The following is a 72,089-nucleotide window of genomic DNA, read 5'->3' on the forward strand; positions in this document are numbered from 1 at the left end:
TCACTATTTTGCAGCAGCTCACCATTTGTATTCTCACTATTTACAGCAGCTCACTATTTTCCAGATCATTATTTGGCAGTAGCTCCTAATTTTGCACCAACTCACTATTTATCAGAGTGGGCTAAAGAACGGTGATGGATCAAACCCAGATCTGTTGACTGGGTGTGAGTGTTTGATTGGTTCTGATACTCCGTCCATCACCACCCCCTTTTGTACCGCTTTGTTCACCATAAGTTGGCAGGGTATGCTCAGACGTGAGTCCCTTGCTCACTTTGCCACTGGATTCAAGCAAGCCTGGCTGAAGAAGGCTGAAATGCCAGAAACCGGTCCTAGGAAGCTTGTTTCCGGTCCAGGGAAGGCATGGCTGTTCAGTTCGGGCTGGACTGTTCCCATTCGGCACAGGGTCAGACTGATTTGCATATGGCCATGTCTGAACTGGGGTGGCAGAGTGGGCTAAAGAACGGTGATGGATCAAACCCAGATCTGTTGACTGGGTGTGAGTGTTTGATTGGTTCTGATACTCCGTCCATCACCACCCCCTTTTGTACCGCTTTGTTCACCATAAGTTGGCAGGGTATGCTCAGACGTGAGTCCCTTGCTCACTTTGCCACTGGATTCAAGCAAGCCTGGCTGAAGAAGGCTGAAATGCCCGAAACCGGTCCTAGGAAGCTTGTTTCCGGTCCAGGGAAGGCATGGCTTGGCAGTTCGGGCTGGACTGTTCCCAAGAGGCACAGGGTCAGACTGATTTGCATATGGCCATGTCTGAACTGGGGTGGCAGAGTGGGCTAAAGAACGGTGATGGATCCATTCGAGATCTGTTGACTGGGTGTGAGTGTTTGATTGGTTCTGATACTCCGTCCATCACCACCCCCTTTTGTACCGCTTTGTTCGCCATAAGTTGGCAGGGTATGCTCAGACTTGAGTCCCTTACTCACTTTGCCACTGGATTCAAGCAAGCCTGGCTGAAGAAGGCTGAAATGCCAGAAACCGGTCCTAGGAAGCTTGTTGCCAGTCCAGGGAAGGCATGGCTTGGCAGTTTGGGCTGGACTGTTCCCATGAGGCACAGGGTCAGACTGATTTGCATATGGCCATGTCTGTACTGGGGTGGCAGAGTGTGCTACAGAACGGCGATGGATCTAACCCAGATCTGTTGACTGGGTGTGAGTGTTCGATTGGTTCTGATACTCTGTCCATCACCACCCCCTTTTGTACCGCTTTGTTCTCCATAAGTTGGCAGGGTATGCTCAGACGTGAGTCCCTTGCTCACTTTGCCACTGGATTCAAGCAAGCCTGGCTGAAGAAGGCTGAAATGCCAGAAACCGGTCCTAGGAAGCTTGTTTCCGGTCCAGGGAAGGCATGGCTTGGCAGTTCGGGCTGGACTGTTCCCATGAGGCACAGGGTCAGACTGATTTGCATATGGCCATGTCTGAACTGGGGTGGCAGAGTGGGCTAAAGAACGGTGATGGATCAAACCCAGATCTGTTGACTGGGTGTGAGTTAGGGGTGGGCGGAATTTGCGAAATCCACTTTCGCAAATTATCGCGAAAATGTTAAAAATTATCGCAAACACGCGGAAATATCGCGTAGATGCGGAAGTTTTTTTCCTGCATGTTCGCGAGATTTTCCGCATGGCTGCGGCTCGCCAACTTACCCATGTGCTCGCGGGCGCAGCCATCTTGTTTTCAGTTGTCTCGCGGTGCATGATCGCGAGAAGAAAGACGTGATCGCGCGACGCATGACGTCACTGCGGGCGCGAAGTGTCGCGAGACAGCTCAAATGGCTAAAAACAATACAACATCTCATGGAGAACGCAACCGGATCAAGAAAACTTGTAGGCGAACGCAGGGATTCAGGTAAGGCGATCGCGCGAGAATGTATTATTTTACAGCGCGAGCAAGAACCAACTTATCGCTAACCTGCGGAATGCGGAAATTTTGACATTTTCGCGCTCTCAGCGGTACGCGAAAATGTCAAATTATCGCAATTTCCGCGAGCGGAAAGGAAATTTAGCCCAGGCCTACTCACTATTTGGTGGCAGCTCACTGGCTCACTATTTGGCAAAGGATCACTATTTGGCAGCGGTTCACTATTTGGCAGGAGCTCACTATTTGGCAGCAGCTTACTATTTGGCAACTAATCACTATTTGGCAGCGGCTCACTATTTGGCAGCAGCTCACTATTTGGCAACGGATCCCTATTTGTCAGTGGCTCACTATTTGGCAGTAGCTCACTATTTGGCAGCTCATTATTTGGTGGCAGCAAACTATTTGGCACCTGGCTCACTGTTTGGCAGCAGCTCACTATTTGGCGGCTCATTATTTGGTGGCAACTCACTATTTGGCACCGGATAACTATTTGGCGATGGCTCATTATTTGGTGGATCACTATTTGTTGGCTCACTATTTACAGCGGCTCACTATCTGGCAGCTCACTATTTGGCAGTAGCTGCTTATTTGGCAACAACTCACTATTTGGCAGTGGCTCACTATTTGGCAGTGGCTCACTATTTGGCAGCAGCTCAATATTTGGCAACTGCTCTCTATTTGGGGGCTCATTATTTGGTGGGAGCTCACTATTTGGAACCGGCTCACTATTTGGCAGTCGCTCACAATTTGGTGGTAGCTCACTATTTGGCACCGGATTACCATTTGTTTGGTGGCTCACATTTGGTGGCTTACAATTTGGCAGCTCACTGTTTGGCAGCAGCTCACTATTTGGTAACAACTCACTATTTGGCAGTGGCCCACTATTTGGCAGCGGCTCCCTATTTTGCAGCAGCTGACTATTTGGCGGCAGCTGACTATTTGTACTTAGTTCACTATTTGGCAGTAGCTCACTATTTGGTGGCAGCTCACTGGCTAACTATTTGGCGATAGCTCACTATTTTGCAGCAGCTCACTATTTGTATGCTCACTATTTACAGCAGCTCACTATTTTCCAGATCATTATTTGGCAGTAGCTCCTAATTTGGCACCAACTCACTATTTGGCAGAGTGGGCTAAAGAACGGTGATGGATCAAACCCAGATCTGTTGACTGGGTGTGAGTGTTTGATTGGTTCTGATACTCCGTCCATCACCACCCCCTTTTGTACCGCTGTGTTCGCCATAAGTTGGCAGGGTATGCTCAGACGTGAGTCCCTTGCTCACTTTGCCACTGGATTCAAGCAAGCCTGGCTGAAGAAGGCTGAAATGCCAGCAACCGGTCCTAGGAAGCTTGTTTCCGGTCCAGGGAAGGCATGGCTGTTCAGTTCGGGTTGGACTGTTCCCATGAGGCACAGGGTCAGACTGATTTGCATATGGCGATGTCTGAACTGGCAGAGTGGGCTAAAGAACGGTGATGGATCAAACCCAGATCTGTTGAATGGGTGTGAGTGTTTGATTGGTTCTGATACTCCATCCATCACCACCCCCTTTTGTACCGCTTTGTTCGCCATAAGTTGGCTGGGTATGCTCAGACGTGAGTCCCTTGCTCACTTTGCCACTGGATTCAAGCAAGCCTGGCTGAAGAAGGCTGAAATGCCAGAAACTGGTCCTAGCAAGCTTGTTTCCGGTCCAGGGAAGGCATGGCTTGGCAGTTCGGGCTGGACTGTTCCCATGAGGCACAGGGTCAGACTGATTTGCATATGGCCATGTCTGAACTGGGGTGGCAGAGTGGGCTAAAGAACAGTGATGGATCAAACCCAGATCTGTTGACTGGGTGTGAGTGTTTGATTGGTTCTGATACTCCGTCCATCACCGCCCCCTTTTGTACCGCTTTGTTCGCCATAAGTTGGCAGGGTATGCTCAGACGTGAGTCCCTTGCTCACTTTGCCACTGGATTCAAGCAAGCCTGGCTGAAGAAGGCTGAAATGCCAGAAACCGGTCCTAGGAAGCTTGTTTCCAGTCCAGGGAAGGCATGGCTGTTCAGTTCGGGCTGGACTGTTCCCATGAGGCACAGGGTCAGACTGATTTGCATATGGCCATGTCTGAACTGGGGTGGCAGAGTGGGCTAAAGAACAGTGATGGATCAAACCGAGATCTGTTGACTGGGTGTGAGTGTTTGATTGGTTCTGATACTCCGTCCATCACCGCCCCCTTTTGTACCGCTTTGTTCGCCATAAGTTAGCAGGGTATGCACAGACGTGAGTCCCTTGCTCACTTTGCCACTGGATTCAAGCAAGCCTGGCTGAAGAAGGCTGAATTGCCAGAAACCGGTCCTAGGAAGCTTGTTTCTGGTCCAGGGAAGGCATGGCTTGGGCAGTTCGGGCTGGACTGTTCCCATGAGGCACAGGGTCAGACTGATTTGCATATGGTCATGTCTGAACTGGGGTGGCAGAGTGGGCTAAAGAACGGTGATGGATCAAACCCAGATCTGTTGACTGGGTGTGAGTGTTTGATTGGTTCTGATACTCCTTCCATTACCACCCCCTTTTGTACAGCTATGTTTGCCATAAGTTGGCAGGGTATGCTCAGACGTGAGTCCCTTGCTCACTTTGCCACTGGATTCAAGCAAGCCTGGCTGAAGATGGCTGAAATGCCAAAAATCGGTCCTAGGAAGCTTGTTTCCGGTCCAGGGAAGGCATGGCTTGGCAGTTCGGGCTGGACTGTTCCCATGAGGCACAGGGTCAGACTGATTTGCATATGGCCATGTCTGAACTGGGGTGGCAGAGTGGGCTAAAGAAAGGTGATGGATCAAACCCAGATCTGTTGACTGGGTGTGAGTGTTTGATTGGTTCTGATACTCCGTCCATCACCACCCCTTTTTGTACCGCTTTGTTCGGCATAAGTTGGCATGGTGTGCTCAGACGTGAGTCCCTTGCTCACTTTGCCACTGGATTCAAGCAAGCCTGGCTGAAGAAGGCTGAAATGCCAGAAACCGGTCCTAGGAAGCTTGTTTCCGGTCAAGGAAAGGCAAGGCTTGGCAGTTTGGGCTGGACTGTTCCCATGAGGCACAGGGTCAGACTGATTTGCATATGGCCATGTCTGAACTGGGGTGGCAGAGTGGGCTTAAGAACGGTGATGGATCAAACCCAGATCTGTTGACTGGGTGTGAGTGTTTGATTGGTTCTGAAACCTTGTCCCTCACCACCCCCTTTTGTACCGCTTTGTTCGCCATAAGTTGGCAGGGTATGCTCAGACTTGAGTCCCTTGCTCACTTAGCCACTGAATTCAAGCAAGCCTGGCAGAAGAAGGCTGAAATGCCAGAAACCGGTCCTAGGAAGCTTGTTTCCGGTCCAGGGAAGGCATGGCTTGGCAGTTCGGGCTGGACTGTTCCCATGAGGCACAGGGTCAGAATGATATGAATATGGCCATGTCTGAACTGGGGTGGCAGAGTGGGCTAAAGAACGTTGATGGCTCAAACCCAGATCTGTTGACTGGGTGTGAGTGTTTGATTGGTTCTGATACTCCGTCCATCACCACCCCCTTTTGTACCGCTTTGTTCGCCATAAGTTGGCAGGGTATGCTCAGACGTGAGTCCCTTGCTCACTTTGCCACTGGATTCAAGCAAGCCTGGCTGAAGAAGGCTGAAATGCCAAAAATCAGTCCTAGGAAGCTTGTTTCCGGTCCAGGGAAGGCATGGCTTGGCAGTTCGGGCTGGACTGTTCCCATGAGGTACAGGGTCAGACTGATTTGCATATGGCCATGTCTGAACTGGGTGGCAGAGTGGGCTAAAGAACGGTGATGGATCAAACCCAGATCTGTTGACTGGGTGTGAGTGTTTGATTGGTTCTGATACTCTGTCCATCACCACCCACTTTTGTACCGCTTTGTTCGCCATAAGTTGGCAGGGTATGCTCAGACGTGAGTCCCTTGCTCACTTTGCCACTGGATTCAAGCAAGCCTGGCTGAAGAAGGCTGAAATGCCAGAAACCGGTCCTATGAAGTTTGTTTCCGGTCCAGGGAAGGCATGGCTTGGCAGTTCGGGCTGGACTGTTCCCATGAGGCACAGGGTCAGACTGAATTGCATATGGCCATGACTGAACTGGGGTGGCAGAGTGGGCTAAAGAACGGTGATGGATCAAACCCAGATCTGTTGACTGGGTGTGAGTTAGGGGTGGGCGGAATTTGCGAAATCCACTTTCGCAAATTATCGCGAAAATTTTTAAAATTATCGCAAACACGCGGAAATATCGCGTAGATTCGGAAGTTTTTTTCCCGCATGTTCGTGAGATTTTCTGCATGGCTGCGGCTCGCCAACTTACCCATGTGCTCGCGGGCGCGGCCATCTTGTTTTCAGTTGTCTCGCGGTGCATGATCGCGAGAAGAAAGACGTGATAGCGCGACGCATGACGTCACTGCGGGCGCGAACTGTCGCGAGACAGCTCAAATGGCTAAAAACAATACAACATCTCATGGAGAACGCAACCGGATCAAGAAAACTTGTAGGTGAACGCAGGGATTCAGGTAAGGCGATCGCGCGAGAATGTATTATTTTACAGCGCGAGCAAGAACCAAATTATCGCTAAGCTGCGGAATGCGGAAATTTTGACATTTTCGCGCTCTCCGCGGTACGCGAAAATGTCAAATTATCGCAATTTCCGCGAGCGGAACGGAAATTTAGCCCAGGCCTACTCACTATTTGGTGGCAGCTCACGGGCTCACTATTTGGCCAAGACTCACTATTTGGCAGCGGTTCACTATTTGGCAGGAGCTCACTATTTGGCAGCAGCTCACTATTTGGCAACTGATCACTATTTGGCAGCGGCTCACTATTTGGCAGCAGCTCACTATTTGGCAACGGATCCCTATTTGTCAGTGGCTCACTATTTGGCAGTAGCTCACTATTTGGCAGCTCATTATTTGGTGGCAGCAAACTATTTGGCACCTGGCTCACTGTTTGGCAGCAGCTCACTATTTGGCGGCTCATTATTTGGTGGCAACTCACTATTTGGCACCGGCAAACTATTTGGCGATGGCTCCTTATTTGGTGGATCACTATTTGTTGGCTCACTTTATACAGCGGCTCACTATCTAGCAGCTCACTATTTGGCAGTAGCTGCTTATTTGGCAACAACTCACTATTTGGCAGTGGCTCACTATTTGGCAGTGGCTCACTATTTGGCATCAGCTCAATATTTGGCAACTGCTCACTATTTGGGGGCTCATTATTTGGTGGTAGCTCACTATTTGGCACCGGATTACCATTTGTTTGGTGGCTCACATTTGGTGGCTTACAATTTGGCAGCTCACTGTTTGGCAGCAGCTCACTATTTGGTAACAACTCACTATTTGGCAGTGGCCCACTATTTGGCAGCGGCTCACTATTTTGCAGCAGCTGACTATTTGGCGGCAGCTGACTATTTGTAGTTAGCTCACTATTTGGCCGTAGCTCACTATTTGATGGCAGCTCACTGGCTCACTATTTGGCGATGGCTCACTATTTTGCAGCAGCTCACTATTTGGTGGATCACTATTTGTTGGCTCACTATTTACAGGAGCTCACTATTTTCCAGATCATTATTTGGCAGTAGCTCCTAATTTGGCACCAACTCACTATTTGGCAGAGTGGGCTAAAGAACGGTGATGGATCAAACCCAGATCTGTTGACTGGGTGTGAGTGTTTGATTGGTTCTGATACTCCGTCCATCACATTCACCACCCCCTTTTGTACCGCTTTGTTCGCCATAAGTTGGCAGGGTATGCTCAGACGTGAGTCCCTTGCTCACTTTGCCACTGGATTCAAGCAAGCCTGGCTGAAGAAGGCTGAAATGCCAGCAACAGGTCCTAGGAAGCTTGTTTCCGGTCCAGGGAAGGCATAGCTGTTCAGTTCGGGTTGGACTGTTCCCATGAGGCACAGGGTCAGACTGATTTGCATATGGCGATGTCTGAACTGGCAGAGTGGGCTAAAGAACGGTGATGGATCAAACCCAGATCTGTTGACTGGGTGTGAGTGTTTGATTGGTTCTGATACTCCGTCCATCACCACCCCCTTTTGTACCGCTTTGTTCGCCATAAGTTGGCTGGATATGCTCAGACGTGAGTCCCTTGCTCACTTTGCCACTGGATACAAGCAAGCCTGGCTGAAGAAGGCTGAAATGCCAGAAACCGGTCCTAGGAAGCTTGTTTCCGGTCCAGGGAAGGCATGGCTTGGCAGTTCGGGCTGGACTGTTCCCATGAGGTACAGGGTCAGACTGATTTGCATATGGCCATGTCTGAACTGGGTGGCAGAGTGGGCTAAAGAACGGTGATGGATCAAACCCAGATCTGTTGACTGGGTGTGAGTGTTTGCTTGGTTCTGATACTCTGTCCATCACCACCCCCTTTTGTACCGCTTTGTTCGCCATAAGTTGGCAGGGTATGCTCAGACGTGAGTCCCTTGCTCACTTTGCCACTGGATTCAAGCAAGCCTGGCTGAAGAAGGCTGAAATGCCAGAAACCGGTCCTAGGAAGCTTGTTTCCGGTCCAGGGAAGGCATGGCTTGGCAGTTCGGGCTGGACTGTTCCCATGAGGCACAGGGTCAGACTGATTTGCATATGGCCATGTCTGAACTGGGTGGCAGAGTGGGCTAAAGAACAGTGATGGATCAAACCCAGATCTGTTGACTGGGTGTGAGTGTTTGATTGGTTCTGATACTCTGTCCATCACCACCCCCTTTTGTACCGCTTTGTTCGCCATAAGTTGGCAGGGTATGCTCAGACTAGGGGTGGGCGGAATTTGCGTATTCGCGTTACGCAAATCTCCGCGAAACGGTAAAAAATCTCCGCGAACACGCAGAAATTCCGCAAACACGCGGAATTGCTTGTTCGCGATACTTTTTTCCTGTTCGCGATCGCTGTTTGCGTGCTCGGGGTGAAATATCTCGCGAACACGCATATTGAGAACGCGAACAAGCAAAAAATTTCGCGAAGTCGCGGAACGCAGATTTTTTGGCAATTTCGCGTTCTCCGCGGAACGGGAAAGTACCCAAATTCCGCAAATTCCGCGAACGGAACGGAATTTACAGCCCAGGCCTAGCTCAGACGTGAGTCCCTTGCTCACTTTGCCACTGGATTCAAGCAAGCCTGGCTGAAGAAGGCTGAAATGCCAGAAACCGGTCCTAGGAAGCTTGTTTCCGGTCCAGGGAAGGCATGGCTTGGCAGTTCAGGCTGGACTGTTCCCATGAGGCACAGGGTCAGACTGATTTGCATATGGCCATGTCTGAACTGGGGTGGCAGAGTGGGCTAAAGATCAGTGATGGATCAAACCCAGATCTGTTGACTGGGTGTGAGTGTTTGATTGGTTCTGATACTCCGTCCATCACCGCCCCCTTTTGTACCGCTTTGTTCGGCATAAGTTGGCAGGGTATGCTCAGACGTGAGTCCCTTGCTCACTTTGCCGCTGGATTCAAGCAAGCCTGGCTGAAGAAGGCTGAAATGCCAAAAATCGGTCCTAGGAAGCTTGTTTCCGGTCCAGGGAAGGCATGGCTTGGCAGTTCGGGCTGGACTGTTCCCATGAGGTACAGGGTCAGACTGATTTGCATATGGCCATGTCTGAACTGGGTGGCAGAGAGAGCTAAAGAACGGTGATGGATCAAACCCAGATCTGCTGACTTGGTGTGAGTGTTTGATTGGTTCTGATACTCCGTCCATCACCACCCCCTTTTGTACCGTTTTGTTCGCCATAAGTTGGCAGGGTATGCTCAGACGTGAGTCCCTTGCTCACTTTGCCACTGGATTCAAGCAAGCCTCACTGTAGAAGGCTGAAATGCCAGAAACCGGTCCTAGGAAGCTTGTTTCCGGTCCAGGAAAGGCATGGCTGTTCAGTTCGGGCTGGACTGTTCCCATGAGGCACAGGGTCAGACTGATTTGCATATGGCCATGTCTGAACTGGGGTGGCAGAGTGGGCTAAAGAACAGTGATGGATCAAACCCAGATCTGTTGACTGGGTGTGAGTGTTTGATTGGTTCTGATACTCCGTCCATCACCGCCCCCTTTTGCACCGCTTTGTTCGCCATAAGTTGGCAGGGTATGCTCAGACGTGAGTCCCTTGCTCACTTTGCCACTGGATTCAAGCAAGCCTGGCTGAAGAAGGCTGAAATGCCAGAAACCGGTCCTAGGAAGCTTGTTTCAGGTCCAGGGAAGGCATGGCTTGGCAGTTCGGGCTGGACTGTTCCCATGAGGCACAGGGTCAGACTGATTTGCATACGGCCATGTCTGAACTGGGGTGGCAGAGTGGGCTAAAGAACGGTGATGGATAAAACCCAGATCTGTTGACTGGGTGTGAGTGTTTGATTGGTTCTGATACTCCGTCCATCACAACCCCCTTTTATCCGCTTTGTTCGCCATAAGTTGGCAGGGTATGCTCAGACGTGAGTCCCTTGCTCACTTTGCCACTGGATTCAAGCAAGCCTGGCTGAAGAAGGCTGAAATGCCAGAAACCGGTCCTAGGAAGCTTGTTTCCGGTCCAGGGAAGGCACGGCTTGGCAGTTCGGGCTGGACTGTTCCCATGAGGTACAGGGTCAGACTGATTTGCATATGGCCATGTCTGAACTGGGTGGCAGAGTGGGCTAAAGAACGGTGATGGATCAAACCCAGATCTGTTGACTGGGTGTGAATGTTTGATTGGTTCTGATACTCCGTCCATCACAACCCCCTTTTATCCGCTTTGTTCGCCATAAGTTGGCAGGGTATGCTCAGACGTGAGTCCCTTGCTCACTTTGCCACTGGATTCAAGCAAGCCTGGCTGAAGAAGGCTGAAATGCCAGAAACCGGTCCTAGGAAGCTTGTTTCCGGTCCAGGGAAGGCATGGCTTGGCAGTTCGGGCTGGACTGTTCCCATGAGGCACAGGGTCAGACTGATTTGCATACGGCCATGTCTGAGCTGGGGTGGCAGAGTGGGCTAAAGAACGGTGATGGATCCAACCCAGATCTGTTGACTGGGTGTGAGTGTTTGATTGGTTCTGATACTCCGTCCATCACCACCCCCTTTTGTACCGCTTTGTTCGCCGTAAGTTGGCAGGGTATGCTCAGACGTGAGTCCCTTGCTCACTTTGCCACTGGATTCAAGCAAGCCTGGCTGAAGAAGGCTGAAATGCAAGAAACCGGTCCTAGGAAGCTTGTTTCCGGTCCAGGGAAGGCATGGCTTGGGCAATTCGGGCTGGACTGTTCCCATGAGGCATAGGGTCAGACTGATTTGCATATGGTCATGTCTGAACTGGGGTGGCAGAGTGGGCTAAAGAACGGTGATGGATCAAACCCAGATCTGTTGACTGGGTGTGAGTGTTTGATTGGTTCTGATACTCCTTCCATTACCACCCCCTTTTGTACCACTATGTTCGCCATAAGTTGGCAGGGTATGCTCAGACGTGAGTCCCTTGCTCACTTTGCCACTGGATTCAAGCAAGCCTGGCTGAAGAAGGCTGAAATGCCATAAACCGGTCCTAGGAAGCTTGTTTCCGGTCCAGGGAAGGTATGGCTTGGCAGTTCGGGCTGGACTGTTCCCATAAGGCACAGGGTCAGACTGATTTGCATATGGCCATGTCTGAACTGGGGTGGCAGAGTGGGCTAAAGAAAGGTGATGGATCAAACCCAGATCTGTTGACTGGGTGTGAGTGTTTGATTGGTTCTGATACTCCGTCCATCACCACCCCCTTTTGTACCGCTTTGTTCGCCATAAGTTGGCAGGGTGTGCTCAGACGTGAGTCCCTTGCTCACTTTGCCACTGGATTCAAGCAAGCCTGGCTGAAGAAGGCTGAAATGCCAGAAACCGGTCCTAGGAAGCTTGTTTCCGGTCAAGGAAAGGCAAGGCTTGGCAGTTCGGGCTGGACTGTTCCCATGAGGCACAGGGTCAGACTGATTTGCATATGGCCATGTCTGAACTGGGGTGGCAGAGTGGGCTAAAGAACGGTGATGGATCAAACCCAGATCTGTTGACTGGGTGTGAGTGTTTGATTGGTTCTGAAACCTTGTCCATCACCACCCCCTTTTGTACTGCTTTGTTCGCCATAAGTTGGCAGGGTGTGCTCAGACATGAGTCCCTTGCTCACTTTGCCACTGGATTCAAGTAAGCCAGGCTGAAGAAGGCTGAAATGCCAGAAACCGGTCCTAGGAAGCTTGTTTCCGGTCCAGGGAAGGCATGGCTTGGCAGTTCGGGCTGGACTGTTCCCATGAGGCACAGGGTCAGACTGATTTGCATACGGCCATGTCTGAACTGGGGTGGCAGAGTGGGCTAAAGAACGGTGATGGATCAAACCCAGATCTGTTGACTGGGTGTGAGTGTTTGATTGGTTCTGATACTCCGTCCATCACAACCCCCTTTTGTCCGCTTTGTTCGCCATAAGTTGGCAGGGTATGCTCAGACGTGAGTCCCTTGCTCACTTTGCCACTGGATTCAAGCAAGCCTGGCTGAAGAAGGCTGAAATGCCAGAAACCGGTCCTGGGAAGCTTGTTTCCGGTCCAGGGAAGGCATGGCTGTTCAGTTCGGGCTGGACTGTTCCCATGAGGCACAGGGTCAGACTGATTTGCATATGGCCATGTCTGAACTGGGGTGGCAGAGTGGGCTAAAGAACAGTGATGGATCAAACCCAGATCTGTTGACTGGGTGTGAGTGTTTGATTGGTTCTGATACTCCGTCCATCACCGCCCCCTTTTGTACCTCTTTGTTCGGCATAAGTTGGCAGGGTATGCTCAGACGTGAGTCCCTTGCTCACTTTGCCGCTGGATTCAAGCAAGCCTGGCTGAAGAAGGCTGAAATGCCAAAAATCGGTCCTAGGAAGCTTGTTTCCGGTCCAGGGAAGGCATGGCTTGGCAGTTCGGGCTGGACTGTTCCCATGAGGTACAGGGTCAGACTGATTTGCATATGGCCATGTCTGAACTGGGTGGCAGAGTGGGCTAAAGAACGGTGATGGATCAAACCCAGATCTGTCGACTGGGTGTGAGTGTTTGATTGGTTCTGATACTCCGTCCATCACCACCCCCTTTTGTACCGCTTTGTTCGCCATAAGATGGCAGGGTATGCTCAGACGTGAGTCCCTTGCTCACTTTGCCACTGGATTCAAGCAAGCCTGGCTGAAGAAGGCTGAAATGCCATAAACCGGTCTTAGGAAGCTTGTTTCCGGTCCAGGGAAGGCATGGCTTGACAGTTCGGGCTGGACTGTTCCCATGAGGCACAGGGTCAGACTGATTTGCATATGGCCATGTCTGAACTGGGGTGGCAAAGTAGGCTAAAGAACGATGATGGATCAAACCCAGATCTGTTGACTGGGTGTGAGTGTTTGATTGGTTCTGATACTCCGTCCATCACCACCCCCTTTTGTACCGCTTTGTTCGCCATAAGTTGGCAGGGTATGCTCAGACGTGAGTCCCTTGCTCACTTTGCCACTGGATTCAAGCAAGCCTGGCTGAAGAAGGCTGAAATGCCAGAAACCGGTCCTAGGAAGCTTGCTTCCATCCAGGGAAGGCATGGCTTGGGCAGTTCAGGCTGGACTGTTCCCATGAGGCATAAAGTCAGACTGATTTGCATATGGTCATGTCTGAACTGGGGTGGCAGAGTGGGCTAAAGAACGGTGATGGATCAAACCCAGATCTGTTGACTGGGTGTGAGTGTTTGATTGGTTCTGATACTCCGTCCATCACCACCCCCTTTTGTACCGCTTTGTTCGCCATAAGTTGGCAGGGTATGCTCAGACGTGAGTCCCTTGCTCACTTTGCCACTGGATTCAAGCAAGCCTGGCTGAAGAAGGCTGAAATGCCAGCAACCGGTCCTAGGAAGCTTGTTTCCGGTCCAGGGAAGGCATGGCTGTTCAGTTCGGGTTGGACTGTTCCCATGAGGCACAGGGTCAGACTGATTTGCATATGGCGATGTCTGAACTGGCAGAGTGGGCTAAAGAACGGTGATGGATCAAACCCAGATCTGTTGACTGGGTGTGAGTGTTTGATTGGTTCTGATACTCCGTCCATCACCACCCCCTTTTGTACCGCTTTGTTCGCCATAAGTTGGCTGGATATGCTCAGACGTGAGTCCCTTGCTCACTTTGCCACTGGATTCAAGCAAGCCTGGCTGAAGAAGGCTGAAATGCCAGAAACCGGTCCTAGGAAGCTTGTTTCCGGTCCAGGGAAGGCATGGCTTGGCAGTTCGGGCTGGACTGTTCCCATGAGGTACAGGGTCAGACTGATTTGCATATGGCCATGTCTGAACTGGGTGGCAGAGTGGGCTAAAGAACGGTGATGGATCAAACCCAGATCTGTTGACTGGGTGTGAGTGTTTGATTGGTTCTGATACTCCTTCCATTACCACCCCCTTTTGTACAGCTATGTTTGCCATAAGTTGGCAGGGTATGCTCAGACGTGAGTCCCTTGCTCACTTTGCCACTGGATTCAAGCAAGCCTGGCTGAAGATGGCTGAAATGCCAAAAATCGGTCCTAGGAAGCTTGTTTCCGGTCCAGGGAAGGCATGGCTTGGCAGTTCGGGCTGGACTGTTCCCATGAGGCACAGGGTCAGACTGATTTGCATATGGCCATGTCTGAACTGGGGTGGCAGAGTGGGCTAAAGAAAGGTGATGGATCAAACCCAGATCTGTTGACTGGGTGTGAGTGTTTGATTGGTTCTGATACTCCGTCCATCACCACCCCTTTTTGTACCGCTTTGTTCGGCATAAGTTGGCATGGTGTGCTCAGACGTGAGTCCCTTGCTCACTTTGCCACTGGATTCAAGCAAGCCTGGCTGAAGAAGGCTGAAATGCCAGAAACCGGTCCTAGGAAGCTTGTTTCCGGTCAAGGAAAGGCAAGGCTTGGCAGTTTGGGCTGGACTGTTCCCATGAGGCACAGGGTCAGACTGATTTGCATATGGCCATGTCTGAACTGGGGTGGCAGAGTGGGCTTAAGAACGGTGATGGATCAAACCCAGATCTGTTGACTGGGTGTGAGTGTTTGATTGGTTCTGAAACCTTGTCCCTCACCACCCCCTTTTGTACCGCTTTGTTCGCCATAAGTTGGCAGGGTATGCTCAGACTTGAGTCCCTTGCTCACTTAGCCACTGAATTCAAGCAAGCCTGGCAGAAGAAGGCTGAAATGCCAGAAACCGGTCCTAGGAAGCTTGTTTCCGGTCCAGGGAAGGCATGGCTTGGCAGTTCGGGCTGGACTGTTCCCATGAGGCACAGGGTCAGAATGATATGAATATGGCCATGTCTGAACTGGGGTGGCAGAGTGGGCTAAAGAACGTTGATGGCTCAAACCCAGATCTGTTGACTGGGTGTGAGTGTTTGATTGGTTCTGATACTCCGTCCATCACCACCCCCTTTTGTACCGCTTTGTTCGCCATAAGTTGGCAGGGTATGCTCAGACGTGAGTCCCTTGCTCACTTTGCCACTGGATTCAAGCAAGCCTGGCTGAAGAAGGCTGAAATGCCAAAAATCGGTCCTAGGAAGCTTGTTTCCGGTCCAGGGAAGGCATGGCTTGGCAGTTCGGGCTGGACTGTTCCCATGAGGTACAGGGTCAGACTGATTTGCATATGGCCATGTCTGAACTGGGTGGCAGAGTGGGCTAAAGAACGGTGATGGATCAAACCCAGATCTGTTGACTGGGTGTGAGTGTTTGATTGGTTCTGATACTCTGTCCATCACCACCCACTTTTGTACCGCTTTGTTCGCCATAAGTTGGCAGGGTATGCTCAGACGTGAGTCCCTTGCTCACTTTGCCACTGGATTCAAGCAAGCCTGGCTGAAGAAGGCTGAAATGCCAGAAACCGGTCCTAGGAAGTTTGTTTCCGGTCCAGGGAAGGCATGGCTTGGCAGTTCGGGCTGGACTGTTCCCATGAGGCACAGGGTCAGACTGAATTGCATATGGCCATGACTGAACTGGGGTGGCAGAGTGGGCTAAAGAACGGTGATGGATCAAACCCAGATCTGTTGACTGGGTGTGAGTTAGGGGTGGGCGGAATTTGCGAAATCCACTTTCGCAAATTATCGCGAAAATTTTTAAAATTATCGCAAACACGCGGAAATATCGCGTAGATTCGGAAGTTTTTTTCCCGCATGTTCGTGAGATTTTCTGCATGGCTGCGGCTCGCCAACTTACCCATGTGCTCGCGGGCGCGGCCATCTTGTTTTCAGTTGTCTCGCGGTGCATGATCGCGAGAAGAAAGACGTGATAGCGCGACGCATGACGTCACTGCGGGCGCGAACTGTCGCGAGACAGCTCAAATGGCTAAAAACAATACAACATCTCATGGAGAACGCAACCGGATCAAGAAAACTTGTAGGTGAACGCAGGGATTCAGGTAAGGCGATCGCGCGAGAATGTATTATTTTACAGCGCGAGCAAGAACCAAATTATCGCTAAGCTGCGGAATGCGGAAATTTTGACATTTTCGCGCTCTCCGCGGTACGCGAAAATGTCAAATTATCGCAATTTCCGCGAGCGGAACGGAAATTTAGCCCAGGCCTACTCACTATTTGGTGGCAGCTCACGGGCTCACTATTTGGCCAAGACTCACTATTTGGCAGCGGTTCACTATTTGGCAGGAGCTCACTATTTGGCAGCAGCTCACTATTTGGCAACTGATCACTATTTGGCAGCGGCTCACTATTTGGCAGCAGCTCACTATTTGGCAACGGATCCCTATTTGTCAGTGGCTCACTATTTGGCAGTAGCTCACTATTTGGCAGCTCATTATTTGGTGGCAGCAAACTATTTGGCACCTGGCTCACTGTTTGGCAGCAGCTCACTATTTGGCGGCTCATTATTTGGTGGCAACTCACTATTTGGCACCGGCAAACTATTTGGCGATGGCTCCTTATTTGGTGGATCACTATTTGTTGGCTCACTTTATACAGCGGCTCACTATCTAGCAGCTCACTATTTGGCAGTAGCTGCTTATTTGGCAACAACTCACTATTTGGCAGTGGCTCACTATTTGGCAGTGGCTCACTATTTGGCATCAGCTCAATATTTGGCAACTGCTCACTATTTGGGGGCTCATTATTTGGTGGTAGCTCACTATTTGGCACCGGATTACCATTTGTTTGGTGGCTCACATTTGGTGGCTTACAATTTGGCAGCTCACTGTTTGGCAGCAGCTCACTATTTGGTAACAACTCACTATTTGGCAGTGGCCCACTATTTGGCAGCGGCTCACTATTTTGCAGCAGCTGACTATTTGGCGGCAGCTGACTATTTGTAGTTAGCTCACTATTTGGCCGTAGCTCACTATTTGATGGCAGCTCACTGGCTCACTATTTGGCGATGGCTCACTATTTTGCAGCAGCTCACTATTTGGTGGATCACTATTTGTTGGCTCACTATTTACAGGAGCTCACTATTTTCCAGATCATTATTTGGCAGTAGCTCCTAATTTGGCACCAACTCACTATTTGGCAGAGTGGGCTAAAGAACGGTGATGGATCAAACCCAGATCTGTTGACTGGGTGTGAGTGTTTGATTGGTTCTGATACTCCGTCCATCACCACCCCCTTTTGTACCGCTTTGTTCGCCATAAGTTGGCAGGGTATGCTCAGACGTGAGTCCCTTGCTCACTTTGCCACTGGATTCAAGCAAGCCTGGCTGAAGAAGGCTGAAATGCCAGCAACAGGTCCTAGGAAGCTTGTTTCCGGTCCAGGGAAGGCATAGCTGTTCAGTTCGGGTTGGACTGTTCCCATGAGGCACAGGGTCAGACTGATTTGCATATGGCGATGTCTGAACTGGCAGAGTGGGCTAAAGAACGGTGATGGATCAAACCCAGATCTGTTGACTGGGTGTGAGTGTTTGATTGGTTCTGATACTCCGTCCATCACCACCCCCTTTTGTACCGCTTTGTTCGCCATAAGTTGGCTGGATATGCTCAGACGTGAGTCCCTTGCTCACTTTGCCACTGGATACAAGCAAGCCTGGCTGAAGAAGGCTGAAATGCCAGAAACCGGTCCTAGGAAGCTTGTTTCCGGTCCAGGGAAGGCATGGCTTGGCAGTTCGGGCTGGACTGTTCCCATGAGGTACAGGGTCAGACTGATTTGCATATGGCCATGTCTGAACTGGGTGGCAGAGTGGGCTAAAGAACGGTGATGGATCAAACCCAGATCTGTTGACTGGGTGTGAGTGTTTGCTTGGTTCTGATACTCTGTCCATCACCACCCCCTTTTGTACCGCTTTGTTCGCCATAAGTTGGCAGGGTATGCTCAGACGTGAGTCCCTTGCTCACTTTGCCACTGGATTCAAGCAAGCCTGGCTGAAGAAGGCTGAAATGCCAGAAACCGGTCCTAGGAAGCTTGTTTCCGGTCCAGGGAAGGCATGGCTTGGCAGTTCGGGCTGGACTGTTCCCATGAGGCACAGGGTCAGACTGATTTGCATATGGCCATGTCTGAACTGGGTGGCAGAGTGGGCTAAAGAACAGTGATGGATCAAACCCAGATCTGTTGACTGGGTGTGAGTGTTTGATTGGTTCTGATACTCTGTCCATCACCACCCCCTTTTGTACCGCTTTGTTCGCCATAAGTTGGCAGGGTATGCTCAGACTAGGGGTGGGCGGAATTTGCGTATTCGCGTTACGCAAATCTCCGCGAAACGGTAAAAAATCTCCGCGAACACGCAGAAATTCCGCAAACACGCGGAATTGCTTGTTCGCGATACTTTTTTCCTGTTCGCGATCGCTGTTTGCGTGCTCGGGGTGAAATATCTCGCGAACACGCATATTGAGAACGCGAACAAGCAAAAAATTTCGCGAAGTCGCGGAACGCAGATTTTTTGGCAATTTCGCGTTCTCCGCGGAACGGGAAAGTACCCAAATTCCGCAAATTCCGCGAACGGAACGGAATTTACAGCCCAGGCCTAGCTCAGACGTGAGTCCCTTGCTCACTTTGCCACTGGATTCAAGCAAGCCTGGCTGAAGAAGGCTGAAATGCCAGAAACCGGTCCTAGGAAGCTTGTTTTCGGTCCAGGGAAGGCATGGCTTGGCAGTTCAGGCTGGACTGTTCCCATGAGGCACAGGGTCAGACTGATTTGCATATGGCCATGTCTGAACTGGGGTGGCAGAGTGGGCTAAAGATCAGTGATGGATCAAACCCAGATCTGTTGACTGGGTGTGAGTGTTTGATTGGTTCTGATACTCCGTCCATCACCGCCCCCTTTTGTACCGCTTTGTTCGGCATAAGTTGGCAGGGTATGCTCAGACGTGAGTCCCTTGCTCACTTTGCCGCTGGATTCAAGCAAGCCTGGCTGAAGAAGGCTGAAATGCCAAAAATCGGTCCTAGGAAGCTTGTTTCCGGTCCAGGGAAGGCATGGCTTGGCAGTTCGGGCTGGACTGTTCCCATGAGGTACAGGGTCAGACTGATTTGCATATGGCCATGTCTGAACTGGGTGGCAGAGAGAGCTAAAGAACGGTGATGGATCAAACCCAGATCTGCTGACTTGGTGTGAGTGTTTGATTGGTTCTGATACTCCGTCCATCACCACCCCCTTTTGTACCGTTTTGTTCGCCATAAGTTGGCAGGGTATGCTCAGACGTGAGTCCCTTGCTCACTTTGCCACTGGATTCAAGCAAGCCTCACTGTAGAAGGCTGAAATGCCAGAAACCGGTCCTAGGAAGCTTGTTTCCGGTCCAGGAAAGGCATGGCTGTTCAGTTCGGGCTGGACTGTTCCCATGAGGCACAGGGTCAGACTGATTTGCATATGGCCATGTCTGAACTGGGGTGGCAGAGTGGGCTAAAGAACAGTGATGGATCAAACCCAGATCTGTTGACTGGGTGTGAGTGTTTGATTGGTTCTGATACTCCGTCCATCACCGCCCCCTTTTGCACCGCTTTGTTCGCCATAAGTTGGCAGGGTATGCTCAGACGTGAGTCCCTTGCTCACTTTGCCACTGGATTCAAGCAAGCCTGGCTGAAGAAGGCTGAAATGCCAGAAACCGGTCCTAGGAAGCTTGTTTCAGGTCCAGGGAAGGCATGGCTTGGCAGTTCGGGCTGGACTGTTCCCATGAGGCACAGGGTCAGACTGATTTGCATACGGCCATGTCTGAACTGGGGTGGCAGAGTGGGCTAAAGAACGGTGATGGATAAAACCCAGATCTGTTGACTGGGTGTGAGTGTTTGATTGGTTCTGATACTCCGTCCATCACAACCCCCTTTTATCCGCTTTGTTCGCCATAAGTTGGCAGGGTATGCTCAGACGTGAGTCCCTTGCTCACTTTGCCACTGGATTCAAGCAAGCCTGGCTGAAGAAGGCTGAAATGCCAGAAACCGGTCCTAGGAAGCTTGTTTCCGGTCCAGGGAAGGCACGGCTTGGCAGTTCGGGCTGGACTGTTCCCATGAGGTACAGGGTCAGACTGATTTGCATATGGCCATGTCTGAACTGGGTGGCAGAGTGGGCTAAAGAACGGTGATGGATCAAACCCAGATCTGTTGACTGGGTGTGAATGTTTGATTGGTTCTGATACTCCGTCCATCACAACCCCCTTTTATCCGCTTTGTTCGCCATAAGTTGGCAGGGTATGCTCAGACGTGAGTCCCTTGCTCACTTTGCCACTGGATTCAAGCAAGCCTGGCTGAAGAAGGCTGAAATGCCAGAAACCGGTCCTAGGAAGCTTGTTTCCGGTCCAGGGAAGGCATGGCTTGGCAGTTCGGGCTGGACTGTTCCCATGAGGCACAGGGTCAGACTGATTTGCATACGGCCATGTCTGAGCTGGGGTGGCAGAGTGGGCTAAAGAACGGTGATGGATCCAACCCAGATCTGTTGACTGGGTGTGAGTGTTTGATTGGTTCTGATACTCCGTCCATCACCACCCCCTTTTGTACCGCTTTGTTCGCCGTAAGTTGGCAGGGTATGCTCAGACGTGAGTCCCTTGCTCACTTTGCCACTGGATTCAAGCAAGCCTGGCTGAAGAAGGCTGAAATGCAAGAAACCGGTCCTAGGAAGCTTGTTTCCGGTCCAGGGAAGGCATGGCTTGGGCAATTCGGGCTGGACTGTTCCCATGAGGCATAGGGTCAGACTGATTTGCATATGGTCATGTCTGAACTGGGGTGGCAGAGTGGGCTAAAGAACGGTGATGGATCAAACCCAGATCTGTTGACTGGGTGTGAGTGTTTGATTGGTTCTGATACTCCTTCCATTACCACCCCCTTTTGTACCACTATGTTCGCCATAAGTTGGCAGGGTATGCTCAGACGTGAGTCCCTTGCTCACTTTGCCACTGGATTCAAGCAAGCCTGGCTGAAGAAGGCTGAAATGCTATAAACCGGTCCTAGGAAGCTTGTTTCCGGTCCAGGGAAGGTATGGCTTGGCAGTTCGGGCTGGACTGTTCCCATAAGGCACAGGGTCAGACTGATTTGCATATGGCCATGTCTGAACTGGGGTGGCAGAGTGGGCTAAAGAAAGGTGATGGATCAAACCCAGATCTGTTGACTGGGTGTGAGTGTTTGATTGGTTCTGATACTCCGTCCATCACCACCCCCTTTTGTACCGCTTTGTTCGCCATAAGTTGGCAGGGTGTGCTCAGACGTGAGTCCCTTGCTCACTTTGCCACTGGATTCAAGCAAGCCTGGCTGAAGAAGGCTGAAATGCCAGAAACCGGTCCTAGGAAGCTTGTTTCCGGTCAAGGAAAGGCAAGGCTTGGCAGTTCGGGCTGGACTGTTCCCATGAGGCACAGGGTCAGACTGATTTGCATATGGCCATGTCTGAACTGGGGTGGCAGAGTGGGCTAAAGAACGGTGATGGATCAAACCCAGATCTGTTGACTGGGTGTGAGTGTTTGATTGGTTCTGAAACCTTGTCCATCACCACCCCCTTTTGTACTGCTTTGTTCGCCATAAGTTGGCAGGGTGTGCTCAGACATGAGTCCCTTGCTCACTTTGCCACTGGATTCAAGTAAGCCAGGCTGAAGAAGGCTGAAATGCCAGAAACCGGTCCTAGGAAGCTTGTTTCCGGTCCAGGGAAGGCATGGCTTGGCAGTTCGGGCTGGACTGTTCCCATGAGGCACAGGGTCAGACTGATTTGCATACGGCCATGTCTGAACTGGGGTGGCAGAGTGGGCTAAAGAACGGTGATGGATCAAACCCAGATCTGTTGACTGGGTGTGAGTGTTTGATTGGTTCTGATACTCCGTCCATCACAACCCCCTTTTGTCCGCTTTGTTCGCCATAAGTTGGCAGGGTATGCTCAGACGTGAGTCCCTTGCTCACTTTGCCACTGGATTCAAGCAAGCCTGGCTGAAGAAGGCTGAAATGCCAGAAACCGGTCCTGGGAAGCTTGTTTCCGGTCCAGGGAAGGCATGGCTGTTCAGTTCGGGCTGGACTGTTCCCATGAGGCACAGGGTCAGACTGATTTGCATATGGCCATGTCTGAACTGGGGTGGCAGAGTGGGCTAAAGAACAGTGATGGATCAAACCCAGATCTGTTGACTGGGTGTGAGTGTTTGATTGGTTCTGATACTCCGTCCATCACCGCCCCCTTTTGTACCTCTTTGTTCGGCATAAGTTGGCAGGGTATGCTCAGACGTGAGTCCCTTGCTCACTTTGCCGCTGGATTCAAGCAAGCCTGGCTGAAGAAGGCTGAAATGCCAAAAATCGGTCCTAGGAAGCTTGTTTCCGGTCCAGGGAAGGCATGGCTTGGCAGTTCGGGCTGGACTGTTCCCATGAGGTACAGGGTCAGACTGATTTGCATATGGCCATGTCTGAACTGGGTGGCAGAGTGGGCTAAAGAACGGTGATGGATCAAACCCAGATCTGTCGACTGGGTGTGAGTGTTTGATTGGTTCTGATACTCCGTCCATCACCACCCCCTTTTGTACCGCTTTGTTCGCCATAAGATGGCAGGGTATGCTCAGACGTGAGTCCCTTGCTCACTTTGCCACTGGATTCAAGCAAGCCTGGCTGAAGAAGGCTGAAATGCCATAAACCGGTCTTAGGAAGCTTGTTTCCGGTCCAGGGAAGGCATGGCTTGACAGTTCGGGCTGGACTGTTCCCATGAGGCACAGGGTCAGACTGATTTGCATATGGCCATGTCTGAACTGGGGTGGCAAAGTAGGCTAAAGAACGATGATGGATCAAACCCAGATCTGTTGACTGGGTGTGAGTGTTTGATTGGTTCTGATACTCCGTCCATCACCACCCCCTTTTGTACCGCTTTGTTCGCCATAAGTTGGCAGGGTATGCTCAGACGTGAGTCCCTTGCTCACTTTGCCACTGGATTCAAGCAAGCCTGGCTGAAGAAGGCTGAAATGCCAGAAACCGGTCCTAGGAAGCTTGCTTCCATCCAGGGAAGGCATGGCTTGGGCAGTTCAGGCTGGACTGTTCCCATGAGGCATAAAGTCAGACTGATTTGCATATGGTCATGTCTGAACTGGGGTGGCAGAGTGGGCTAAAGAACGGTGATGGATCAAACCCAGATCTGTTGACTGGGTGTGAGTGTTTGATTGGTTCTGATACTCCGTCCATCACCACCCCCTTTTGTACCGCTTTGTTCGCCATAAGTTGGCAGGGTATGCTCAGACGTGAGTCCCTTGCTCACTTTGCCACTGGATTCAAGCAAGCCTGGCTGAAGAAGGCTGAAATGCCAGCAACCGGTCCTAGGAAGCTTGTTTCCGGTCCAGGGAAGGCATGGCTGTTCAGTTCGGGTTGGACTGTTCCCATGAGGCACAGGGTCAGACTGATTTGCATATGGCGATGTCTGAACTGGCAGAGTGGGCTAAAGAACGGTGATGGATCAAACCCAGATCTGTTGACTGGGTGTGAGTGTTTGATTGGTTCTGATACTCCGTCCATCACCACCCCCTTTTGTACCGCTTTGTTCGCCATAAGTTGGCTGGATATGCTCAGACGTGAGTCCCTTGCTCACTTTGCCACTGGATTCAAGCAAGCCTGGCTGAAGAAGGCTGAAATGCCAGAAACCGGTCCTAGGAAGCTTGTTTCCGGTCCAGGGAAGACATGGCTTGGCAGTTCGGGCTGGACTGTTCCCATGAGGTACAGGGTCAGACTGATTTGCATATGGCCATGTCTGAACTGGGTGGCAGAGTGGGCTAAAGAACGGTGATGGATCAAACCCAGATCTGTTGACTGGGTGTGAGTGTTTGCTTGGTTCTGATACTCTGTCCATCACCACCCCCTTTTGTACCGCTTTGTTCGCCATAAGTTGGCAGGGTATGCTCAGACGTGAGTCCCTTGCTCACTTTGCCACTGGATTCAAGCAAGCCTGGCTGAAGAAGGCTGAAATGCCAGAAACCGGTCCTAGGAAGCTTGTTTCCGGTCCAGGGAAGGCATGGCTTGGCAGTTCGGGCTGGACTGTTCCCATGAGGCACAGGGTCAGACTGATTTGCATATGGCCATGTCTGAACTGGCAGAGTGGGCTAAAGAACGGTGATGGATCAAACCCAGATCTGTTGACTGGGTGTGAGTGTTTGATTGGTTCTGATACTCCGTCCATCACCACCCCCTTTTGTACCGCTTTGTTCGCCATAAGTTGGCTGGATATGCTCAGACGTGAGTCCATTGCACACTTTGCCACTGGATTCAAGCAAGCCTGGCTGAAGAAGGCTGAAATGCCAGAAACCGGTCCTAGGAAGCTTGTTTCCGGTCCAGGGAAGGCATGGCTTGGCAGTTCGGGCTGGACTGTTCCCATGAGGTACAGGGTCAGACTGATTTGCATATGGCCATGTCTGAACTGGGTGGCAGAGTGGGCTAAAGAACGGTGATGGATCAAACCCAGATCTGTTGACTGGGTGTGAGTGTTTGCTTGGTTCTGATACTCTGTCCATCACCACCCCCTTTTGTACCGCTTTGTTCGCCATAAGTTGGCAGGGTATGCTCAGACGTGAGTCCCTTGCTCACTTTGCCACTGGATTCAAGCAAGCCTGGCTGAAGAAGGCTGAAATGCCAGAAACCGGTCCTAGGAAGCTTGTTTCCGGTCCAGGGAAGGCATGGCTTGGCAGTTCGGGCTGGACTGTTCCCATGAGGCACAGGGTCAGACTGATTTGCATATGGCCATGTCTGAACTGGGTGGCAGAGTGGGCTAAAGAACAGTGATGGATCAAACCCAGATCTGTTGACTGGGTGTGAGTGTTTGATTGGTTCCGATACTCTGTCCATCACCACCCCCTTTTGTACCGCTTTGTTCGCCATAAGTTGGCAGGGTATGCTCAGACGTGAGTCCCTTGCTCACTTTGCCACTGGATTCAAGCAAGCCTGGCTGAAGAAGGCTGAAATGCCAGAAACCGGTCCTAGGAAGCTTGTTTCCGGTCCAGGGAAGGCATGGCTTGGCAGTTCAGGCTGGACTGTTCCCATGAGGCACAGGGTCAGACTGATTTGCATATGGCCATGTCTGAACTGGGGTGGCAGAGTGGGCTAAAGATCAGTGATGGATCAAACCCAGATCTGTTGACTGGGTGTGAGTGTTTGATTGGTTCTGATACTCCGTCCATCACCGCCCCCTTTTGTACCGCTTTGTTCGGCATAAGTTGGCAGGGTATGCTCAGACGTGAGTCCCTTGCTCACTTTGCCGCTGGATTCAAGCAAGCCTGGCTGAAGAAGGCTGAAATGCCAAAAATCGGTCCTAGGAAGCTTGTTTCCGGTCCAGGGAAGGCATGGCTTGGCAGTTCGGGCTGGACTGTTCCCATGAGGTACAGGGTCAGACTGATTTGCATATGGCCATGTCTGAACTGGGTGGCAGAGAGAGCTAAAGAACGGTGATGGATCAAACCCAGATCTGCTGACTGGGTGTGAGTGTTTGATTGGTTCTGATACTCCGTCCATCACCACCCCCTTTTGTACCGTTTTGTTCGCCATAAGTTGGCAGGGTATGCTCAGACGTGAGTCCCTTGCTCACTTTGCCACTGGATTCAAGCAAGCCTCACTGTAGAAGGCTGAAATGCCAGAAACCGGTCCTAGGAAGCTTGTTTCCAGTCCAGGAAAGGCATGGCTGTTCAGTTCGGGCTGGACTGTTCCCATGAGGCACAGGGTCAGACTGATTTGCATATGGCCATGTCTGAACTGGGGTGGCAGAGTGGGCTAAAGAACAGTGATGGATCAAACCCAGATCTGTTGACTGGGTGTGAGTGTTTGATTGGTTCTGATACTCCGTCCATCACCGCCCCCTTTTGCACCGCTTTGTTCGCCATAAGTTGGCAGGGTATGCTCAGACGTGAGTCCCTTGCTCACTTTGCCACTGGATTCAAGCAAGCCTGGCTGAAGAAGGCTGAAATGCCAGAAACCGGTCCTAGGAAGCTTGTTTCTGGTCCAGGGAAGGCATGGCTTGGCAGTTCGGGCTGGACTGTTCCCATGAGGCACAGGGTCAGACTGATTTGCATACGGCCATGTCTGAACTGGGGTGGCAGAGTGGGCTAAAGAACGGTGATGGATAAAACCCAGATCTGTTGACTGGGTGTGAGTGTTTGATTGGTTCTGATACTCCGTCCATCACAACCCCCTTTTATCCGCTTTGTTCGCCATAAGTTGGCAGGGTATGCTCAGACGTGAGTCCCTTGCTCACTTTGCCACTGGATTCAAGCAAGCCTGGCTGAAGAAGGCTGAAATGCCAGAAACCGGTCCTAGGAAGCTTGTTTCCGGTCCAGGGAAGGCATGGCTTGGCAGTTCGGGCTGGACTGTTCCCATGAGGTACAGGGTCAGACTGATTTGCATATGGCCATGTCTGAACTGGGTGGCAGAGTGGGCTAAAGAACGGTGATGGATCAAACCCAGATCTGTTGACTGGGTGTGAATGTTTGATTGGTTCTGATACTCCGTCCATCACAACCCCCTTTTATCCGCTTTGTTCGCCATAAGTTGGCAGGGTATGCTCAGACGTGAGTCCCTTGCTCACTTTGCCACTGGATTCAAGCAAGCCTGGCTGAAGAAGGCTGAAATGCCAGAAACCGGTCCTAGGAAGCTTGTTTCCGGTCCAGGGAAGGCATGGCTTGGCAGTTCGGGCTGGACTGTTCCCATGAGGCACAGGGTCAGACTGATTTGCATACGGCCGTGTCTGAGCTGGGGTGGCAGAGTGGGCTAAAGAACGGTGATGGATCCAACCCAGATCTGTTGACTGGGTGTGAGTGTTTGATTGGTTCTGATACTCCGTCCATCACCACCCCCTTTTGTACCGCTTTGTTCGCCATAAGTTGGCAGGGTATGCTCAGACGTGAGTCCCTTGCTCACTTTGCCACTGGATTCAAGCAAGCCTGGCTGAAGAAGGCAGAAATGCAAGAAACCGGTCCTAGGAAGCTTGTTTCCGGTCCAGGGAAGGCATGGCTTGGGCAATTCTGGCTGGCCTGTTCCCATGAGGCATAGGGTCAGACTGATTTGCATATGGTCATGTCTGAACTGGGGTGGCAGAGTGGGCTAAAGAACGGTGATGGATCAAACCCAGATCTGTTGACTGGGTGTGAGTGTTTGATTGGTTCTGATACTCCGTCCATCACAACCCCCTTTTATCCGCTTTGTTCGCCATAAGTTGGCAGGGTATGCTCAGACGTGAGTCCCTTGCTCACTTTGCCACTGGATTCAAGCAAGCCTGGCTGAAGAAGGCTGAAATGCCAGAAACCGGTCCTAGGAAGCTTGTTTCCGGTCCAGGGAAGGCATGGCTTGGCAGTTCGGGCTGGACTGTTCCCATGAGGCACAGGGTCAGACTGATTTGCATACGGCCGTGTCTGAGCTGGGGTGGCAGAGTGGGCTAAAGAACGGTGATGGATCAAACCCAGATCTGTTGACTGGGTGTGAGTGTTTGATTGGTTCTGATACTCCTTCCATTACCACCCCCTTTTGTACCACTATGTTCGCCATAAGTTGGCAGGGTATGCTCAGACGTGAGTCCCTTGCTCACTTTGCCACTGGATTCAAGCAAGCCTGGCTGAAGAAGGCTGAAATGCCATAAACCGGTCCTAGGAAGCTTGTTTCCGGTCCAGGGAAGGTATGGCTTGGCAGTTCGGGCTGGACTGTTCCCTTAAGGCACAGGGTCAGACTGATTTGCATATGGCCATGTCTGAACTGGGGTGGCAGAGTGGGCTAAAGAAAGGTGATGGATCAAACCCAGATCTGTTGACTGGGTGTGAGTGTTTGATTGGTTCTGATACTCCGTCCATCACCACCCCCTTTTGTACCGCTTTGTTCGCCATAAGTTGGCAGGGTGTGCTCAGACGTGAGTCCCTTGCTCACTTTGCCACTGGATTCAAGCAAGCCTGGCTGAAGAAGGCTGAAATGCCAGAAACCGGTCCTAGGAAGCTTGTTTCCGGTCAAGGAAAGGCAAGGCTTGGCAGTTCGGGCTGGACTGTTCCCATGAGGCACAGGGTCAGACTGATTTGCATATGGCCATGTCTGAACTGGGGTGGCAGAGTGGGCTAAAGAACGGTGATGGATCAAACCCAGATCTGTTGACTGGGTGTGAGTGTTTGATTGGTTCTGAAACCTTGTCCATCACCACCCCCTTTTGTACTGCTTTGTTCGCCATAAGTTGGCAGGGTGTGCTCAGACATGAGTCCCTTGCTCACTTTGCCACTGGATTCAAGTAAGCCAGGCTGAAGAAGGCTGAAATGCCAGAAACCGGTCCTAGGAAGCTTGTTTCCGGTCCAGGGAAGGCATGGCTTGGCAGTTCGGGCTGGACTGTTCCCATGAGGCACAGGGTCAGACTGATTTGCATACGGCCATGTCTGAACTGGGGTGGCAGAGTGGTCTAAAGAACGGTGATGGATCAAACCCAGATCTGTTGACTGGGTGTGAGTGTTTGATTGGTTCTGATACTCCGTCCATCACAACCCCCTTTTGTCCGCTTTGTTCGCCATAAGTTGGCAGGGTATGCTCAGACGTGAGTCCCTTGCTCACTTTGCCACTGGATTCAAGCAAGCCTGGCTGAAGAAGGCTGAAATGCCAGAAACCGGTCCTGGGAAGCTTGTTTCCGGTCCAGGGAAGGCATGGTGTTCAGTTCGGGCTGGACTGTTCCCATGAGGCACAGGGTCAGACTGATTTGCATATGGCCATGTCTGAACTGGGGTGGCAGAGTGGGCTAAAGAACAGTGATGGATCAAACCCAGATCTGTTGACTGGGTGTGAGTGTTTGATTGGTTCTGATACTCCGTCCATCACCACCCCCTTTTGTACCGCTTTGTTTGCCATAAGATGGCAGGGTATGCTCAGACGTGAGTCCCTTGCTCACTTTGCCACTGGATTCAAGCAAGCCTGGCTGAAGAAGGCTGAAATGCCATAAACCGGTCTTAGGAAGCTTGTTTCCGGTCCAGGGAAGGCATGGCTTGACAGTTCGGGCTGGACTGTTCCCATGAGGCACAGGGTCAGACTGATTTGCATATGGCCATGTCTGAACTGGGGTGGCAAAGTAGGCTAAAGAACGATGATGGATCAAACCCAGATCTGTTGACTGGGTGTGAGTGTTTGATTGGTTCTGATACTCCGTCCATCACCACCCCCTTTTGTACCGCTTTGTTCGCCATAAGTTGGCAGGGTATGCTCAGACGTGAGTCCCTTGCTCACTTTGCCACTGGATTCAAGCAAGCCTGGCTGAAGAAGGCTGAAATGCCAGAAACCGGTCCTAGGAAGCTTGCTTCCATCCAGGGAAGGCATGGCTTGGGCAGTTCAGGCTGGACTGTTCCCATGAGGCATAAAGTCAGACTGATTTGCATATGGTCATGTCTGAACTGGGGTGGCAGAGTGGGCTAAAGAACGGTGATGGATCAAACCCAGATCTGTTGACTGGGTGTGAGTGTTTGATTGGTTCTGATACTCCTTCCATTACCACACCCTTTTGTACCACTATGTTCGCCATAAGTTGGTAGGGTATGCTCAGACGTGAGTCCCTTGCTCACTTTGCCACTGGATTCAAGCAAGCCTGGCTGAAGATGGCTGAAATGCCAAAAATCGGTCCTAGGAAGCTTGTTTCCAGTCCAGGGAAGGCATGGCTTGGTAGTTCGGGCTGGACTGTTCCCATGAGGCTCAGGGTCAGACTGATTTGCATATGGCCATGTCTGAACTGGGGTGGCAAAGTAGGCTAAAGAACGATGATGGATCAAACCCAGATCTGTTGACTGGGTGTGAGTGTTTGATTGGTTCTGATACTCCGTCCCTCACCACCCCCTTTTGTACCGCTTTGTTCGCCATAAGTTGGCAGGGTGTGCTCAGACGTGAGTCCCTTGCTCACTTTGCCACTGGATTCAAGCAAGCCTGGCTGAAGAAGGCTGAAATGCCAGAAACCGGTCCTAGGAAGCTTGTTTCCGGTCAAGGAAAGGCAAGGCTTGGCAGTTCGGGCTGGACTGTTCCCATGAGGCACAGGGTCAGACTGATTTGCATATGGCCATGTCTGAACTGGGGTGGCAGAGTGGGCTTAAGAACGGTGATGGATCAAACCCAGATCTGTTGACTGGGTGTGAGTGTTTGATTGGTTCTGATACTCCGTCCATCACCACCCCCTTTTGTACCGCTTTGTTCGCCATAAGTTGGCAGGGTGTGCTCAGACGTGAGTCCCTTGCTCACTTTGCCACTGGATTCAAGCAAGCCTGGCTGAAGAAGGCTGAAATGCCAGAAACAGGTCCTAGGAAGCTTGTTTCCGGTCCAGGGAAGGCATGGCTTGGCAGTTCGGGCTGGACTGTTCCCATGAGGCACAGGGTCACACTGATTTGCATACGGCCATGTCTGAACTGGGGTGGCAGAGTGGGCTAAAGAACGGTGATGGATCCAACCCAGATCTGTTGACTGGGTGTGAGTGTTTGATTGGTTCTGATACTCCGTCCATCACCACCCCCTTTTGTACCGCTTTGTTCGCCATAAGTTGGCAGGGTATGCTCAGACGTGAGTCCCTTGCTCACTTTGCCACTGGATTCAAGCAAGCCTGGCTGAAGAAGGCTGAAATGCCAAAAATCGGTCCTAGGAAGCTTGTTTCCGGTCCAGGGATGGCATGGCTTGGCAGTTCGGGCTGGACTGTTCCCATGAGGCACAGGGTCAGACTGATTTGCATATGGCCATGTCTGAACTGGGGTGTCAGAGTGGGCTAAAGAACAGTGATGGATCAAACTCAGATCTGTTGACTGGGTGTGAGTTAGGGGTGGGCAGAATTTGCAAAATTCACTTTCGCAAATTATCGCGAAAATGTTAAAAATTATCGCAAACACGCGGAAATATCGCGAAGATGCGGAAGTGTTTTTCCCGCATGTTTGCGAGATTTTCTGCATGGTTGCGGCTCGCCAACTTACCCATTTGGTTGCTCGCGGGCGCGGCCATCTTGTTTTCAGTTGTCTCGCGGTGCATGATCGCGAGAAGAAAGACGTGATCGCGCGACGCATGACGTAACTGGCTAAAAACAATACAACATCTCATGAAGAACGCAACCGGATCAAGAAAACTTGTCGGCGAACGCAGGGATTCAGGTAAGGCGATCGTGTGAGAATGTATTATTTTACAGCGCGAACAAGAACCAAATTATCGCTAAGCTGCGGAATGCAGAAATTTCGACATTTTCGCGCTCTCCGCGGAACGCGAAAATGTCAAATTATCGCAATTTCCGCGAGCGGAACAGAAATTTAGGCCAGGCCTACTCACTATTTGGTGGCAGCTCACTGGCTCACTATTTGGCAAGGGATCACTATTTGGCAGCGGTTCACTATTTGGCAGCAGCTCACTATTTGGCAGCAGCTCACTATTTGGCAACTGATCACTATTAGGCAGCGGCTTACTATTTGGCAGCAGCTCACTATTTGGCAACGGATCACTATTTGTCAGTGGCTCACTATTTGGCAGTAGCTCACTATTTGGCAGCTCATTATTTGGTGGCAGCAAACTATTTGGCACCTGGCTCACTGTTTTGCAGCAGCTCAGTATTTGGCGGCTCATTATTTGGTGGCAACTCACTATTTGGTACCGGCTAACTATTTGGCAGTGGCTCAATATTTGGTGGATCACTATTTGTTGGCTCACTATTTACAGCGGCTCACTATCTGGCAGCTCACTATTTGGCAGTAGCTGTTTATTTGGCAACAACTCACTATTTGGCAGTGGCTCACTATTTGGCAGTGGCTCACTATTGGGCATCAGCTCAATATTTGGCAACTGCTCACTATTTGGTGGCTCACAATTTGGTGGTAGCTCACTATTTGGAACCAGCTTACCATTTGTTTGGTGGCTCACATTTGGTGGCTTACTATTTGGCAGCAGCTCACTATTTGGTAAACACTCACTATTTGGCAGTGGCTCACTATTTGGCACCGGCTCACTATTTTGCAGCAGCTGACTATTTGGCGGCAGCTGACTATTTGTAGTTAGCTCACTATTTGCCAGTAGCGCACTATTTGGTGGCAGCTCACTGGATCACTATTTGGCAATGGATCACTATTTGGCAGTGGTTCACTATTTGGCAGCAGCTCACTATTTGGCAGCAACTCACTATTTGGCAACTGATCACTATTTGGCAGCAGCTCACTATTTGGCAGCAGCTCACTATTTGGCAGCGGCTCACTATTTGGCAGTAGCTCACTATTTGCAGCTCATTATTTGGTGGCAGCAAACTATTTGGCACCTGGCTCACTGTTTGGCAGCAGCTCACTATTTGCCGGCTCATTATTTGGTGGCAACTCACTATTTGGCACCGGCTAACTATTTGGCGGTGGCTCATTATTTGGTGGATCACTATTTGTTGGCTCACTATTTACAGCAGCTCACTATCTGGCAGCTAACTATTTGGCAGTAGCTGCTTATTTGGCAACAACTCACTATTTGGCTGTGGCTCACTATTTGGCAGTGGCTCACTATTTGGCGGTGGCTCACAATTTGGTGGTAGCTCACTATTTGGCACCGGATTACCATTTGTTTGGTGGCTCACATTTGGTGGCTTACAATTTGGCAGCTCACTGTTTGGCAGCAGCTCACTATTTGGTAACAACTCACTATTTGGCAGTGGCCCACTATTTGGCAGAGGCTCACTATTTTGCAGCAGCTGACTATTCGGCGGCAGCTGACTATTTGTAGTTAGCTCACTATTTGGAGTAGCTCACTATTTGGTGGCAGCTCACTGGCTCACTATTTGGCGATGGCTCACTATTTTGCAGCAGCTCACTATTTGTATGCTCACTATTTACAGCAGCTCACTATTTTCCAGATCATTATTTGGCAGTAGCTCCTAATTTGGCACCAACTCACTATTTGGCAGAGTGGGCTAAAGAACGGTGATGGATCAAACCCAGATCTGTTGACTGGGTGTGAGTGTTTGATTGGTTCTGATACTCCGTCCATCACCACCCCCTTTTGTACCGCTTTGTTCGCCATAAGTTGGCAGGGTATGCTCAGACGTGAGTCCCTTGCTCACTTTGCCACTGGATTCAAGCAAGCCTGGCTGAAGAAGGCTGAAATGCCAGAAACCGGTCCTAGGAAGCTTGTTTCCGGTCCAGGGAAGGCATGGCTTGGCAGTTCGGGCTGGACTGTTCCCATGAGGCACAGGGTCAGACTGATTTGCATATGGCCATATCTGAACTGGGTTGGCAGAGTGGGCTAAAGAACGGTGATGGATCCAACCCAGATCTGTTGACTGGGTGTGAGTGTTTGATTGGTTCTGATACTCCGTCCATCACCACCCCCTTTTGTACCGCTTTGTTCGCCATAAGTTGGCAGGGTAGGCTCAGACTTGAGTCCCTTGCTCACTTTGCCACTGGATTCAAGCAAGCCTGGCTGAAGAAGGCTGAAATGCCAGAAACCGGTCCTAGGAAGCTTGTTTCCGGTCCAGGGAAGGCATGGCTTGGCAGTTCGGGCTGGACTGTTCCCATGAGGCACAGGGTCAGACTGATTTGCATATGGCCATGTCTGAACTTGGGTGGCAGAGGGGGCTAAAGAACGGTGATGGATCAAACCCAGATCTGTTGACTGGGTGTGAGTGTTTTGATTGGTTCTGATACTCCGTCCATCACAACCCCCTTTTGTACCGCTTTGTTCGCCATAAGTTGGCAGGGTATGCCCAGACGTGAGTCCCTTGCTCACTTTGCCACTGGATTCAAGCAAGCCTGGCTGAAGAAGGCTGAAATGCCAGAAACCGGTCCTAGGCTTGTTTCCGGTCCAGGGAAGGCATGGCTTGGCAGTTCGGGCTGGACTGTTCCCATGAGGCACAGGGTCAGACTGATTTGCATATGGCCATGTCTGAACTGGGGTGGCAGAGTGGGCTAAAGAACGGTGATGGATACAACCCAGATCTGTTGACTGGGTGTGAGTGTTTGATTGGTTCTGATACTCCGTCCATCACCACCCCCTTTTGTACCGCTTTGTTCGCCATAAGTTGGCAGGGTATGCTCAGACTTGAGTCACTTGCTCACTTTGCCACTGGATTCAAGCAAGCCTGGCTGAAGAAGGCTGAAATGCCAGAAACCGGTCCTAGGAAGCTTGTTTCCGGTCCAGGGAAGGCATGGCTTGGCAGTTCGGGCTGGACTGTTCCCATGAGGCACATGGTCAGACTGATTTGCATATGGCCATGTCTGAACTGGGGTGCAGAGTGGCCTTAATAACGGTGATGGATCAAACCCATATCTGTTGACTGGGTGTGAGTGTTCGATTGGTTCTGATACTCCGTCCATCACCATCTCCTTTTGTACCGCTTTGTTCGCCATAAGTTGGCAGGATATGCACAGACGTGTGTCCCTTGCTCACTTTGCCACTGGATTCAAGCAAGCCTGGCTGAAGAAGGCTGAAATGCCAGAAACCGGTCCGCGGAAGCTTGTTTCAGGTCCAGGGAAGGGATGGCTTGGCAGTTCGGGCTGGACTGTCCCCATGAGGCACAGGGTCAGACTGATTTGAATATGGCCATGTCTGAACTGGGGTGGCAGACTGGGCTAAAGAACGGTGATGGACCAAACCCAGATCTGTTGACTGGGTGTGAGTGTTTGATTGGTTCTGATATTCCGTCCATCACCACCTTCTTTTTTACCGCTTTGTTCGCCAAAAGTTGGCAGGGTATGCTCAGACGTAAGTCCCTTGCTCGCTTTGCCACTGTATTCAAGCAAGCCTGGCTGAAGAAAGCTGAAATGCCAGAAACCGGTCCTAGGAAGCTTGTTTCCGGTCCAGGGAAGGCATGGCTTGGCAGTTCGGGCTGGACTGTTCCCATGAGGCACAGGGTCAGACTGATTTGCATATGGCCATGTCTGAACTGGGGTGGCAGAGTGGGCTAAAGAACGGTGATGGATCAAACCCAGATCTGTTGACTGGGTGTGAGTGTTTGATTGGTTCTGATTCTCCGTCCATCACCACCCCCTTTTGTGCCGCTTTGTTCGCCATAAGTTGGCAGGGTATGCTCAGACGTGAGTCCCTTGTTCACTTTGCCACTGAATTCAAACAAGCCTGGCTGAAGAAGGCTGAAATGCCAGAAACCTGCCCTAGGAAGCTTGTTTCCGGTCCAGGGAAGGCATGGCTTGGCAGTTCGGGCTGGACTGTTCCCATGAGGCACAGGGTCAGACTGATTTGCATATGGCCATGTCTGATCTGGGGTGGCAGAGTGGGCTAAAGAACGGTGATGGATCAAACCCAGATCTGTTGACTCGGTGGGAGTTAGGGGTGGGCGGAATTTGCGAAATCCACTTTCGCAAATTATCGCGAAAATGTTAAAAATTATCGCAAACATGCAGAAATATCGCGAAGATGCGGACTTTTTTTCCTGCATGTTCGTGAGATTTTCTGCATGGTTGCGGCTCGCCAACTTACCCATGTGGTTGTTCGCGGGTGCGGCCATCTTGTTTTCAGTTGTCTCGCTGTGCATGATCGCGAGAAGAAAGACGTGATCGCGCGACGCATGACGTCACTGCGGGCGCGAACTGTCGCGAGACAGCGCAAATGGCTAAAAACAATACAACATCTCATGGAGACGCGACCGGATCAAGAAAACTTGTCGGCGAACGCAGAGATTCAGGTAAGGCGATCGCGCGAAAATGTATTATTTTACAGCGCGAGCAAGAACCAAATTATCGCTAAGCTGCGGAATGCGGAAATTTTGACATTTTCGCGCTCTCCGTGGAACGCGAAAATGTCAAATTATCACAATTTCCGCGAGTGGAACGGAAATTTAGGCCAGGCCTACTCACTATTTGGTGGCAGCTCACTGGCTCACTATTTGGTAAGGGATCACTATTTGGCAGCGGTTCACTATTTGGCAGCAGCTCACTATTTGGCAACGGATCACTATTTGTCAGTGGCTCACTATTTGGCAGTAGCTCAGTATTTGGCAGCTCATTATTTGGTGGCAGCAAACTATTTGGCACCTGGCTCACTGTTTGGCAGCAGCTCACTATTTGGTGGCTCATTATTTGGTGGCAACTCACTATTTGGCACCGGCTAACTATTTGGCGATGGCTCATTATTTGGTGGATCACTATTTGTTGGCTCACTATTTACAGCGGCTGACTATCTGGCAGCTCACTATTTGGCAGTAGCTGCTTATTTGGCAACAACTCACTATTTGGCAGTGGCTCACTATTTGGCAGTGGCGCACTATTTGGCATCGGCTCAATATTTGGCAACTGCTCACTATTTGGTGGCTCATTATTTGGTGGGAGCTCACTATTTGGAACCGGCTCACTATTTGGCGGTGGCTCACAATTTGGTGGTAGCTCACTATTTGGCACCGGATTACCATTTGTTTGGTGGCTCACATTTGGTGGCTTACAATTTGGCCGCTCACTGTTTGGCAGCAGCTCACTATTTGGTAACAACTCACTATTTGGCAGTGGCCCACTATTTGGCATCGGCTCACTATTTTGCAGCAGCTGACTATTTGGCGGCAGCTGACTATTTGTAGTTGGCTCACTATTTGGCAGTAGCTCACTATTTGGTGGCAGCTCACTGGCTCACTATTTGGCGATGGCTCACTATTTTGCAGCAGCTCACTATTTGTATGCTCACTATTTACAGCAGCTCACTATTTTCCAGATCATTATTTGGCAGTAGCTCCTAATTTGGCACCAACTCACTATTTGGCAGAGTGGGCTAAAGAACGGCGATGGATCAAACCCAGATCTGTTGACTGGGTGTGAGTGTTTGATTGGTTCTGATACTCCGTCCATCACCACCCCCTTTTGTACCGCTTTGTTCGCCATAAGTTGGCAGGGTATGCTCAGACGTGAGTCCCTTGCTCACTTTGCCACTGGATTCAAGCAAGCCTGGCTGAAGAAGGCGGAAATGCCAGAAACCGGTCCTAGGAAGCTTGTTTCCGGTCCAGGGAAGGCATGGCTGTTCAGTTCGGGCTGGACTGTTCCCATGAGGCACAGGGTCAGACTGATTTGCATATGGCCATGTCTGAACTGGGGTGGCAGAGTGGGCTAAAGAACGGTGATGGATCAAACCCAGATCTGTTGACTGGGTGTGAGTGTTTGATTGGTTCTGATACTCCGTCCATCACCACCCCCTTTTGTACCGCTTTGTTCGCCATAAGTTGGCAGGGTATGCTCAGACGTGAGTCCCTTGCTCGCTTTGCCACTGTATTCAAGCAAGCCTGGCTGAAGAAAGCTGAAATGCCCAAAACCGGTCCTAGGAAGCTTGTTTCCGGTCCAGGGAAGGCATGGCTTGGCAGTTCGGGCTGGACTGTTCCCATGAGGCACAGGGTCAGACTGATTTGCATATGGCCATGTCTGAACTGGGGTGGCAGAGTGGGCTAAAGAACGGTGATGGATCAAACCCAGATCTGTTGACTGGGTGTGAGTGTTTGATTGGTTCTGATTCTCCGTCCATCACCACCCCCTTTTGTGCCGCTTTGTTCGCCATAAGTTGGCAGGGTATGCTCAGACGTGAGTCCCTTGTTCACTTTGCCTCTGAATTCAAACAAGCCTGGCTGAAGAAGGCTGAAATGCCAGAAACCTGCCCTAGGAAGCTTGTTTCCGGTCCAGGGAAGGCATGGCTTGGCAGTTCGGGCTGGACTGTTCCCATGAGGCACAGGGTCAGACTGATTTGCATATGGCCATGTCTGATCTGGGGTGGCAGAGTGGGCTAAAGAACGGTGATGGATCAAACCCAGATCTGTTGACTCGGTGGGAGTTAGGGGTGGGCGGAATTTGCGAAATCCACTTTCGCAAATTATCGCGAAAATGTTAAAAATTATCGCAAACATGCAGAAATATCGCGAAGATGCGGACTTTTTTTCCTGCATGTTCGTGAGATTTTCTGCATGGTTGCGGCTCGCCAACTTACCCATGTGGTTGTTCGCGGGTGCGGCCATCTTGTTTTCAGTTGTCTCGCTGTGCATGATCGCGAGAAGAAAGACGTGATCGCGCAACGCATGACGTCACTGCGGGCGCGAACTGTCGCGAGACAGCGCAAATGGCTAAAAACAATACAACATCTCATGGAGACGCGACCGGATCAAGAAAACTTGTCGGCGAACGCAGAGATTCAGGTAAGGCGATCGCGCGAAAATGTATTATTTTACAGCGCGAGCAAGAACCAAATTATCGCTAAGCTGCGGAATGCGGAAATTTTGACATTTTCGCGCTCTCCGCGGAACGCGAAAATGTCAAATTATCACAATTTCCGCGAGTGGAACGGAAATTTAGGCCAGGCCTACTCACTATTTGGTGGCAGCTCACTGGCTCACTATTTGGTAAGGGATCACTATTTGGCAGCGGTTCACTATTTGGCAGCAGCTCACTATTTGGCAACGGATCACTATTTGTCAGTGGCTCACTATTTGGCAGTAGCTCAGTATTTGGCAGCTCATTATTTGGTGGCAGCAAACTATTTGGCACCTGGCTCACTGTTTGGCAGCAGCTCACTATTTGGTGGCTCATTATTTGGTGGCAACTCACTATTTGGCACCGGCTAACTATTTGGCGATGGCTCATTATTTGGTGGATCACTATTTGTTGGCTCACTATTTACAGCGGCTAACTATCTGGCAGCTCACTATTTGGCAGTAGCTGCTTATTTGGCAACAACTCACTATTTGGCAGTGGCTCACTATTTGGCAGTGGCGCACTATTTGGCATCGGCTCAATATTTGGCAACTGCTCACTATTTGGTGGCTCATTATTTGGTGGGAGCTCACTATTTGGAACCGGCTCACTATTTGGCGGTGGCTCACAATTTGGTGGTAGCTCACTATTTGGCACCGGATTACCATTTGTTTGGTGGCTCACATTTGGTGGCTTACAATTTGACCGCTCACTGTTTGGCAGCAGCTCACTATTTGGTAACAACTCACTATTTGGCAGTGGCCCACTATTTGGCATCGGCTCACTATTTTGCAGCAGCTGACTATTTGGCGGCAGCTGACTATTTGTAGTTGGCTCACTATTTGGCAGTAGCTCACTATTTGGTGGCAGCTCACTGGCTCACTATTTGGCGATGGCTCACTATTTTGCAGCAGCTCACTATTTGTATGCTCACTATTTACAGCAGCTCACTATTTTCCAGATCATTATTTGGCAGTAGCTCCTAATTTGGCACCAACTCACTATTTGGCAGAGTGGGCTAAAGAACGGCGATGGATCAAACCCAGATCTGTTGACTGGGTGTGAGTGTTTGATTGGTTCTGATACTCCGTCCATCACCACCCCCTTTTGTACCGCTTTGTTCGCCATAAGTTGGCAGGGTATGCTCAGACGAGAGTCCCTTGCTCACTTTGCCACTGGATTCAAGCAAGCCTGGCTGAAGAAGGCGGAAATGCCAGAAACCGGTCCTAGGAAGCTTGTTTCCGGTCACGGAAAGGCAAGGCTTGGCAGTTCGGGCTGGACTGTTCCCATGAGGCACAGGGTCAGACTGATTTGCATATGGCCATGTCTGAACTGGGGTGGCAGAGTGGGCTAAAGAACGGGGATGGATCAAACCCAGATCTGTTGACTGGGTGTGAGTGTTTGATTGGTTCTGAAACCTTGTCCATCACCACCCCCTTTTGTACTGCTTTGTTCGCCATAAGTTGGCAGGGTGTGCTCAGACATGAGTCCCTTGCTCACTTTGCCACTGGATTCAAGCAAGCCTGGCTGAAGAAGGCTGAAATGCCAGAAACCGGTCCTAGGAAGCTTGTTTCCGGTCCAGGGAAGGCATGGCTGTTCAGTTCGGGCTGGACTGTTCCCATGAGGCACAGGGTCAGACTTATTTGCATATGGCCATGTCTGAACTGGGGTGGCAGAGTGGGCTAAAGAACAGTGATGGATCAAACCCAGATCTGTTGACTGGGTGTGAGTGTTTGATTGGTTCTGATACTCCGTCCATCACCGCCCCCTTTTGTACCTCTTTGTTCGGCATAAGTTGGCAGGGTATGCTCAGACGTGAGTCCCTTGCTCACTTTGCCGCTGGATTCAAGCAAGCCTGGCTGAAGAAGGCTGAAATGCCAAAAATCGGTCCTAGGAAGCTTGTTTCCGGTCCAGGGAAGGCATGGCTTGGCAGTTCGGGCTGGACTGTTCCCATGAGGTACAGGGTCAGACTGATTTGCATATGGCCATGTCTGAACTGGCTGGCAGAGTGGGCTAAAGAACGGTGATGGATCAAACCCAGATCTGTCGACTGGGTGTGAGTGTTTGATTGGTTCTGATACTCCGTCCATCACCACCCCCTTTTGTACCGCTTTGTTCGCCATAAGATGGCAGGGTATGCTCAGACGTGAGTCCCTTGCTCACTTTGCCACTGGATTCAAGCAAGCCTGGCTGAAGAAGGCTGAAATGCCATAAACCGGTCTTAGGAAGCTTGTTTCCGGTCCAGGGAAGGCATGGCTTGACAGTTCGGGCTGGACTGTTCCCATGAGGCACAGGGTCAGACTGATTTGCATATGGCCATGTCTGAACTGGGGTGGCAAAGTAGGCTAAAGAACGATGATGGATCAAACCCAGATCTGTTGACTGGGTGTGAGTGTTTGATTGGTTCTGATACTCCGTCCATCACCACCCCCTTTTGTACCGCTTTGTTCGCCATAAGTTGGCAGGGTATGCTCAGACGTGAGTCCCTTGCTCACTTTGCCACTGGATTCAAGCAAGCCTGGCTGAAGAAGGCTGAAATGCCAGAAACCGGTCCTAGGAAGCTTGCTTCCGGTCCAGGGAAGGCATGGCTTGGCAGTTCGGGCTGGACTGTTCCCATGTGGCACAGGGTCAGACTGATTTGCATATGGCCATGTCTGAACTGGGGTGGCAGAGTGGGCTAAAGAACGGTGATGGATCAAACCCAGATCTGTTTACTGGGTGTGAGTGTTTGATTGGTTCTGATACTCCGTGCATCACAACCCCCTTTTGTACAACTTTGTTCGCCATAAGTTGGCAGGGTATGCTCAGACGTGAGTCCCTTGCTCACTTTGCCACTGGATTCAAGCAAGCCTGGCTGAAGAAGGCTGAAATGCCAGAAACCGGTCCTAGGAAGCTTGTTTCCAGTCCAGGGAAGGCATGGCTTGGCAGTTCGGGCTGGACTGTTCCCATGAGGCACAGGGTCAGACTGATTTGCATATGGCCATGTCTGAACTGGGGTGGCAGAGTGGGCTAAAGAACAGTGATGGATCAAACCCAGATCTGTTGACTGGGTGTGAGTGTTTGATTGGTTCTGATACTCCGTTCATCACCGTCCCCTTTTGTACCGCTTTGTTCACCATAAGTTGGCAGGGTATGCTCAGACGTGAGTCCCTTGCTCACTTTGCCGCTGGATTCAAGCAAGCCTGGCTGAAGAAGGCTAAAATGCCAAAAATCGGTCCCAGGAAGCTTGTTTCCGGTCCAGGGAAGGCATGGCTTGGCAGTTCAAGCTGGACTGTTCCCATGAGGCACAGGGTCAGACTGATTTGCATATGGCCATGTCTGAACTGGGGCGGCAGAGTGGGCTAAAGAACGGTGATGGATCAAACCCAGATCTGATGACTAGGGGTGGGCGGAATTTGCGGAATTAACCTCCGCAAATTATCGCGAGATTGCAGAAAATCTCCGCAAACACGCCGGAAATATCGCGAAGATGCAGAAGTTTTTTGCCGCCTGTTCGCGGTATTTTTTGCGTGTTCGCGGGTCGCCAACTTACCCATGCGGTCGCTCATGGGCGCGGCCATCTTGTTTTCACTTGTCCCGCCCTCTGGCGTTGTTTACTTCCTGTTCCGGGTCGCGCAATGCATGTTCGCGGTCGATATTTCCTGTTCGCGATCGCTTTTACTTGATCGCGTTGCTTTTTGCTTGCTCAGGGAGAAAATATCGCGCGAACTTGCGCACGTGGTCGCAACGGGCGCGGCCATCTTGTTTTCCACTCTATTGCATGGTTCTGGGGCCTGATTTTCAATCCTCCCTAAATCTTTTCAATCCTTTGTTTATAGCCACTTTTTTCGGATCTTTATTACTTATTATTTCTCTAACTATTTTCCTGCCTCTATATTTTTGGTTTTTGTGTACCTTTTTTTTTGTTTTTTAGCTACTTTTTCTCTTTGTATTGCCTGCTATTTATTTCCTTTACTCCTTTATTTATTTTACCTTTTCTTTCCCGCCCCGTCCCCAGAACCATGTCCAAGGGCAGGGCTGTTCGCCGGCGCAGCCAGAGCCGCGACCGCCTTCCTTGCGGAAGGCGGCGCCCACAAGGGGTGCATGCACGGGCCTTATTTGGGGAGGCGGAGTTGGCTGCACTAATTTTCTTTGTGCAGCGCCACCTCCCCTCAACCCTGGCAGCAGGTGGCAGGCCTGGGTCCGGGTACGGCCTCCGGGAGCGTCGGCAGCGGTGGGGGAAGGTGCGCCGGGCAGTGTCTCGCATCTCTGGGGTCCGGCGCACCCAGGCACAGCTGACGCACCGGTGGTCCGACATCCTGGACCGTGAGCAGGACCTGCTGGACCTGCTAGGAGTGGAGGTCCCGGGGCTTGGTGAGTACCTATTTAATTATTACAACTTTGTGTCTGTTCTTCTGCTCTATGTTATATATTGCGAATATCTTTTTTTCCTTCCAACCAGATAGAATGTTGCTGCTTGCAATACATTCCAGGTTAATAATGTTTAAAAGTCTTCTGTGATTATGACACAGGTGCTCTTCTGCGCTACTACTAATCTTACTTGTTTGCAGCTTTGCGTTTGCGCTTGCTTAGCGTGATTCTTTACGAGTTTATTTTAGAGAAATTAAGTTACGTAATGCTACAGTGACTCATGTCCACTCCTTACTTTGTCCTGTCACTAATAGATAGGGGCGGATTGATACATAGGTTTAGGTACTTTGTATGAGCTTCTAATTGGTTAGTGGTATGCGTGATGCCCCCTCACTCAGTTACGTGACGTGCTGCTAGTACGCCAGTCTTTAGAACCTTTCTAGTTTGTTCAATGAGTGGAGGTAGGCTTTGCAGTTACTTAGCAGTAGCAGATGAGCATCAATCAAACCAAAATTGTGTATATACAAAAAATGTAGTCATGTTAATGTGTCCTCCATGATTGGATCATACACATTGTTGAGGAATACAGTCGAAATGCATACTTAATGTACAATTGGCATGCCTGGAATAGGTGGGCTAGGTTGGGTGGTAGGTTGTACTAATACTTAGGCTTACTTGTAACTTAGTTTTCTGGAATCAGAATGGAAGAATGGATTACTGTTGATAAATAGTAACTTAAGTAGTCGAACTGCGAATCCCCCGATATTACATGTTGACCAGATGAGATCGGTCAATGTAGTTATTGCAATTGTTTACATTAGTGTTTTTTGACCGTTGTTGAAAAAAATTGTATTTGCTTAAGTTGACACCATCCATCAATGTTTGTCTTTCTTATATCTTTCCTGTTCATCAGCACCCAGGGGCAGACGGGCAGGGACTGGGCAGTCGGCGGGACAGGAACACCACGAGGAGGACACCGCTGAGGGCTCCTCTGCTGGCCCCAGTAAGTCTTCTTGTTTTTAATAATATTTCTTATTCCATAACTTTTACTGCCCCATTTCTCCCGAACTATAGTGTGTTTCCAAATGCTATTTTTTACCACCAATTATCCTTCGATCTGTACGGTTTCAAAAAGCTTATCCCTGCCTCCGCTATGATGACTGAGTACTACTACATACTATCAGTCTGTCTGTCTGTACTGTAGTAGCTAGTCTTGCCCAGTGCCACTCTTTGTGAAAGGTTGTAATATAAAACTCATATTCACCAGTAGCTCGTACAATCCGTTGGGTCGTTGTCTTGTACTACTTTTTACTCTTGTTGATGTTTAGGCTTTGAAAATTCACAGCAACAGCCCTACCAGATTTCTTAATATTTTGATATGATACCCTATAGGACATACAACTGTTGTAGGGATCTTGCACATACATTTGCACCAGAAAATAGGATGTTGGTGATGGTAGGTTGGACCTTCCTTGCACACCTCAATCAGAAATTCCGCACCCACCACAATTCCACTGCTTGACTATAGTACTGTCTTGTCATACCTATTAGGTCTCGGAACCCTCCCCCCAAGACAACCAACAAGTAGACAACCCAGAACATTAACACACCCAACCTCTGTCGTGGAAGCAATTCACATGCACACCCTTACTTTAATTTGCTCAATCGTGTAAGTTAGTCCACTCCACACCAAATACCACAAAGTCTATGTAAGTTTAAAATTTTTATTTCAATTTGAGAAGGTCTGTACACTGTTATCTTAGCAGCACCAACCGGCAAATCAATAACATTAAAACAAAATACATTGTTACACTAATACAGTTGGGAATTAAATCATGATAACTGAAGTGGTGGAAGGCAGCACCACCATCCCATAGCAATTTAGTTTATATACATTTATAAATGAAGATGTGAGTGAAGGGACCCCTCACCTCAGAAGAACCTAGTACTGGTAGTTGGTGCATCGTTCAGAAGCTCTGGTTCGTAGAAGCGAATCTTGCGTCTGTAATGCGAAAAAAGGAAATGGTGTGCGTTAGTATATTGCAACTTGCAAGCATTTCTCAGCCATGCCAAAAAGTGTAGCATCTATGGATAAGCAATATGGACTAACAGTAACAGTAGTACACCAGTTCTTCCTAAAAAAGTGGCTTGTTAATGTTTGTTGACCGCCTGTACGCAGCGCGTAGACTAGACAGTAGCAGTGTGAGGCAGGTCATGTGGGCTCAAAGGTGTCTTAAGAAGCTGCAAGGTAAAGGTAACGTCACATGTGCATGGCTAGGGCTAATCAAGCAAATGCTACAATGATCATATAACTTAGTGTCTACTCTACTACTACCTGATTTGTACTAGTGATTTATGTTAGTATTAACTCATTTTTCAACCTTGCTACTGATCAATAGGGGGGAGGTGTATATGTTGCCTAATAAATGTGTAATGTTTTCTAGGCGCACTACCGACCACCATTGCTGGGGCCAGCGAAGGCGACGCAGAGGGCGAGGATGCGGCAGTTGCAGATAGCAACGGAGGGGGAGTGGCAGCACCAGTGGCAGGCGGTGGTAAGTTAGATTCATAATCTTTAACTATTGTTGAACTTGACAGCACACTCACTGCAAAGGTGTACTGTATGTATATGTATACTGTAAAGTTGTGAATTAGGGCCCCATTAGGATGGTGGGCGTATTGCCCCCGCCGGGCTGGCTGGAATTCACTGCCGTCACAGCAGGGGCAAACCTCCCGCCATCCCTGTAGAAAATATTCAGACATGTCTAGGCGGAAAAGGGTTCAATATGGCGGTGGTGTCTCTCTCACCACACCGGCAGCCATATAATCTGCATTTTGGAATGCCTTTGCGTGGCGGCATTACCGTCCGCCACGGAAAGGCATGCACACATTGCAGAGTATGCTTGGGGGCCCCCATGGAGGGTACCTACCGATGCTATGGTACCCCCCGACTTTCAAAGCAAAACGTGACAGGCTCCGTGCGAGGCCCGTCATGTTGTGCTTGGAAAAGCAGCACAACATTTTAGCATTGCTTTCAGCGTCACTGTGCCGGGCGCATCATCCTAATTAATTGTCCCCACGGGACCCCCACCCTTTTTAGCAGTCGGATGGCGGGCGGACAAAGTCCGCCCGCTATCCGATGTCGTAAGTAAGTATGAGTTCTTGGGGACGTTTGAAGAGTGAACTAGAAGACTAGAATTCCCTTTAATTGGTATAGGACTAGGAGCCAGAGTATTGAGTAACCAATGGCCTCATCTATCTGATTTCAACTCCGCTTTGAAAGTTTTATGGAGAAGAGCACCTGGTGCACTGTTCAACTAAAAAGTGTAAGACAGGTGGAAGGAAGAAGGACGGGCGACATTTAAAATGTTATGTACTACTGTGCTTTATTTTATAGTGCTACTCTACCATGCCACTATGTGTATAAATAATTACCTTGTCCTACTGTTTTATTAAGACTATATTTTACAATTGTCTTGTTTTTTTCTTTTTGATACACAGCTACTCCGAAAATCAACCGGAAGGAGTTGGCCGCCAAGGCACGGCGCCGGAAGCTGGAGGCAATCCAGCAGGAATACCGGCGGCTGGTGGTCCTAGCCGAGGAGGAGGAGGAGAGTGCAGCAGCAATTGAAGCCTCCTCCAGTGCCCCGGGCCCCAGCCACCGCCCTCCAGCGGTACGGCGCCACCGTCTGGCGGCTGCCCACCGCCACCGTGCCATCTCCGGTGCCCCCCCCCACTGTGGTTGCAACTGCCGCGGCCTTAGACGCCGCGTCGCCCATTTAGAGGACCAGATTCGTGTCCTCCTCCAGTCCCGCCCCACCAGTTAGTCCCTGTCACTGCCCCTTTTTTAATTCCTGTTTGTTTCCTCACTCGTTTGGGCGTTCTCTATTTCTATGGACAGTCGTTGGGGTTAGGGAGGGGGGTGGGTCAGCTTTTGTGGGTTTAGTTTATTTGTTAGGGTCAATTAAATATATTTTTCTATGTTACATGCAATGTTGTTAATGTTTTGTAGGTGGGGTAACTGTTTTACATCACACTGTTTCTTTGCTGGTGCATGGCCGCCCATAGCGTGTGTTTGATTTCAATAATTTGCTGACTGTATAAGACACAAACAGATAGATGCGACACACCTCACTCATTGACTGGTCCTACTATGCATTCTTTGGAGTGGTGTTTGAAACTGACATCATTGACAACATGTCCATTATTGATTCTGCCTCCCCCAAACTTCTCTCTTACCGGTGCTTGATGTTTATGTCCAACTGTGGCACAGCACTGGCTGCATGGTGAAGATGGTTTCCTTTTTCATACATGCCATGATTGGGGTGGTGGTGGTAGTATAGTAGTAGTATACACTGGCAGGGTAGCAGCATTTCCAAAAAAAGAAAAGGAGATAGTCAATCGCCTTTGAGAGACTGTTAGAGGAGTAGTTGAATGAAGTACATCACAGAATTTACCGAGCAACAATTATATGCTCAAATATTTGACAAAAAAAATGAATGCTGGATATTATGAGGATAGCCTACTAGACAGAGTTACAAACTATAGTTTTGTCGACTTGGCTATGCCTACAGTCTAACAGTTAGTGCTGTATATGAGGAATGACAACAAACAAATCAAATCAATGCCGGCAATTCATGCTGAGGTATATGTTCCTTTGTTAAATAAAATAACCTGTGAAATATCCTACTCATGGGTGGGCAAGCAGAAGAAGATCATCGCTCTGCATTGAAATTGAAGTAGTGTTGCTTTCACCACATCCGCCCCAGCAAGTGTGTGATTAAGTATTGGTGTACATTTAATTTAGTTACACCTCGACAATAAGTCACACAGCCCGGGGGAAGAGGGTTAGGGTCCGTTGATTGGATGGGAAGGGGGATTTTGGGAAAGGTTTGACATAGAAAAACAGTATGCATACATAGACAAACAAACGACAATCATTGAAGACTACCATACCATATCCATTCCATATGTTAAGGTATAAAAAAGGAAATGCATGCATGATGAGACCCGGATTACATACACTTCTATTTCTTGTTCTGTTCCGGCCTTAAAACTTTAACAGATAGCAAATAGAAATTTTAAATATTGGTAGTGAAGAATCGTAAACACAGAGCAAACGTAATGATGATTGATAATAACAACTCCAAGAACACACTGTTGTAAAGAATGTATACAAGATATTAATCAAATTATTTAAAAGAAGTGAAAAGTGGATACTGTTACTGTGTTATCCTGGTCAAAAATGTGGACTGGTTTTTTGCATCTCGGCATTCCTCTTGCTCCTCTCGTCCATCAATCTTGGGTGTGTCGCCTCACCACTCGCCACTGCCCGGCTGGAATAAAAAGGTGATTGATTGGTAAGGTAATTAATATGCATTGTAATGTTTTACAAAGTTTTGGACAAGGCCCGGCCTGTAATTTTAGATTGAAAACCAAAGGGGATATTCAGAAAGAAAGTGAAAACAAATGCACAAGTGATGGTGTAGTGCAACAAGAACACTTTCCGAGGTGGCATGTATGCATATGCATCATCTCTACTGTAGTCTGTTTCCAGCATAGACCTTCAACAGTAACAGGAGAGATCAGGCCCACAGTGCTTACCATTAGCACATCCTACGTTAACACTTTAGAGTCCTTTTTTTTTTTCTCTCAAAGAGTTGGACAAACGCAAAGCACATTATCCATTCCAGACATAGCATTTTACAGTTAAAGTTAGTAAAATCAATGCACTGCAGTCATCCCACCGCTACACTCTATTCAACTTCTACACAGACATTTGGGTGTGCTGTGGTTGTGGTTCACGTGTTTACCTTTAGGCTTTTCCGTTTTATGCCACTCATGAAACATCCTCCTGACTTCATCATCAGCTCTGATACTTCTACTGACTGAAGATCGGCCTGCAGTACAAGTGTAATTTTTAGAACACAACAAGAGTAGAAATATAAATATTACTGACTTGAGTCATTCTTTATTGTGTACAGAAAGATAGATTAACACTAGTACACTTTGACATCATTCACTTTGTGCACAACAAACAACGCAAACACAAAGATCAATAGCTCAGAGTCAGGTGTCCAATGCATGCCATTAATTATCATCATTTATTACCTGTTACTTCTCATCTTAAGTTAACGGGCCGTCTCTTTCGCCATCATCATGACGGACGGTGCTGTTTAAGTCACAGTCATTTGCATTGCGCAGCAGATTGAGTGAGTCCCCTTCCTGTATTGAATTAAAAGCAATGTATCACCAAGATGCAGGAGAAGTACACATTTCTTGTTTGCCAGAAGAGGAAAATTAGTAATTACTAGTGTGTTCTGTAGAAAGTTGATTAGTGGCAGTGCACAATTACATCAATTCATGCGAAACACACCACAAAATCTACATCATTCAGTCTGCTATTCTGCGGCCAATGCATGGCATCAATCATTACCTGTTGCATCTCATCTCGTTAACGCTGCAGGCCGTCTCTTTCGCCATCATCATGATGGACGGTGCTGTTAAGTCACAGTCATTTGCATTGCGCAGATTGAGTGAGTGCCCTTCCTGTATTGAATTAAAAGCAATGTATCACCAAGATGCAGGAGAGAAGTACACATTTCTTGTTTGCCAGAAGAGGAAAATTAGTAATTACTAGTGTGTTCTGTAGAAAGTTGATTAGTGGCAGTGCACAATTACATCAATTCATTCATGCGCAACACACACAACAAAATCTACATCACTCAGTCTGCTTTTCTGCGGACAATGCATGGCATCAATCATTACCTGTTGCATCTTATTTTCAGTTAATGGCCAGTCTCTCTCGGCTCTGAAGGAGGATAGCTATAGAAGTCATCAGATTCATGGTCCACTTGTTTTGGAAGGACGAGGAAAGTTTGAATTTGTTGTTACCATCATCCAATCATCATTCATGAGGGAAATGGAATTGACCAGGAGATGCAGTATGATCGAGCGGAGGAGCTGGATTCTGAGGACTGTAGTGTCAAATGGCAGACACCTGAAACTTGTATCTTAAATTAGAAGATTAGAAGACGGTGATAATGCATTGGTTGCGATTCACAAGTTTATAACCGGAACAACAGACACAAACAAAGGGGGAAAAAAGGGAGGAAGACAGTAAGTGCGAGCCTAATTGTCAGGGAAGTATAGCTCGTCCTCAAACTCTGGGGGATCGTCCAGTAGTAGGTAATCATCTGACACAATACTTCCGTCACCTGAGCCGCTGTCCTCATCTTCCTCTGTTGATTCATGCATTGTGTAATTCGGTGGTATGAAGTGCTGATTCATTTTGATCATTGTTAACCTCTCCACGTTTTTGGGAGATAGACTGGTCCTTCTCAAGGTTACAATGGAACCAGCAGCACTGAAAACACGTTCGGAAGAGACACTTGCGACAGGGCAAGCCAGATAGCTTATTGCCAGCCTGCTGAGCTGTGGCCATTCAGACCTTTTCCTATACCAATACTGCACTGGGTTTTGATCAACGTACACCTCTGTTGGGTCGTCCAGATAGGCCTGGACCATCCGCTCAATGTTCAGGGTTGCTGCTGGTAAGCTTTTGTGCTGTTTTTTCTGTGCATCAGCACTGTGCTTACGGCCCATCTTTACATACCAATCTGATAATGATTGTACTCGGCTGAATGATCCAGTTATTGTTTTTGTAGTCGATGGTGATGGTGAGTGTTGCGATTGTGAGCCAACCGCACTGCCCTCAGCCGACGAAGTTGCACTTGATTCTGCATGGCCTGCTTCAGTATCAGTACTTGTTGTGGGTTGATGTGGCGGGCTTTTAATTAGCAGCCCTTCGTTTTCAAACTTGATGGCTGCTTCAGCTATACAACTTTTGTAGCGGGCAACATCAGTGTCGGAAAAAGAAAGGAATAGTCCTAATTTTGCACGTGGATCCAGAATTGTGGCACAAATGTAATGGTCTTGTGACAAAATTTTATTTTGTATCCTTACATTTTCTGATAAGCGCCTGGATAAGCTCTCCACCAAGTCATGGGCTTGCCTTCTGTCCTCTACACCTTTGTAGGATTCAGACACATTATTCAGCTCATGCTCTAGCATTTGCAACAATGGGATCGCTTGGCCCATTGTACAGTCCTCCTTGCTGACTTCACGTGTGAAGACCTCAAAAGGAGACAGCATCTCAGTCAGGCATTGAATTAGGGTCCATTGCTCCCTCTGAAGGGTCATGCCTTTAACACTAGCATCACTGCTTCTGTACCAGACATAATCATTGAGTGACCTGTGCTGTTCGTACAGACGATCAAGCATGTAATACGTTGAGTTCCAACGTGTTGCCACCTCCTGGATGAGTGCCTTGACTGGCACCCTACGCTCACGTTGGAGGATCCTCAGCTGCTTCCGAGCTTTAAAAGAATGGCTGAAATGAGTGCATATTCTTCGGCAGATGGACAGTAAATTGCTTACTATGGGTTCTTTTTTCAGAAAGTCTTGCACTATAATGTTTATGCAGTGTGCCAAACACGGAACCCTGAAATAGGAACCAAGTTCCATGGCCTTAAGTACATTACTGCCATTGTCTGTGGCAACAAAACCAATACCAAGCCCTCTGGGCTGCAGCCATTCCAAAACCTTGGTGCGAAACTCTTCTAAAATGTTTTCAGCCGTATGAGATTTCTCCATGGCGAACATGGCTACAGTTGCATGTTTCCGAGTACCTTCAAAAATCGCAGCTGTGTCAACAACACCTCGTGCAGATAGTTGATCTTTAACCCCCACAAAAGAGATCCAGTGTGCAGTGATACACATGTAATCTGTGGCTTGGCAACTGGTCCACATGTCTGTTGTCAGGTGGATATTGTGCACAGCACTCTTCTGCAAAGCTTGTCCAACCAATTCCAGCACATCATGATGTAGTGCCGGAACAGCAATTCTTGCGAAATAGGACCGGCTTGGAACTTTCCATTTCGGGCAGATGGCAGACACAAATTCAAGGAAACCCACCCCTTCCACAAATGAAAAAGGAAGAAGGTCCAGCGCTAACATTTTAGCCAGCTTCGCATTGTACAATCGTGCCGTTGGGTGGTTGCGTTGGAACTGCCCCTCCAACCTAAACATGCTGTCAATGGTAGGCTGGCTTACTTTCCTTAGTGGTGCCATTAACCCACTAAGGCTCAACGACACAGATTGTCTCATTGAGGTACTCGCCGCCGGTCGCCTTGGTGTCTCACCCACACTCTGAGTATGGCTCTTACTGCGGTGCCACTCTGATGTTACTGAGGAGGATGTGGGCGTTACCACTGCAGTGACTGCACTACTGGAGACAGGGCTAGAAATGCCTCCCTGTTCTTCACCTGCCACCACAATAATATCGCTCCCTGATTCCTGACCAACTTCAAAGGGTTTAGTTTTCCTACTTTCTTTTAACTTAAGTAGGTGATCCTCCCACACAATAGTGTGGTGTATTCTGAGATGACTTGCTTGTCCTCCGGTACCATAGTTTGTACCAAGCTTACCACGCCGAACACCTTGCCGACAAATTGCGCATATAGCAATGTTCTCCTCCTTGGCGCTAACAGAAAAGAAGTCCCAAACTGGGGAGGAGAACTTTCTGGCACTGCTGGATGTGCCACTTTCAACACCAGATGAACTTGAGGGGGTCCTTGAAAATATGTGACCCTGTCCACCTACACTGTGACTTTTACTACCACTTCCTACTGAGGTGGTTGAGCTGGATGTAGGTCCCTGCCGGGCCTTGGAAAATATGGCAGCTGGAGGTAGTGGTGGTGTAACCTGTGTTGGTGAGATCCGTGCTGCATCCCACTCAGTAGCAGCCTTTCTGGATAGGGTTAGAATGTCGGTCTCCAATCCCTTTGGGGCGGGAGTAATGTGCGTGATGACTGGCTCGTCTTCATCAACATCATCACCCCCCTCTTCTACATCTACCTCCATAACTCTAAGTTTTTCTGGGACCTTCCTTTTCAGAAGCAATGTCTTGTGGCGTACTTCACTCTCAGACCGAGCTGGTGGGACCCAAGTGTCATCACGATCATCAGAAGCGGGGCTTGAAGAAGAAGATGATGGACTAAGCCTCCTTTTCCTTGCTGGTGGTCTGGAAGACAATAGATGTTCTGAAACAGTGGTTTGACTTCGCTCCGCTTTGTCTGCAGGAAGCTCGATTTCCTGAAATGCCCCTACGTCAGGAGCAACAACTACTATGGTGGGCTGTTGTGGCGGCTGCTGCTGTTCTGGTTGCGGCGGCTGCTGCTGCTGTTCTGGTTGCGGCGGCTGCTGCTGCTGGTCTGGTTGCGGCGGCTGCTGCTGTTCTGGTTGCGCCGGCTGCTGCTGCTGTTCTGGTTGCGCCGGCTGATGCTGCTGTTCTGGTTGCGCCGGCTGCTGCTGCTGTTCTGGTTGCGCCGGCTGCTGCTGCTGTTCTGGTTGCGCCGGCTGCTGCTGCTGTTCTGGTTGCGCCGGCTGCTGCTGCTGTTCTGGTTGCGCCGGCTGCTGCTGCTGTTCTTGTTGCGGCGGCTGCACACTGATCTGCTGAGTTTGCGCCTGCGTTGAACTTGATTGTGTACTACTTTGCGGTAATTACATTTCTTCAACATCGCTGCCCGTTAGTAGACTGGCTACCTCTGCGACAGTAAAGCCCTTGGGCCTAGGTTGGTGGGGTTGCTGGACCGCTGTGCTGCTCCCAGCTTGGTTCCCGGACAACGCTTTGGTGCCAAAAAAAACCTTGGCCGGCACACCACCAGTCGTGGTTAATGGCACTTCCTTTTTCTGTTCCTTCTTCTCACCAGCAACTTTCTTGGTACTGGACCTGGTACCTTTCTTTGGGGCCATCTTATTCCGACGTCAGGCAGGAGGCAGATGCACAACAAGTTCTGGTCACACGTGGGCGTGATGCGCAGCAGGACTTCTGTCTGGCTGGCAGTACAACGGGTAGCCAGGTGATGCCGATGACACCTCCTACTCTGTCTTTTGTGCACCTAAAAGCAAAGAAGACAGGAGAAGAACATCAGTGAAATGTTGCATTTGTTTTTGTGGTTCAGTTACTTAGTACTGTACTAGTGCAAACAAAAGATAGTCTAGCCATTTATGAATTTTTTTTAACTAGAGCTATGTTATACTACTAGTACTGTGTACAGCCACACTACACTCTCAGGAAGGTGATGTCTAAAAATTCAACAGATCACATAGAAAACACTTGATCAATAAAGCTGTGGCTACCTGCTCTGGTAGCAGTGGATGAAAGCAGGCCTGCTGGCAGACAAGGCCAGGCAAGCTTGCAGGCCTAGGCCTCAAAATGGCCACCAGCCACATGGAGAGCCCCAACAACAACAGCAAGGCCACCCCAAAATACACACTTCCCCAACTCAATCCAATGCCATCCATGCCCAAAATGATGTCTAAAATCAACAGAACACACAGAAAACAGTAGATTACTAAAGCTGTGGCTACCTGCTCTGGTAGCAGTGGATGAAAGCAGGCCTGCTGGCAGACAAGGCCAGGCAAGCTTGCAGGCCTAGGCCTCAAAATGGCCACCAGCCACATGGCGCGCCCCAACAACATCAGCAAGGCCACCCCAAAATACACACTTCCCCAACTCAATCCAATGCCATCCATGCCCAAAATGATGTCTAAAATCAACAGAACACACAGAAAACAGTAGATTACTAAAGCTGTGGCTACCTGCTCTGGTAGCAGTGGATGAAAGCAGGCCTGCTGGCAGACAAGGCCAGGCAAGCTTGCAGGCCTAGTCCTCAAAATGGCCACCAGCCACATGGCGAGCCCCAACAACATCAGCAAGGCCACCCCAAAATACACACTTCCCCAACTCAATCCAATGCCATCCATGCCCAAAATGATGTCTAAAATCAACAGAACACACAGAAAACAGTAGATTACTAAAGCTGTGGCTACCTGCTCTGGTAGCAGTGGATGAAAGCAGGCCTGCTGGCAGACAAGGGCAGGCAAGCTTGCAGGCCTAGGCCTCAAAATGGCCACCAGCCACATGGAGAGCCCCAACAACATCAGCAAGGCCACCCCAAAATACACACTTCCCCAACTCAATCCAATGGCATCCATGCCCAAAATGATGTCTAAAATCAACAGAACACACAGAAAACAGTAGATTACTAAAGCTGTGGCTACCTGCTCTGGTAGCAGTGGATGAAAGCAGGCCTGCTGGCAGACAAGGCCAGGCAAGCTTGCAGGCCTAGGCCTCAAAATGGCCACCAGCCACATGGCGAGCCCCAACAACATCAGCAAGGCCACCCCAAAATACACACTTCCCCAACTCAATCCAATGCCATCCATGCCCAAAATGATGTCTAAAATCAACAGAACACACAGAAAACAGTAGATTACTAAAGCTGTGGCTACCTGCTCTGGTAGCAGTGGATGAAAGCAGGCCTGCTGGCAGACAAGGGCAGGCAAGCTTGCAGGCCTAGGCCTCAAAATGGCCACCAGCCACATGGAGAGCCCCAACAACATCAGCAAGGCCACCCCAAAATACACACTTCCCCAACTCAATCCAATGGCATCCATGCCCAAAATGATGTCTAAAATCAACAGAACACACAGAAAACAGTAGATTACTAAAGCTGTGGCTACCTGCTCTGGTAGCAGTGGATGAAAGCAGGCCTGCTGGCAGACAAGGCCAGGCAAGCTTGCAGGCCTAGGCCTCAAAATGGCCACCAGCCACATGGAGAGCCCCAACAACATCAGCAAGGCCACCCCAAAATACACACTTCCCCAACTCAATCCAATGGCATCCATGCCCAAAATGATGTCTAAAATCAACAGAACACACAGAAAACAGTAGATTACTAAAGCTGTGGCTACCTGCTCTGGTAGCAGTGGATGAAAGCAGGCCTGCTGGCAGACAAGGCCAGGCAAGCTTGCAGGCCTAGGCCTCAAAATGGCCACCAGCCACATGGCGAGCCCCAACAACATCAGCAAGGCCACCCCAAAATACACACTTCCCCAACTCAATCCAATGCCATCCATGCCCAAAATGATGTCTAAAATCAACAGAACACACAGAAAACAGTAGATTACTAAAGCTGTGGCTACCTGCTCTGGTAGCAGTGGATGAAAGCAGGCCTGCTGGCAGACAAGGCCAGGCAAGCTTGCAGGCCTAGGCCTCAAAATGGCCACCAGCCACATGGAGAGCCCCAACAACATCAGCAAGGCCACCCCAAAATACACACTTCCCCAACTCAATCCAATGCCATCCATGCCCTAAATGTGATTGAAAATGAAATATATTCAAAAAACAAAAGGAACAGTTGCTTCATCATGCACACACACACCCATGAGGCCATGCCCATGGCTAGCTCGGGCCTACTACTACAACCCACAAAATTAAAATAAATTAAAAAAAAAAAAAAGGAATGATGATAATTAATTATCAAAAATAAATTGTAGTTACACAACAACTGCAATGCCCACAATCAAACACAACAACCACTTACTTGTAAAATATCCTATTCCAAAAATCCTGAAATCCAATTGCAATGATGCAGCAGACAAAAAGAGAGATCTTTCCAGCTCCAAATCCAAAGGCAGAATGAGCAGGAGATGGACAAAGCACTGGGAGGAGCCTGCTGGACAGGAACAGGAAGTTGGAGAATCTGTGTCACTTCCTCCCTCTCTCCACTTTGTAAAAAAAAAATGACTCCTGGAGTCCTTGCACAAAAAAGGAAAGCCAAATGTGAATGTAAGGAGTTCTTTTCATCCAAAATCAGTATTTGCAGATGGTTTCATGCTGCTAGAGCCGATATTCCTCTCCAAATTGTAAATTTTACATTGTTGAGTTCTCCAGCTTCACATTACTTCCGCCGGCGTGTCGAAAACGATATGATCGCGTTCTCTTCTTTGTCCCTGTCGCGTTGGATATGACGTGTTCGCGGTCTCTTTCTCCTGTTCGCGTTCGATTTCATGTGCCCGCGTCCTCATTCTCTGGCTCGCGATGTAGAATGACATGTTCGAGATCTCAATCTTCTCATACTCGCGCGGTGCATGATCGCGAGAAGAAATACCTGATCGCGCGACAAATGACGTGATCGCGTGAAAAATGACTTGAATGCGGCCGCGAACTCTCGCGAGACAGCGCAAAATGGCTACCAAAATCCAACATCTCGTGGAGAACGCGACCGGGTCAAGAAAACTTGTCGGAGAACGCAGGGATTCAGGTAAGGCGATCGCGCGCGCGCGAGAATGTATTGTTTTACAGCGCGAGCAAGAAAAAAATTATCGCTAAGCTGCGGAATGCGGAAATTTTGACATTTTCGCGCTTTCCGCGGAACGCGAGAATGCCAAAATATCGCAACTTCCGCGAACGGAACGGAATTTTGGCCCAGGCCTACTGATGACTGGGTGTGAGTGTTTGATTGGTTCTGATACTCCGTCCATCACCACCCCCTTTTGTACCGCTTTGTTCGCCGTAAGTTGGCAGGGTATGCTCAGACGTGAGTCCCTTGCTCACTTTGCCACTGGATTCAAGCAAGCCTGGCTGAAGAAGGCTGAAATGCCATAAACCGGTCCTAGGAAGCTTGTTTCCGGTCCAGGGAAGGCATGGCTTGGCAGTTCGGGCTGGACTGTTCCCATGAGGCACAGGGTCAGACTGATTTGCATATGGCCATGTCTGAACTGGGGTGGCAAAGTAGGCTAAAGAACGATGATGGATCAAACCCAGATCTGTTGACTGGGTGTGAGTGTTTGATTGGTTCTGATACTCCGTCCATCACCACCCCCTTTTGTACCGCTTTGTTCGCCATAAGTTGGCAGGGTATGCTCAGACGTGAGTCCCTTGCTCACTTTGCCACTGGATTCAAGCAAGCCTGGCTGAAGAAGGCTGAAATGCCAGAAACCGGTCCTAGGAAGATTGTTTCCGGTCCAGGAAAGGCAAGGCTTGGCAGTTCAGGCTGGACTGTTCCCATGAGGCACAGGGTCAGACTGATTTGCATATGGCCATGTTTGAACTGGGGTGGCAGAGTGGGCTTAAGAACGGTGATGGATCAAACCTAGATCTGTTGACTGGGTGTGAGTGTCTGATTGGTTCTGATACTCCGTCCATCACCACCTCCTTTTGTACCTCTTTGTTCGCCATAATTTGGCAGGGTGTGCTCAGACATGAGTCCCTTGCTCACTTTGCCACTGGATTCAAGCAAGCCTGGCTGAAGAAGGCTGAAATGCCAGAAACCGGTCCTAGGAAGCTTGTTTCCGGTCCAGGGAAGGCACGGCTTGGCAGTTCGGGCTGGACTGTTTCCATGAGGCACAGGGTCAGACTGATTCGAATATGGCCATGTCTGAACTGGGGTGGCAGAGTGGGTTAAAGAACGGTGATGGATCAAACCCAGATCTGTTGACTGGGTGTGACTGTTTTGATTGGTTCTGATACTCCGTCCATCACAACCCCCTTTTGTACCGCTTTGTTCGCCATAAGTTGGCAGGGTATGCTCAGACGTGAGTCCCTTGCTCACTTTGCCACTGGATTCAAGCAAGCCTGGCTGAAATGCCAGAAACCGATCCTAGGCTTGTTTCCGGTCCAGGGAAGGCATGGCTTGGCAGTTCGGGCTGGACTGTTCCCATGAGGCACAGGGCAGACTGATTTGCATATGGCCATGTCTGAACTGGGGCGGCAGAGTGGGCTAAAGAACGGTGATGGATCAAACCCAGCTCTGTTGACTGGGTGTGAGTGTTTGATTGGTTCTGATACTCCGTCCATCACCACCCCCTTTTGTACCGCATTGTTCGCCATAAGTTGGCAGGGTATGCTCAGACTAGAGTCCCTTGCTCACTTTGCCACTGGATTCAAGCAAGCCTGGCTGAAGAAGGCTGAAATGCCAGAAACCGGTCCTAGGAAGCTTGTTTCCGGTCCAGGGAAGGCATGGCTTGGCAGTTCGGGCTGGACTGTTCCCATGAGGCACAGGGTCAGACTGATGTGAATATGGCCATGTCTGAACTGGGGTGGCAGAGTGGGCTAAAGAACGGTGATGGATCAAACCCAGATCTGTTGACTGGGTGTGAGTGTTTGATTGGTTCTGATACTCCGTCCATCACCACCCCCTTTTGTACCGCTTTGTTCGCCATAAGTTGGCAGGGTATGCTCAGACGTGAGTCCCTTGCTCACTTTGCCACTGGATTCAAGCAAGCCTGGCTGAAGAAGGCTAAAATGCCAAAAATCAGTCCTAGGAAGCTTGTTTCCGGTCCAGGGAAGGCATGGCTGTTCAGTTCGGGCTGGACTGTTCCCATGAGGCACAGGGTCAGACTGATTTGCATATGGCCATGTCTGAACTGGGGTGGCAGAGTGGCCTTAAGAATGGTGATGGATCAAACCCATATCTGTTGACTGGGTGTGAGTGTTCGATTGGTTCTGATACTCCGTCCATCACCACCTCCTTTTGTACCGCTTTGTTCGCCATAAGTTGGCAGGATATGCTCAGACGTGAGTCCCTTGCTCACTTTGCCACTGGATTCAAGCAAGCCTGGCTGAAGAAGGCTGAAATGCCAGAAACCGGTCCTAAGAAGCTTGTTTCAGGTCCAGGGAAGGGATGGCTTGGCAGTTCGGGCTGGACTGTTCCCATGAGGCACAGGGTCAGACTGATTTGCATATGGCCATGTCTGAACTGGGGTGGCAGAGTGGGCTTAAGAACGGTGATGGATCAAACCTAGATCTGTTGACTGGGTGTGAGTGTCTGATTGGTTCTGATATTCCGTCCATCACCACCTTCTTTTTTACAGCTTTGTTCGCCAAAAGTTGGCAGGGTATGCTCAGACGTAAGTCCCTTGCTCGCTTTGCAACTGTATTCAAGCAAGCCTGGCTGAAGAAAGCTGAAATGCCAGAAACCGGACCTAGGAAGCTTGTTTCCGGTCCAGGGAAGGCATGGCTTGGCAGTTCGGGCTGGACTGTTCCCATGAGGCACAGGGTCAGACTGATTTGCATATGGCCATGTCTGAACTGGGGTGGCAGAATGGGCTAAAGAACGGTGATGGATCAAACCCAGATCTGTTGACTGGGTGTGAGTGTTTGATTGGTTCTGATTCTCCGACCATCACCACCCCCTTTTGTACCGCTTTGTTCGCCATAAGTTGGCAGGGTATGCTCAGACATGAGTCCCTTGTTCACTTTGCCACTGAATTCAAACAAGCCCTGCTGAAGAAGGCTGAAATGCCAAAAACCGGTCCTAGGAAGCTTGTTTCCGGTCCAGGGAAGGCATGGCTTGGCAGTTCGGGCTGGACTGTTCCCATGAGGCACAGGGTCAGACTGATTTGCATATGGCCATGTCTGAACTGGGGTGGCAGAGTGGGCTAAAGAACGGTGATGGATCAAACCCAGATCTGTTGACTGGGTGTGATTTAGGGGTGGGCGGAATTTGCGAAATCCACTTTCGCAAATTATCGCGAAAATGTTAAAAATTATCGCAAACATGCGGAAATATCGCGAAGATGCGGACTTTTTTCCCCGCATGTTCGCGAGATTTTCTGCATGGTTGCGGCTCGCCAACTTACCCATGTGGTTGCTCGCGGGCGCGGCCATCTTGTTTTCAGTTGTCTCGCGGTGCATGATCGCGAGAAGAAAGACGTGATCGCGCGACGCATGACGTCACTGCGGGCGTGAACTGTCACGAGACAGCGCAAATGGCCAAAAACAATACAACATCTCATGGAGGACGCGACTGGATCAAGAAAACTTGTCGGCGAACGCAGGGATTCAGGTAAGGCGATCGCGCGAGAATGTGTTATTTTACAGCGCGAGCAAGAACCAAATTATCGCTAAGCTGCGGAATGCGGAAATTTTGACATTTTCGCGCTCTCCGCGGAACGCGAAAATGTCAAATTATCACAATTTCCGCGAGCAGAACGGAAATTTAGGCCAGGCCCCCTCACTATTTGGTGGCAGCTCACTGGCTCACTATTTGGTAAGGGATCACTATTTGGCAGCGGTTCACTATTTGGCAGGAGTTCACTATTTAGCAGCAGCTCACTATTTGGCAACTGATCACTATTTGGCAGCGGCTCACTATTTGGCAGCAGCTCACTATTTGGCAACGGATCACTATTTGTCAGTGGCTCACTATTTGGCAGTAGCTCACTATTTGGCAGCTCATTATTTGGTGGCAGCAAACTATTTGGCACCTGGCTCACTGTTTGGCAGCAGCTCACTATTTGGTGGCTCATTATTTGGTGGCAACTCACTATTTGGCACCGGCTAACTATTTGGAGATGGCTCATTATTTGATGGATCACTATTTGTTGGCTCACTATTTACAGCGGCTAACTATCTGGCAGCTCACTATTTGTCAGTAGCTGCTTATTTGGCAACAACTCACTATTTGGCAGTGGCTCACTATTCGGCAGTGGCTCACTATTTGGCATCGGCTCAATATTTGGCAACTGCTCACTATTTGGTGGCTCATTATTTGGTGGGAGCTCACTATTTGGAACCGGCTCACTATTTGGCGGTGGCTCACAATTTGGTGGTAGCTCACTATTTGGCACCGGATTACCATTTGTTTGGTGGCTCACATTTGGTGGCTTACAATTTGGCCGCTCACTGTTTGGCATCAGCTCACTATTTGGTAACAACTCACTATTTGGCAGTGGCCCACTATTTGGCAGCGGCTCACTATTTTGCAGCAGCTGACTATTTGGCGGCAGCTGACTATTTGTAGTTAGCTCACTATTTGGCAGTAGCTCACTATTTGGTGGCAGCTCACTGGCTCACTATTTGGCGATGGCTCAGTATTTTGCAGCAGCTCACTATTTGTATGCTCACTATTTACAGCAGCTCACTATTTTCCAGATCATTATTTGGCAGTAGCTCCTAATTTGGCACCAACTCACTATTTGGCAGAGTGGGCTAAAGAACGGTGATGGATCAAACCCAGATCTGTTGACTGGGTGTGAGTGTTTGATTGGTTCTGATACTCCGTCCATCACCACCCCCTTTTGTACCCCTTTGCTCGCCATAAGTTGGCAGGGTATGCTCAGACGTGAGTCCCTTGCTCACTTTGCCACTGGATTCAAGCAAGCCTGGCTGAAGAAGGCGGAAATGCCAGAAACCGGTCCTAGGAAGCTTGTTTCCGGTCCAGTGAAGGCATGGCTGTTCAGTTCGGGCTGGACTGTTCCCATGAGGCACAGGGTCAGACTGATTTGCATATGGCCATGTCTGAACTGGGGTGGCAGAGTGGGCTAAAGAACGGTGATGGATCAAACCCAGATCTGTTGACTGGGTGTGAGTGTTTGATTGGTTCTGATACTCCGTCCATCACCACCCCCTTTTGTACCGCTTTGTTCGCCATAAGTTGGCAGGGTATGCTCAGACGTGAGTCCCTTGCTCACTTTGCCGCTGGATTCAAGCAAGCCTGGCTGAAGAAGGCTAAAATGCCAAAAATCGGTCCTAGGAAGCTTGTTTCTGGTCCAGGGAAGGCATGGCTTGGCAGTTCGGGCTGGACTGTTCCCATGAGGCACAGGGTCAGACTGATTTGCATATGGCCATGTCTGAACTGGGGTGGCAGAGTGGGCTAAAGAACGGTGATGGATCAAACCCAGATCTGTTGACTGGGTGTGAGTGTTTGATTGGTTCTGATACTCCGTCCATCACCACCCCCTTTTGTACCGCTTTGTTCGCTGTAAGTTGGCAGGGTATGCTCAGACGTGAGTCCCTTGCTCACTTTGCCACTGGATTCAAGCAAGCCTGGCTGAAGAAGGCTGTAATGCCATAAACCGGTCCTAGGAAGCTTGTTTCCGGTCCAGGGAAGGCATGGCTTGGCAGTTCGGGCTGGACTGTTCCCATGAGGCACAGGGTCAGACTGATTTGCATATGGCCATGTCTGAACTGGGGTGGCAAAGTAGGCTAAAGAACGATGATGGATCAAACCCAGATCTGTTGACTGGGTGTGAGTGTTTGATTGGTTCTGATACTCCGTCCATCACCACCCCCTTTTGTACCGCTTTGTTCGCCATAAGTTGGCAGGGTATGCTCAGACGTGAGTCCCTTGCTCACTTTGCCACTGGATTCAAGCAAGCCTGGCTGAAGAAGGCTGAAATGCCAGAAACCGGTCCTAGGCTTGTTTCCGGTCCAGGGAAGGCATGGCTTGGCAGTTCGGGCTGGACAGTTCCCATGAGGCACAGGGTCAGACTGATTTGCATATGGCCATGTCTGAACTGGGGTGGCAGAGTGGGCTAAAGAACGGTGATGGACCCAACCCAGATCTGTTGACTGGGTGTGAGTGTTTGATTGGTTCTGATATTCCGTCCATCACCACCTTCTTTTTTACCGCTTTGTTCGCCAAAAGTTGGCAGGGTATGCTCAGACGTAAGTCTCTTGCTCGCTTTGCCACTGTATTCAAGCAAGCCTGGCTGAAGAAAGCTGAAATGCCAGAAACCGGTCCTAGGAAGCTTGTTTCCGGTCCAGGGAAGGCATGGCTTGGCAGTTTGGGCTGGACTGTTCCCATGAGGCACAGGGTCAGACTGATTTGCATATGGCCATGTCTGAACTGGGGTGGCAGAGTGGGCTAAAGAACGGTGATGGATCAAACCCAGATCTGTTGACTGGGTGTGAGTTAGGGGTGGGCGGAATTTGCGAAATCCACTTTCGCAAATTATCGCGAAAATGTTAAAAATTATCGCAAACACGCGGAAATATCGCGTAGATGCGGAAGATTTTTCCCGCATGTTCGCGAGATTTTCTGCATGGCTGCGGCTCGCCAACTTACCCATGTGCTCGCGGGCGCGGCCATCTTGTTTTCAGTTGTCTCGCGGTGCATGATCGCGAGAAGAAAGACGTGATCGCGCGACGCATGACGTCACTGCGGGCGCGAACTGTCGCGAGACAGCGCAAATGGCTAAAAACAATACAACATCTCATGGGGAACGCGACCGGATCAAAAAAACTTGTCGGCGAACGCAGGGATTCAGGTAAGGCAATCGCGCGAGAATGTTTTATTTTACAGCGCGAGCAAGAACCAAATTATCGCTAAGCTACAGAATGCGGAAATTTTGACTTTTTCGCGTTTTCCGCGGAACGAGAAAATGTCAAATTATCGCAATTTCCGCTAACGTAACAAAATTTTAGCCCAGGCCTAGTGTGAGTGTTTGATTGGTTCTGATACTCTGTCCATCACCACCCCCTTTTGTACCGCTGTGTTCGCCATAAGTTGGCAGGGTATGCTCAGACATGAGTCCCTTGCTCACTTTGCCACTGGATTCAAACAAGCCTGGCTGAAGAAGGCTGAAATGCCAGAAACCGGTCCTAGGAAGCTTGTTTCCGGTCCAGGGAAGGCATGGCTTGGCAGTTCGGGCTGGACTGTTCCCATGAGGCACAGGGTCAGACTGATTTGCATATGGCCATGTCTGAACTGGGGTGGCAGAGTGGGCTAAAGAACGGTGATGGATCAAACCCAGATCTGTTGACTGGGTGTGAGTTAGGCCTGGGCGGTAAATTCCGTTCCGTTCGCGGAATTTGCGGAATTTGGGTAATTTCGCGTTCCACGGAGAAAGCGAAATTGCCCAAAAATCTGCGTTCCGCGACTTCGCGAAATTTTTTGCTTGTTCGCGTTCTCAATATGCGTGTTTGTGAGATATTTCACCCCGAGCACGCAAACAGCGATCGCGAACAGGAAGAAAGTATCGCGAACAAGCAATTCCGCGTGTTCGCGGACTTTCTGCGTGTTCGCGGTGATTTTTTACTGTTTCGCGGAGATTTGCGTAACGCGATTACGCAAATTCCGCCCACCCCTAGTGTGAGTGTTTGATTGGTTCTGATACTCTGTCCATCACCACCCCCCCCCCCCTTTTGTACTACTAAGTATTTCGCAGCAGCACTATTTGGCAGCAGCTGACTATTTGGTGGCAGCTGACTATTTAGCAGCAGCTCGCTATTTGGTGGCAGCCTACTATTTGGCAGCGACTCACTATTTGACAGCAGCTCACTATTTGGTAGCTCATTATTTGGTGGTAGCACACTATTTGGCACAGGCTCACTATTTGGCAGCAGCTCACTATTAGGCAGCAGCTCACTATTTGGCAATGGATCACTATTTGGCAGCGGTTGACTATTTGGCAGTAGCTCACTATTTGGCAACGGATAACTATTTGGCAGTGGCTCCCAATTTGGCAATAGCTCACTATTTGGCAGCTCAGTATTTGGTGGTAGCAAACTATTTGGCAACAGCTCACGATTTGGCAGCAGCTCACTATTTGGCAGTAGCTCACTATTTGGCAATGGATCACTATTTGGCAGCGGTTCAGTATTTGGCAGCAGCTCACTATTTGGCAATAGCTCACTATTTTGCAATGGATCACTATTTGGCAGCGGCTCAGTATTTGGCAGCAGCTCACTATTTGGCAACGGATCACTATTTGTCAGCGGCTTACTATTTGGCAGCTCATTATTTGGTGGCAGCAAACTATTTGGCACCTGGCTCACTATTTGGCAGCAGCTCACTATTTGGTGGCTCATTATTTGGTGGATCACTATTTGTTGGCTCACTATTTACAGCAGCTCACTATCTGGCAGCTCACTATTTGGCAGTAGCTGCTTATTTGGCAACAACTCCTTATTTAACAGTGGCTCACTATTTGGCAGTGGCTCACTATTTGGCATCGGCTCTATATTTGGCAACTGCTCACTATTTGGTGGCTCATTATTTGGTGGGAGCTCACTATTTGGAACCGGCTCACTATTTGGCGGTGGCTCACAATTTGGTGGTAGCTCACTATTTGGTACCTGCTTACCATTTGTTTGGTGGCTCACATTTGGTGGCTTACTATTTGGCAGCTCACTGTTTGGCAGCAGCTCACTATTTGGTAACAACTCACTATTTGGCAATGGCCCACTATTTGGCAGCGGCTCACTATTTTGCAGCAGCTGACTATTTGGCGGCAGCTGACTATTTGTAGTTAGCTCACTATTTGGCAGTAGCTCACTATTTGGTGGCAGCTCACTGGCTCACTATTTGGCTATGGATCACTATTTGGCAGCGGTTCACTATTTGGCAGCAGCTCTCTATTTGGCAGCAGCTCACTATTTGGCAACTGATCACTATTTGGCAGCAGCTCACTATTTGGCAGCACCTCACTATTTGGCATCGGATCACTATTTGTTAGCGGCTCACTATTTGGCACTAGCTCACTATTTGGCGGCTCATTATTTGGTGGCAGCAAACTATTTGGCACCTGGCTCACTGTTTGGCAGCAGCTCACTATTTGGTGGCTCATTATTTGGTGGCAACTCACTATTTGGCACCGGCTAACTATTTGGCGGTGGCTCATTATTTGGTGGATCACTATTTGTTGGCTCACTATTTACAGCAGCTCACTATCTGGCAGCTCACTATTTGGCAGTAGCTGCTTATTTGGCAATAACTCACTATTTGGCAGTGGCTCACTATTTGGCAGTGGCTCACTATTTGGCATCGGCTCAATATTTGGCAACTATTTGGTGGCTCATTATTTGGTGGGAGCACACTATTTGGAACTGGCTCACTATTTGGCGGTCGCTCACTATTTGGCAGCAGCTCACTATTTGGCAACGGATCACTATTTGTCAGCGGCTCACTATTTGGCAGTAGCTCACTATTTGGCAGCTCATTATTTGGTGGCAGCAAACTATTTGGCACCTGGCTCACTGTTTGGCAGCAGCTCACTATTTGGTGGCTCATTATTTGGTGGCAACTCACTATTTGGCACCGGCTAACTATTTAGCGGTGGCTCATTATTTGGTGGATCACTATTTGTTGGCTCACTATTTACAGCAGCTCACTATCTGGCAGCTCACTATTTGACAGTAGCTGCTTATTTGGCAACAACTCACAAATTGGTGGTAGCTCACTATTTGGCACCGGCTTACCATTTGTTTGGTGGCTCACATTTGGTGGCTTACAATTTGGCAGCTCACTGTTTGGCAGCAGCTCACTATTTGGTAACAACTCACTATTTGGCAAAGGCCCACTATTTGGCAGCGGCTCACTATTTTGCAGCAGCTGACTATTTGGCGGCAGCTGACTATTTGTAGTTAGCTCACTATTTGGCCGTAGCTCACTATTTGGTGGCAGCTCACTGGCTCACTATTTGACGATGGCTCACTATTTTGCAGCAGCTCACTATTTGTTGGCTCACTATTTGTTGGCTCACTATTTACAGGAGCTCACTATTTGGCAGCACCTCACTATTTGGCAATGGATCACTATTTGTCAGTGGCTCACTATTTGGCAGTAGCTCACTATTTGGCATCTCATTATTTGGTGGCAGCAAACTATTTGGCACCTGGCTCACTGTTTGGCAGCAGCTCACTATTTGGTGGCTCATTATTTGGTGGCAACTCACTATTTGGCACTGGGTAACTATTTGGCGGTGGCTCATTATTTGGTGGATCACTATTTGTTGGCTCACTATTTACAGCAGCTCACTATCTGGCAGCTCACTATTTGGCAGTAGCTGCTTATTTGGCAACAACTCACTATTTGGCAGTGGCTCACTATTTGGCAGTGGCTCACTATTTGGCATCGGCTCAATATTTGGCAACTGCTCACTATTTGGTGGCTCATTATTTGGTGGGAGCACAATATTTGGAAGTGGCTCACTATTTGGCGGTCGCTCACTATTTGGCAGCAGCTCACTATTTGGCAACGGATCACTATTTGTCATCGGCTCACTATTTGGCAGTAGCTCACTATTTGGCAGCTCATTATGTGGTGACAGCAAACTATTTGGCACCTGGCTCACTGTTTGGCAGCAGCTCACTATTTGGTGGCTCATTATTTGGTGGCAACTCACTATTTGGCACCGGCTAACTATTTAGCGGTGGCTCATTATTTGGTGGATCACTATTTGTTGGCTCACTATTTACAGCAGCTCACTATCTGGCAACTCACTATTTGGCAGTAGCTGCTTATTTGGCAACAACTCACTATTTGGCAGTGGCTCACTATTTGGCATCGGCTCAATATTTGGCAACTGCTCACTATTTGGTGGCTCATTATTTGGTGGGAGCTCACTATTTGGAACTGGCTCACTATTTGGCGGTAACTCACAATTTGGTGGTAGCTCACTATTTGGCACCGGCTTACCATTTGTTTGGTGGCTCACATTTGGTGGCTTACAATTTGGCAGCTCACTGTTTGGCAGCAGCTCACTATTTGGTAACAACTCACTATTTGGCAAAGGCCCACTATTTGGCAGCGGCTCACTATTTTGCAGCAGCTGACTATTTGGCGGCAGCTGACTATTTGTAGTTAGCTCACTATTTGGCCGTAGCTCACTATTTGGTGGCAGCTCACTGGCTCACTATTTGGCGATGGCTCACTATTTTGCAGCAGCTCACTATTTGGTGGATCACTATTTGTTGGCTCACTATTTACAGGAGCTCACTATTTTCCAGATCATTATTTGGCAGTAGCTCCTAATTTGGCAGCAACTCACTATTTGGTGGTAGTTCACTATTTGACAGTGACTTACTCTTCAGTGGCTAACTATTGGGCACCAGCTCACTATTTGGCAGCTCACTATTTAGCAGTGCTCACTATTATGCAGCTCACTATGTGGCTGTGACTTACAATTTTGCAGCTCACTATGTGGTGGTGACTCACAATTTGGCGGTGACCCACTATTTGGTGGCTCACTATTTGGTGTCAGCTCACTATTTGGCAGCTCACTTTTGGCAGCAGCTCACTATTTGGCACTGGCTCACTATTTGGCAGCGGCTCACTCTGGTGGCTAACTATTTGGCAGCAGCTCACTATTTGAGAGCAGCTCACTATTTGGCAGCAACTCACTCTTTGGGAGCTCACTATTTGGCTGCTCACTTTTGGAAGCAACTCACTATTTGGCAGTATCTCACTATTTGGCAGTGGCTCACTATTTGGCATCAGCTCACTCTGGTGGCTAACTATTTGGCAACAGCTCACTATTTCAGAGTAGCACACTATTTGGCAACAACTCACTCTTTGGCAGATTACTATTTGGTAGATAACTATTTGGCAGTAGCTCACTATTTGGCAACAAATCACTATTTGGCAACGGCTCATTTTGGCAGCAGCTCACTATTTGGTGGCTCATTATTTGGTGGCAGCTCACTATTTGGAACCGGCTCACTATTTGGCGGTGGCTCACAATTTGGTGGTAGCTCACTATTTGGTACCCGCTCACTATTTGTTGATGGCTCACATGTGGCGTCTCACTGTTTGGCAGCAGATCACTATTTGGCAGCAGCTTACTATTTGGCGGTGGCTCACTATTTGGCAATGACACTCTTTGGTGGTTAAGTATTTGGCAGCAGCTCACTATTTGGCACTGCTCACTATTTATAGTCAGCTCACTTTGGCAGCAGCTCACTATTTGGTGGATCACTATTTGTTGGCTCACTATTTACAGCAGCTCACTATTTGGCAGCTCTCTATTTGGTGCCCTACACCTCCCCCAAAACCAGTTGGGACCGGTTTCCCCAGGGAGCCTTCTAGAAGGGTCTAGCCCTTTCTGGTAGGTGGGGTGATGGGCTAATAAATAGAGGAGCTGAGACTCCATGTGCTGAGTTGTGTGTGGACTTTGATTGAGAGGGGACACTCTGCTAGGAGGTACTGCCGCAAGGGCCTGTGTGTTGGCCCCTGTGCCCATCTGTACCCCCTCTGCTGTCCACAGGGCCAGTGGGAGCCCTTTGCTGGAGTGAAGACTGCTATGCCAGGAGGAGTGCCACGATATGGGGGTTGACTGTTCCTAGGAACTGCTGTCCTGTACCGATGAGTGCCCACTGACCGCTGATCTTGCCCAGCACTGCCTGCCTGCTCTCCTTCCCCAGCTTCTCTTCCCCAATTCGTTTGCCTGCACTCCAAGGAGATGAGGAGCGTGGGCGCTACTTGCTTGTGTTGGACCCTGACTGCATGCCTGAGATTTAGCGCCTCGTGAGCACTACATTCAGACTGCTAGGGAGGAGGAGCTGACACCTGCAGCGCAGTGCTGTCAAAGCGCTATATCTCCATCCCCCAAAGAGAGGAGGAGCGTGTATCCTGCAGCTGACGTCTGGTGAGGGAATCCCCTCTGCAAATTCCCCTAGCCCCTCATGAGCGCTACGTTTAATGTGCCTGCTGAAGAGCGGGTGTCCCCTGCATGTGTCAGTCTGTGGCGGGAGCCTACCCCGCGTTTATGCCTTTAGGACCGCGGGAGCCCACCCCGCGCTATTGCCGATTTGAAAATAGAGCGGGTGCCCACTCCGTCACATGGTGCTTATTGAAACTAGAGGGAGCCCACGCCGCATGTCAAGAGTGCTGAAAAATCACCGCCGCACCCCTGGCCAGGGCAAGGGAGGAGCCACTGGGCTACTCGTGGCTACCCGGAAGGTGTGCAGACTGCCTGGCGTGGGCAGGGTAGAGGCAGGAAGCGGTCGTGTGACCGAGCGGGGCTCCTGTGCAGGGTGACAGCCCCGCGGTGTTGAGGAACTGAGTCCGGAGCCTGCGTGACGCATGCAGGGCTCCATGTGGTGAGAGAGCCCTGCAGCCACCTAAGGAGTGGGAGCAGTGCATGCTCTATTCTAGCCTCCCCCACCGCCTACCAGGAAGAAGCAAAGCCCACAAGAGGAGTCCGGTGAGTGGGGCTCAGTGGTAATCCTGTTGTTGGGTGGGAAGGTGTTGGGGCACATTGCCAGTGTCCGACCCCCCCCCCCATGGACGCTCGTAGGGCACCAGGAGTGCCTGTGCTGACTTACAGCTGCCCCCTTTGACAGCGGGCAGCTCCACCATTTTGGGCATGTTTCTTGATTACTGAGTCCCCGAGGGGGCTCCCACTGTACCCGTTCTGCATTGGCCACATCACTTGCAATTTCAGAGTCCCAGAGGGGGCTCCCCCACACTAGTGCTAGTTTCCTACACAACTGCCCCCCCGGACACTGAATAAACAGGTAGAAAGGTGCCTTCAAGGGATTTGTTTGGTAAATAATTTGTATAATTTCGATTCTTAATTAAAGGTAGGACAGTTATATACCTACAAATTTATTAATTATCACTTTTTCAATACTTAAATCAGCTTAGTTTGTCAGAATCAGGATTGAATAAGGTGTGAGTGAATCATCACATATTAACCTGAATACAATAAATTCAATAAACCAAAAGGAGGAGAAACAAGCAGGTGTATATATAAAAATTGAATTTATATTTCTAGTTCAAAAAAGGGTACTTCAAATTACAACAATTAAATACAGTGAAAGGAAATATTTCAATATTTGATGCCTTCACTTTCAAATTGATCCAACACTTTTTCACAATATATAGCCATTTCTCTGGAAAACAGTGTGATTGTCGACGTTTCGGTCTTTAGGTGTTCTTTACCAAGACCATCCTCAGGACAATTTTATTTACAAGGTTGACCCCTCAAATCACTGCGGGTTATTTTATCCACTGAAAATCAAGCGGGACGTCCTAAATTCGTAACTAATCAGTATATTGTAGTCAAAGAAATTCAGTTGATTGTCAAAAAGCTCCCGTCTTAATCTGTAGGTTATTAAAATCTTAAAAGAGCCTCTGTGTGGCAAAACTACTCTTGTGTCTGTTTACCGACACCGTTAAACACTCAAGTGGTCGTGAAGATGTCAGCGAATTAATCTGGCTGTTCTGAAGGTTTGAGTCTTGCATGCACGTCTGGACGTCGAACCATCCGTGCAGATTGTACAAGGAGAGATTTGTTTATGGGAATGGTCTGTTATTATAGCAACAATTGTTAACGTGATATAAGCAAAAACTCATATTTGGGCCCGAATTGGGATTACCAAAAGATGTGAAAAGAGGCCCTCAGCTTTTTGTCTCTGTGCCTGCTACAGCGGTGGTCCCAATAATTCAGCATTCTGAGTCAAGTGAAGCCATATTTAAATATATGTAGGTCAAGAGGAGCAGAACAAATAAAAGTGCTGATGAAATGTTATGGCCTTCATTATGTGTTAGCCGGATTCAGGTACAAGGGTACCAAGGGCACAGCATCACCAGTTCCAGACAATATTATACACCCATGGTCAGGAATAACTATGCAGACTTGGGAATTTTGGGTGAAATTCTGCATGTTTTCGCTGAATTCGGGCACTATTCTGATTACATTTACCATCTGCATTTAAGCAAGTGGTGTATGTCAGAGGGGGCTGGTTCCGGCCTACGGTTGTAGGGGCATCCATATCTGTGTCATGATTTGGTCGAGGTTTGGGAGCACAGTCTACTGCCCCAAGTTGATGCAGCACATCAGGCAGAGGCTGGACTGTGCCTGTGCCCATCTCCTCTGGACGAGCAAAGTACGAAGGTTAGAGACGGAGTGCGAGAAGCGTGGCTATTATAGTTGATTAAGAAACGATGTTATGAATATGAGGAAGTGGCGTATTTTGGGTAAATAGTCAATTTGTAAGAAAACGAGTATAAGAGCCTTGACTGTAAAGAATTACGGGAATTAAGGGCCCTATGATACAGAAACGATGATTGAAGCATGATATGGCTTGCCACGCTTTGAAAGAAAGAATAGAGAAT

This window comes from Triturus cristatus, chromosome 10 (assembly GCF_964204655.1).
Source record: "Triturus cristatus chromosome 10, aTriCri1.1, whole genome shotgun sequence".
Lineage (NCBI taxonomy): Eukaryota > Metazoa > Chordata > Amphibia > Caudata > Salamandridae > Triturus > Triturus cristatus.